This window comes from Oryza brachyantha, chromosome 7, assembly GCF_000231095.2.
Source record: "Oryza brachyantha chromosome 7, ObraRS2, whole genome shotgun sequence".
Taxonomy (NCBI): Eukaryota; Viridiplantae; Streptophyta; class Magnoliopsida; order Poales; family Poaceae; genus Oryza; species Oryza brachyantha.
Genome location: NC_023169.2, coordinates 9696334 through 9767958, shown reverse-complemented (window position 1 = coordinate 9767958; position 71625 = coordinate 9696334). Strand labels below are relative to the sequence as shown.

The window sequence follows — 71625 nt, the reverse complement described above, 5'->3', positions numbered from 1 at the left end:
TGCATGCATGCATTCATACATGATAGATAGATCTTCAATTTTGGGAACATTTCGGAAGGGGTAAATGATTTTTTGAGAGATCTATCATCTCTGATATGTTCAGAAAACTGCAGATCCATCTTTGCAACTAAAGAAATAAATTGATCTGTCTTAAAAACTGGCTTAGTGACAACTTGCTGATATTGGATATTCTTTAAAATTTGTAACTGTTTTATTCAGTGAAACAATTTCATATTGCTATTAATGTAATTTAGTAATTGGCCTCCTGCATGTTACTGCTTATTATAGCACAAATACAACTAGCAAAAAAAGAATGATTTCCTTGGTGAAATCACCTATGTAAATGATATATTTTTCTAGTTTCTAGTTTGCCCCCTTCTTTAGAAATAGTACTCTTGTTTGTAGATGATTTTGGTACTTCTTTTATTGGTGTATGGCAACTGTTAGTCATTTTTCTGCTTTTGCCATTGCAGATCTGTCCTAAGCAATTAGGTTGGAGGTTGCTTGGTTCCTGTCTTTGACCTATGCTGACATATAGCTAGGTGTGCAACTCCCCTATTTATTAGTTTATGCTTAGGAGTTCCTTCAATTTTTGTATGTCAAGGTAGCATACATGTACTTCGGTAAGATGCACGTTCAAAATTCGTCATCTGTTGAGAGCTACACAAACATTTGTGGGGTTGATCCTTTTTACGGTCTATGTTAACAAGAAAGAATTGGTGCTTTTAAGCCTTTTTGTTTCTTTCTAGTACCAATTTAATAAAGATTAATTTGATTGATCTACATCTAGTTAGTCTATTACTCTGTGAATAAACAAGCTGACTATAGTTCCTGTTGTCATTGGTTGATGTAAATTTCCTTCATTCAAAAAATACAAATCTTTTTCTTGGACCAGAGGATTGTCATATAGTTACCCATCTTATGGCACTAATCACATTAGTATTTGATTTTTATTACAAAAGAATTAGATATTTTGCACGATTATATTTACTATTGTATATTTCTTATCCAGGAGGAATTATAATTGCTTTCTAAGTAATTGGAGCCCCAGCTACACACTTGAACAAGGTTAGAAGAAAATCAGACCGAACAACCAGCACAGAACTACAAAGTATACATGTGGTTCCCTTGTTCTCTAACTATTTCTCCCCTTGTTCATGATTCTGAATTTCTCACAGTATTTCAGTAATTGTATATGATACTCTGTTTTTTGAATGTGATTGGAATGCTTTTTGAGTAGTGAGACATGTGACATATATGTATATTTTTTACAGTACAATAACTAGCTAAGTACTGATTTGCATGGTATATCCAGATATTGCAAAATTTTGCATTTTCGCAATAAGAGACAAGCATGGATAAGGGATGGATGGACCTTCCAAGGTACATCACAATACTAGTATTGGATTGTTTAGCAACAATATACTTAGCCCCAACTCTAATAACACAGTATTTCAAGAACACATCTGGCTACTTACACGGGGTCAATAATTTCATAGAGTTTGCTTTTACAATTCAGCAAAGGGAAATAAAATTTTGTGCCCTTGCATGAAATGTGTTAATCGTTTGTGGCGGGAAACAAATACTCTAATTGAGCATTTGATATGTGAGGGATTTAAGACTGGGTACAACTTATGGATTTTTCATGGGGAAGCTCCACCCTCTTTTGCACGTCGTACTGCGCATGAACAAGTTCAAGTAGAAGAGAGAGCTGACAATCACGATGAAATTCCTGAAATGCTTAGAGACATGGCACATGGTATAGATCTGATTGGGGAGGGGGATGTTGCTGATGGTAGTTCAAGGGATGGAAATAATGGTGCAAATGATTTTTACAGATTAGTAGGTGATGCAAGTAAAGAGCTATACCTGGTTGCAAGACCTTCTCTAAATTAAGTTTCTTAGTTCGTTTGCTTCACATTAAATTTCTAGGAGGGTGGAGTGATAAAAGTTTTGACATGCTGCTAGACTTGCTTAGAGAGACATTTCCTGATGGTACAGCCCTACCCAGAAACTTTTATGAAGCAAAGAAAAATATTAAATCTCTAGGTCTTGGGTACATAAACATTCATGCTTGTGAGAATGATTGCATATTGTTTTGGAAACAATATGAAAATTATACCTGCTGCCCAAAATGTAATACTTCTCGATGGAAGATAGAGAGAAAGAGTCTTGATGGGAAACGGTTTCACAAAGTTCCTAGAAAGGTTCTTCGATATTTTCCTGTGAAAGAGAGACTTCAAAGGTTGTACCTAAATCCAGAGAAGGCCAAAAACATGAAGTGGCATGATGAGGGCCGTACAAAAGATGGATTGCTTAGACATCCAGCAGATACTCCCTATTGGAAACACTCGGACACACTCTATCCTAGTTTTGGCAATGAAACTCGTAATGTAAGATTAGCATTAGCTACCGATGGCTTTAATCCTTTCAGATCTTTGAATTCTACCCATAGTACTTGGCTAGTTCTTTTGATTCCATACAATCTTCCACCTTGGTTGTGTATGAAACAACCCAACTTCATCCTATCCTTGCTAATTCCTGGTCCAACTTCTCCTGGTAATGATATGGATGTTTACTTGGAGCCATTAATAGATGATATGGAATTTCTCTGGTGTCAAGGCATTAGAACTTATGATGCCGATAAGGGTGATTTTTTACAAATGCGTGCTGCAATATTGACCACCATAACTGATTATCCTGGAAAAGGATATTTGCATGGATGTGCTACTTCAGGTGAAGTAGCATGCACCGATTGCCACATAGAAACCGGTTATACAAGACTATCAAAGGGTAGCAAAAGCTCTTACATGGGGCATCGCAGGTTCCTAGATGCCAACCATAGTTACAGATCAGATGCAAAATCATTTGATGGCACTACAGAATTTAGACCACCGCCTTGTCCCCTTTCTAGTGAGGATATCTTGGAGCAGACTGAACATTTAAATGTTGTTTTTGGTAAGGATCCAACGGGAAAGAAGCCCACAGCTAAGAGGAAAAAAGGAGACCCACCAATATTGTGGAACAAAAGGTCTATATTTTTCAGGCTACCCTATTGGAAAGATCTACTGCTTCCACACAGTTTTGATGTTATGCACATTGAGAAAAATGTTTGTGATAACATAATAAATACACTTTTAGGAATAGATGGGAAGTCAAAAGATAACCTGGATTCTCGCTTAGACCTCCAGCTGCTAGGGATAAGGAAAGGTCTTCATCCTGTCAAAGTTGGAGATAAATATTTCTTTCCTCCCGCTCCATACACAATGAGTCCAGATGAGACGAAGATGTTTTGTGAAGTGTTGAAGGGAGTGAAGTTTCCTGATGGGTATGCGTCAAATATAAGCAATAATGTTTGTGTTAGTGAGAAAAGACTAGTTGGGATGAAGAGCCATGATAACCATATTTTGCTTCAGCACCTGCTTCCTATAGCTATTAGAAGGATTTTGCCTGAGAGAGTTAGTGCAGCGCTGATCCGTGTAAGCAACCTTTTCAAACAAATATATTCTCCTGTGATACGCATAAGTGAGATGCAGAAGCTTGAGGCAGAAATAGCTGAAACCCAATGCATCTTAGAGACAATATTCCTACCATCATTTTTTGATATTATGGTGCACTTGATGGTTCATCTTCCTGCACAAGCACGTATTGGTGGTTCGGTGCTGTACGCAATATGTACCCAGTTGAGAGGTAATTTTATAAAAAAAAACTTTTCAATACTACATTAAGTTTATTTGGAAAGGTTTGCACATATAAAGTTAAAAAGTTACCATTATCTGTAGGTTTTTGATGAGATTGAAAGGGTATGTCCGCACTAGAAGTCATCCGGAGGGATCTATAGCTGAAAGTTATATATTTGATGAGAGCCTTACTTTTTGCTCTCAATATCTACATGGTTGTGAGATTAGATATACACGGAAAGCTAGAAATGATGATGGCAGCAGGAATAGAAATTCTGGTACCAATCCATACTTTGCAAAAAATATCGGGCGAGGTTTGGTTGGAAAAAGTGCATTTACTTTAGATTACCAAGCATGGATTCAAGCTCATAGATATGTCTTATTGAACTATGATCACATAGAACCATTCCTAAAGTAAGATATCTATGTTTTGCCCTCTAAATTTATAATTTTTCTTTATTTATCTGTTGCAATCATCAATGAAACCTTGAAGTAAACACTTGGAATACCTTTCAACTAGTTCCCGAAGTAACCGTGAAATTAATCGTGTGCACCATGAAACATTCCATGAGTGGTTCAGGCTTCATGTAAGTAAAAAATGAATGTAGTTATCAATGTGAATACCCTGTCACAGAAACCATTTTTATATTAATAATATTATTCAATACTACAGGTAGCTGAATTAACCATGAGCAGTGAACAAGTAAGTGATGAAGTACAGATTCTAGCTAAAGGCCCCTTATTGGTTGCAAGGAAGTACAATAGCTATTCAATAAATGGATTCAATTTTCATACAAAGGCTTATGATGAGGGTAGGTCGGTTCAAAGTAGTGGGGTAGCAATAGTGGCACAAACTTCCTGTTATGTTGCAAACTGTGAAAACCCTATGTTTAGAAACAAGACATATTATGGGATTATTACAGAAATAATAGAGTTGGACTATTATCGCAAAGGGAATATTGTTCTTTTCAAGTGTGACTGGGTTGACAATCGGGTAGAAGGTAAATGGGTGAAGGTAGATAAATTTGATATTACTAATGTGAACTTCAAGCATTTATTCAATACTGGCAAAAATTTGGCGGATGAACCTTTCATTTTAGCATCACAAGCAATTCGGGTTTATTATGTTATGGATCCAATAGAGAAGGATTGGTGTTCTGTTGTGCAATCTAGGCCACGTGATTGCTATGAGCTAGGGGAAGTTGAAAATGAACATTTGGAGAACATTCAAGAAATACCAAATCCATGTGCTAATCTGAGCAAGTTTGGTGTTGTTGAGGATGGCAGTTATTTTAGAACAGAGTTAGGTGGTTCTATTGTTGACCCAAATGAGAAAGATAAGTAAGTGTCATTCTTTATTTCTTCTGTATTTTTTAAATCATGTTTTCACTAATTTATTTACTATGTATTACTACTGATACAAATATGTGTGCATAACTCATTACAACTGCTCACATGCAATTTTGCCTTTAGAAGGAAAAATGCAAAAAAGAGGCAGAAGTAGGGAGGTACCTTTGACTGACTATGAGAGAAGAAGGGATGACAATATTGCTGAGAACAAAATGAAAATGGCAGCTCTAAATTTAGAGTTTGCACTACAATCTTTAAGGACAGAAGGAGCTAGCTCTTCACAACAAGCTAAGAAAACTAGTAAGGTATGTTGATCAGAATTATATGTTTGTTATTAATATCATCATGTATACATAATTATAAGTCAGAGATCATCATTATTATTAAGTATAAGTGGTCTAACAAGTATTTAACTATTGTAGAAAAGGAAAGCTGTTAGATCAGTACCATGTGATGTACCTATTGAACCTCGAAATCTTCGCCCTAGACTTGCTAGAATTGAGACTACAAATGAGCATGATGCTAATGATTTATGCCCTAGGCTAGCAAGCAATGGGACTATAAATGATCATGAAGGACGCGCTGAAGATCCTCAACTTATGGCTACAGAAAACAATGGGGGTATGGTACTGAGAATTTTATTTACCATTAATTCATATCTTTCTTGACTAACAAAACTACAAATTCTATTTTTTTTCAAATTTCAGATTCCAATGGAGCGCAACCAAAGAAAAGAAATGGAAGAAAATTCACTAGAAAGGACAACATATGATATCGAGAAGACGAGGCACTAATCAAGATGGAGTTCAATGAATTTGATCAACCAGTTGGGAAAGCAGTTGTTGAGTTTCCTAATGTTGTTGGTTCACTTGTAAGAACCAAGGGTTTCCCTCTCTGCCATGATGATTGGCGACATGTTAATGCAGATGCAAAGCAATTCATTATTGATGCTTTGGAGGTATGATAATTTATCTATTTATTTTTTACCTTTGCTCAGAATCAACATTGGGTACTTGCTTTCTTTCTAAACATGTTATGAATTTCTCTTAGCTTGCTTTCATGTTTCATAGTGTGTATATGAGATGGATGAACGACTTGAAAATTATTCTTTGGCCACTGCTGGGAAGAAGTGGAAGGACTACAAAGCTGATTTGAAGAAAACTCATTTTAATGAGACAAAGACAGTGGAGGAACTTATTGCAGCTTGTGATGACAGAGTGCAACCTGAAAATTGGGTGTGGCTTGTCGATCATTGGCTATCACCAGAAGCAAAAGTAAGCTTATGATTTAACCATTAGTTATATAATTGATTATTTAGTTATTAAGTTTTTTAGGCTCGAAGCATGAGAGGGAAAATGAATCGTGACAAGCTGTTAACCCCACGTACCTCTGGCAGCAAGTTATTTGCTCGTGCTCGACATGAATGGGTAAATCTAAGTGCAGAATTTCTTTCGCAAATGTTGACTTCCATATAAACTTATTTGTTACATGACTATTTCTTGGGTGTAGGTTGAAAAACTTGGTACATGCCACGTAGAGATGAGATGTATATCAAAACACATACACGTAAAAACGGGACTCCATTGACCCATGTATTTGGACGTGAGCCTAGGTGGTATGTACGCTCTGTTGGTTTTGGACCTACCCCCTCTACTTTAGGCATGCATGGGCATCGCAAGTATACTCAAACAAAGGTTTAAGTGGCACTTCGTGGTCGACACAAAGCTGAGAAACAAGTTGCAGTCCTTCAAGGAACGGTGGATGAACTACGTGATGAGGTTGCAGAGTTGAAGAGATTGGTCTATTCTTGTCAAGGTAGAAGAGAATCTTGCCCTAATGTTGGGAGTCCATTAGAACATGGTTCTAATCCTACCCCAAATGAGCATACAGAGGATATAAGTGAGGCTGAATCTGAGCATGAAGTAAATGACCAAGAAGTGAGTTGTCGCACCTGGAGTTTTGTCCTAAGCCTAAAATCATAAAAAGAAATCCGTAAATAACAATTGGCTTAATTAACTCAGGAAAAATCCCTCTAAAACAACCAAATTTAATGAAATCGAGGCTCGCAAATCGACTAACTGGATTTAAATTCAAATTGCAGAAGTATAAAATTTGGCCAAACAAATTAATTTAAAACTCGGCAAAAGTGGGGTTTTCCTTTTTCCCTCCTTTTTCCTTTCTTTTTCCCTTCCTTCTCAAATTGGGCCGAAGTCCAATTATCCTCCTCTCTCTTTTTCTTTTCCCTCCTTCCCGGGCCGGCCCAGCCGAGCCGGCCCACCTCTCCCCGCTCGGCCGGCCAAGCCGACCGGCCTCCGGCCTTCTTCCCCCGCGCGCGCCTCCCCTCCGCCTGGGCCGCCGCCTCGGCCCAGCTCGCTCGCCCGCCCCGTCCCCACGAAGTCCGCGCCGTCTTCCTCCTCCCTCGCGCCACTGACATGTGGGGCCCACCTGTTAGCGACCGCGCCCTCCCCAGCCCGCGCCGCGCCGCGCCGGCCGAGTCCGAGTCCGCCGCCGCGCCGCAACCGCCGCCGCCGCAACGGTCGCCGCCGAGACCTCGCCGCGCCCGACTCGGTCTCCAACCTCCGCCCGCCCTAGCCGGCCTCCCGGCACTATAAATCCCCACCGCCGCCGCGCCGTCGCCCACTTTTTCCTCTCCGCCCGAGCCGCCGCCGCGCTGCCCCGTCGTCGCCGCCGTTCGATCTCGCTGTCGGGCGCCCTTCGCCGCCGTCCAGCCGCGTCATCACCTCCGCCTCGCCGTCGCCCACTTGCTGCCGCCCGGTCGTCGCCGGCGGGCATCTCCAGCACTCGTGCATCCTCTCGCCACCCGATCGCGGCCGCATCCGACCTCCTCACCGCCGCCGATCGATCTCTGCCGCCTTCGCCGATCGACCGCGCCTACCCGCATCACCACCTCCACCTTGACCTCGCCGACTCACCCGCTCGGTCGCCGCCGCTGGTGAGCGTCTCCTTCCTCCTCCCTTCTCTCTTTTCCTTCCCGGCCGACCGCCGACGAGCCGCACGCCGTCGCCGGACGTGTGCGGAGCTCGTCGTCGCCGCCGCTCGCTGCTGCCGTCGTCGCCTTCGCGACGTCGTGCGTGCCTGCGCTCGTCGCCCGGTCGTCGTCGCCGCGCCAGTCCGTCGCCGCCGCTTTGCCCGGCTGCGCCGCGCGTGCCGTCGTCGCCGTCGCCGTGCGCTGCCGCTGTCGCCGCCCCCGGCTGCCGCCGTCCGCCCGAGCCACATCTCCCCGCTCCCCTCTCTGTTTCCCCTCTCGCCGACCGACGGGTCCCACCCGTCAGTTGCCCCGCGCCCCTCCTCCCTCTCTCCTCCCGTGGGACCCACTTGTCAGCCTCTCCTCTCCCCTCTCTCCCACCGACAAGTGGCCCCCACCCGTCAGCACCCCCTCTCTCCTCGCTGACGTCAGCAGCCCCATTAATTGCGCAATAATTGATTTAGGACTTTTCTGTTTAGTTAAAAATCCAGAAAACTTCTAAAATTCATAAGTAATTCATCTAGTCTCCGTTTAGGTCCATTCAAATTTCATTAAATTCATAAAATTGTCAAGAATCCATTAAAAATACTTTCTTTTGCTATTTCAGTAGAGTTTGTGCCTGTTTTATTTATTTTTGTGCTTTGTCGCGTAGATTCGGACCCCGCCGAAGAGCCGGTTTACTTCGAGATCGTCGCCGAAGTTCCCTAGGGGCCAGAGCAAGGCAAGTGGCACTCATTCTTGATCATATTGAACCCATTATTGCAAAATTCCCCGCTTTATTTATTCAAATATGCATTGTTTTAATTAAAGTATTTTCTGTATTTATTTTCTTCGGGTAAACCTTATTATTATGCCGTTGATTATCCGACTTAATTCATGATGGACCAAGGGTAACTTGATTAGAGTTAGGACTAGGTTAATGCTTAGCCTTGCTTAGAACAAGTAGCTCATGGGATCACATTTAATCATGCTTAGTTCTGAATAGCTGAGATATTGATTCATTACCCGGTTCGGGTTAATGCCAACTAAAATATTGATAATGGTGGGCTATGGGTGCATGGTTTTGAGAGTCACACCCATGGCAATTAAGGACCGGTTCACGGGAAACCCTGGAAGTAATTAAGTGCTAACCACATGCCAAAATGGGTAAGGTGGGATTTGGAGCATGACTTCGAACTGTTTGACGTACCGAGGCAAGGGTAGGCGTGATGGAGATGGACGGGCAATCGTGGTGTAACGAAAGCCTCTGCTGCTTCCGGATCTACCAAGGCACAAGAGGGGACTGCCCGACATGGTGTAAAGGAGGGGGTGAAACCTGAAGTGTGGTGCGATTAAATAGGGAGGGTTATGTGACGGGTCCTATCACGGTCTCCTTTCCGGTATACCATGGTGGTATGTCGGCACACGTTCAAGTGTAGTGGAGTCGTGTCTTGTGGGTACAGTAGTACACCTCCGATCAGAGTATAATCTATTCGAATAGCCGTGCCCACGGTTACGGGCGAGCTCCCAGCTTCACTGTGATTAGTGAACCTTTAATAACTTGAGTAAGCTGGTTTTCACTCGGGACTACTGCAACGTGGTGTAACGTTGAGTAGTGGTTGGGCCTGTTGCAACGTGGTGTAACGTTGGACAGTGTTGTGGTATTTTACAATTGTTATTTACTTATCCTTTAATGTATTCAATTACCTTTATTCTTTTTAATCTCTGTTGTTTGTTTAACTGCTGTTTTTTTGCAACTAACCCTAGCATGCCCTTGTTAATCCTTATGCATCATTTATTACCCTCTTTTCCGTGTCGCTTGTTGAGTACGGTGGTTTGTACTCAGCCTTGCCCAACTTTTCCCCCTTCAGAGCTAGAAGTTGAGTCCGATGGAGGTGTCTCTCAGGAGTGAGCTGATCTGCCATCGAAGCTTTGCCTGTGGACTGGAGCCGTACCCGCTGGAGCTAGTCTACCTTTTCTTTCCGCTGCATTTCCGCTAGAATGTGTCATTTTCAGTTGTTTCTAAGAACGATGGTTATGTAATCAATATTATCTTTTTGTGTACCCTGGCTGGTCCTAGACAGGGGTTTTAATACACAATTAAGTTCAGAAATTCGTGTGAGGAATTTCTGGGCGTCAGAAGTTGGTATCAGAGCCTCCTTTGACCGTAGGATCAGCCCAATGGAAACCCTAAGAGCCCTCTGCTTTTCATGCTTGTGCATAGCTTGCGAAAGTTAGAGTTGTTTTGAAAATGGGTTAGTGCTTTTCAAAAGCGTGAGTCATTTAAAAAGACAAAACCCCTTTGGTTGAAAAGCGTGAGTAAATCGATTTACGGGTAAACTTTATTTACTTTGTTTCTTTTATGATTTATTTATCTTGAAATAAAATTTTGCATCTATTGATTCCAAATCCTTGTGTTCTTTAGATGGCTGACCACCCCTTGTACCACCGTGGAAACGGAATGGCTGGATTCGTGGCAGAGTTGGCAAGAGTCTCATTCACGGCAGGATACCCCTATGAGCCAGAGTACACCACGATCCACCCTCTTGAAGGTGAGTTTCCCCACCGTATCAGAAGTTGGAAGACATACCAGTGGTTTGTGAGTATCTGGAGGTGTTTCCAGATGATCTCACAACAATGCCACCAGAAAGAGAGATCGAGTTCCGTATCGATTTGGTACCAGGAACTGCACCGATCTATAAGAGACCCTACAGGATGGCAGCTAATGAGATGGCAGAAGTGAAGAAGCAAGTGGATGAACAGCTTCAGAAAGGTTACATCCGACCGAGTACCTCGCCTTGGGGTGCCCCGGTTATTTTTGTTTTGAAGAAGGACAAAACTAAGAGGATGTGTGTAGACTATCATGCTTTGAACGATGTTACCATCAAGAATAAGTACCCTCCGCCAAGGATTGATGATCTGTTTGATCAGTTGAAGGGAGCCAAAGTTTTCTCCAAGATCGATTTGAGATCAGGGTATCACCAGTTGAGAATTCGGGAAGAAGATATTCCCAAGACGGCATTCGCTACTCGCTATGGCTTGTATCAGTATACGGTAATGTCGTTTAGACTTACTAATGCCCCGGCATTCTTCATGAATCTCATGAATAAGGTGTTCATGGAATACCTGGATAAGTTTGTGGTTGTCTTCATTGATGACATTCTTATCTACTCCAAGTCAGAAGAAGAGCACGAACAACATTTGCGGATTGTGCTAGAAAAGCTAAGAGAACATCAGTTGTATGCCAAGTTCAGCAAGTGTGATTTCTGGCTGCGTGAAGTGAAGTTCCTTGGTCATGTGATAAATGCCCATGGTGTAGCAGTGGACCCCAGTAATATGGAGTCAGTAATCAAGTGGACCCCACCCAAGACGGTTCCCCAGGTCAGAAGTTTCTTAGGACTTGCGGGCTATTACCGCCGGTTCATTGAGAATTTTTCAAAGATAGCCAAACCAATGACACAGTTGTTGAAAAAGGAAGAGAAATTGAAATGGTCAAATGAGTGCGATAAGAGTTTTGAAGAGCTCAAGCAAAGGTTGGTTTTAGCACCCGTGTTGATTTTGCCAGATCAAATGAAAGACTTCCAGGTTTACTGTGATGCATCCAGGTCAGGACTTGGATGTGTGCTAATGCAAGAAGGGAAGGTGGTTGCTTATGCCTCTCGTCAGTTGAGACCACATGAGGGTAACTACCCGACTCATGATTTGGAACTAGCAGCTGTGGTGCATGCCCTAAAAATCTGGCGACACTACTTAATCGGTAACAAGTGTGAGGTGTATACGGATCATAAGAGTTTAAAGTATATCTTTACACAACCGGATTTGAACCTCCGCCAACGAAGATGGTTGGAATTGATCAAGGATTATGATTTAAGTATCCATTACCATCTAGGCAAAGCAAATGTAGTTGCAGATGCTTTGAGCCGGAAGAATTACTGCAATGCTGCGGTATCAACGGAAGTTTGTGAGCAGTTACAGCAGGAGTTTGAACGACTAAATTTGGGTTTAGTCGAAGAAGGTTTGGTGGCAGCCCTGGAAGCGCAGCCCACTTTGGTGGATCAAGTTCGCCAATCCAAAGCAAATGATCCGGAGATAGCCGAGCTAAAGAAAAATATGCGAGTTGGTAAAGCTCGAGATTTTTCAAAAGATGAACATGAAACAATCTGGATGGGAAACAGGTTGTGTGTACCAGACAACAAGGAGTTAAAGTAGTTGATACTCCAAGAAGCTCATCAAACCCAGTACTCTATTCACCCCGGGAGTACCAAGATGTATCAGGACCTCAAAGAAACGTTTTGGTGGGTTAGTATGAAGAGAGACATTGCAGAATATGTCGCCTTGTGCGATGTTTGTCAACGAGTCAAAGCAGAACACCAAAGGCCAGCAGGACTGTTGCAACCTCTTCAGATTCCAGAATGGAAATGGGAAGAAATCGGGATGGATTTCATCACGGGTTTACCGAGGACCGCTGCCGGTCATGACTCGATTTGGGTAATCGTTGATCGATTGACAAAGGTCGCTCATTTCATACCGGTTCACACTACCTACTCCGGGAAAAGACTAGCTGAGATTTACTTGGCTAGGATCATGTGTCTACATGGAGTACCTAAAAAGATCGTTTCTGACCAAGGAAGTCAATTTACTTCAAAGTTTTGGCAGAAGCTACAGAAAGAATTGGGAACCCGACTGAATTTCAGTACAGCTTATCATACACAGACAGATGGTCAAACGGAAAGGGTAAATCAGATTCTTGAGGACATGCTCAGAGCTTGCGCTCTCGACTTTGGTGGAACTTGGGATAAGAATTTACCGTATACGGAGTTCTCATATAACAACAGTTATCAAGCCAGTCTGCAGATGGCACCTTTTGAAGCATTGTATGGGCGAAAGTGTCGTACACCCCTCTTCTGGGATCAAACAGGAGAACGCCAAGTTTTTGGGACGAAAGTTTTAAGTCAGGCGGAAGAAAAAGTCAGAATAATCCGTGAAAGGTTGAAAACGGCCCAAACCAGACAGAAGAGTTATGCAGATAATCGTCGAAGGGACTTAGCCTTCGAAGCAGGAGACTATGTGTACCTCCGCGTCACACCTTTGCGAGGAGTACACCGGTTTCAGACCAAAGGAAAGTTGGCACCACGTTTCGTGGGACCACACCGGATAATGGAACGTAGGGGAGAGGTTGCGTATCAGTTAGAACTCCCTGCTAACATGGTCGGAATCCATGACGTGTTCAATGTGTCGCAGCTCAAGAAGTGTCTCCGTGTGCCTGAAGAACAGACCAACTCCGAGCACATCAATCTACAGGAAGATCTAACGTATGTGGAGAAACCAGCACGGATTCTAGAAACCAGTGAAAGGAAGACTCGGAACCGTGTGATCAGATTCTGCAGAGTTCAGTGGAGTCACCACTCAGAAGAAGAAGCGACGTGGGAAAGAGAAGATGAGCTCAAGGCCGCCCATCCGCACCTCTTCGCCAGTACCTCCGAATCTCGGGGTCGAGATTCCGTTTATGGTGGTAGGTTTGTCGCACCCGGAGTTTTGTCCTAAGCCTAAAATCGTAAAAAGAAATCCGTAAATAACAATTGGCTTAATTAACTTAGGAAAAATCCCTCTAAAAGAACCTAATTTAATGAAATCGAGGCTCGCAAATCGACTAACTGGATTTAAATTCAAATTGTAAATTTGGCCAAACAAATTAATTTAAAACTCGGCAAAAGTGGGGTTTTCCTTTTTCCCTCATTTTTCCTTTCTTTTTCCCTTCCTTCTCAAATTGGGCTGAAGTCCAATTTTCCTCCTCTCCTTTTTCTTTTTTCTCCTTTTTCTTTTCCCTCCTTCCTGGGCCGGCCCAGCCGAGCCGGCCCACCTCTCCCCGCTCCGCCGCCCAGCCGACCGGCCTCCGGCCTTCTTCCCCCGCGCGCGCGCCTCCCCTCCGCCTGGGCCGCCGCCTCAGCCCAGCTCGCTCGCCCGCGCCGCGCCCGCGAAGTCCGCGCCGTCTCCCTCCTCCCTCGCGCCACTGACAGGTGGGGCCCACCTGTCAGTGACCGCGCCCTCCCCAGCCCGTGTCGTGCCGCGCCGGCCGAGTCCGAGTCCGCTGCCGCGCCGCAACCGCCGCCGTCGCAACGGTCGCCGCCGAGACCTCGCCGCGCCCGACTCGATCTCCAACCTTCGCCCGCCCTAGCCGGCCTCCCCGCACTATAAATCCCCACCGCCGCCGCGCCGTCGCCCGCTTCTTCCTCTCCGCCCGAGCCGCCGCCGCGCTGCCCCGTCGTCGCCGCCGTTCGATCTCGCTGCCGGGCGCCCTTCGCCACCGTCCAGCCGCGTCATCACCTCCGCCTCGCCGTCGCCCACTTGCTGCCGCCCGGTCGTCGTCGGCGGGCATCTCCAGCACTCGTGCATCCTCTCGCCACCCGGTCGCGACCGCGTCCGACCTCCTCACCGCCGCCGATCGATCTCTGCCGCCTTTGCCGATCGACCGCGCCTACCCGCATCACCACCTCCGCCTCGACCTCGCCGACTCACCCGCTCGGTCGCCGCCGCTGGTGAGCGTCTCCTTCCTCCTCCCTTCTCTCTTTTCCTTCCCGGCCGACCACCGACGAGCCGCACGCCGTCGCCGGACATGTGCGGAGCTCGTCGTCGCCGCCGCACGCCGTCTTCGTGACGCCGTGCGTGCCCGCGCTCGTCGCCCGGTCGTCGTCGCCGCGCCAGTCCGTCACCGCCGCTTTGCCCGGCTGCGCCGCGTGCGCCGTCGCGCCGCCGTCGCCGTCGCCGTGCACCGCCGCTGTCGCCGCCGCCGGCTGCCGCCGTCCGCCCGAGCCACATCTCCCCGCTCCCCTCTCTGTTTCCCCTCTCGCCGACCGACGGGTCCCACCCGTCAGTTGCCCCACGCCCCTCCTCCCTCTCTCCTCCCGTGGGACCCACTTGTCAGCCTCTCCTCTCCCCTCTCTCCCACCGACAAGTGGCCCCCACCCGTCAGCACCCCCTCTCTCCTCGCTGACGTCAGCAGCCCCATTAATTGCGCAATAATTGATTTAGGACTTTTCTGTTTAGTTAAAAACCCAGAAAACTTCTAAAATTCATAAGTAATTCATCTAGTCTCCGTTTAGGTCCATTCAAATTTCATTAAATTCATAAAATTGTCAAGAATCCATTAAAAATACTTTCTTTTGCTGTTTCAGTAGAGTTTGTGCCTGTTTTATTTATTTTTGTGCTTTGTCGCGTAGATTCGGACCCCGCCGAAGAGCCGGTTTACTTCGAGATCGTCGCCGAAGTTCCCCAGGGGCCAGAGCAAGGCAAGTGGCACTCATTCTTGATCATATTGAACCCATTATTGCAAAATTCCCCGCTTTATTTATTCAAATATGCATTGTTTTAATTAAAGTATTTTCTGTATTTATTTTCTTCGGGTAAACCTTATTATTATGCCGTTGATTATCCAACTTAATTCATGATGGACCAAGGGTAACTTGATTAGAGTTAGGCCTAGGTTAATGCTTAGCCTTGCTTAGAACAAGTAGCTCATGGGATCACATTTAATCATGCTTAGTTCTGAATAGCTGAGATATTGATTCATTACCCGGTTCGGGTTAATGCCAACTAAAATATTGATAATGGTGGGCTATGGGTGCATGGTTTTGAGAGTCACACCCATGGCAATTAAGGACCGGTTCATGGGAAACCCTGAAAGTAATTAAGTGCTAACCACATGCCAAAATGGGTAAGGTGGGATTTAGAGCATGACTTCGAACTGTTTGACGTACCGAGGCAAGGGTAGGCGTGATGGAGATGGACGGGCAATCGTGGTGTAACGAAAGCCTCTGCTGCTACCGGATCTACCAAGGCACAAGAGGGGACTGCCCGACTTGGTGTAAAGGAAGGGGTGAAACCTGAAGTGTGGTGCGATTAAATAGGGAGGGTTATGTGACGGGTCCTATCACGGTCTCCTTTCCGGTATACCATGGTGGTATGTCGGTGCACGTTCAAGTGTAGTGGAGTCGTGTCTTGTGGGTACAGTAGTACACCTCCGATCAGAGTATAATCTATTCGAATAGCCGTGCCCACGGTTACGGGCGAGCTCCCAGCTTCACTGTGATTAGTGAACCTTTAATAACTTGAGTTAGCTGGTTTTCACTCGGGACTACTGCAACGTGGTGTAACGTTGAGTAGTGGTTGGGCCTGTTGCAACGTGGTGTAACGTTGGACAGTGTTGTGGTATTTTACAATTGTTATTTACTTATCCTTTAATGTATTCAATTACCTTTATTCTTTTTAATCTCTGTTGTTTGTTTAACTGCTGCTTTTTTGCAACTAACCCTAGCCTGCCCTTGTTAATCCTTATGCATCATTTATTACCCTCTTTTCCGTGTCGCTTGTTGAGTACGGTGGTTTGTACTCAGCCTTGCTCAACTTTTCCCCCTTCAGAGCTAGAAGTTGAGTCCGATGGAGGTGTTTCTCAGGAGTGAGCTGATCTGCCGTCGAAGCTTTGCCTGTGGACTGGAGCCGTACCCGCTGGAGCTAGTCTACCTTTTCTTTCCGCTGCATTTCCGCTAGAATAAGTGTCATTTTCAGTTGTTTCTAAAAACGATGGTTATGTAATCAACATTGTCTTTTTGTGTACCCTGGCTGGTCCTGGACAGGGGTTTTAATACACAATTAAGTTTAGAAATTCGTGTGAGGAATTTCTGGTTGTGACATGAGTCGACAGGCTTACTTGCAGCAGGTATATAGAACTTCATGTTTGTCTCTTTTTTTTTAAAAAAAATAACTATTTAGCTTACAGTGAGCCTTAAGGATGTGTAATTACTCAACCATATGCATGTGTAGTTACTGCGGAGGAGAGTTCCAACCATCCCAGAAAGAAGACATGAGGGGGTACAATGTCTCAAAACTTACTACTAGCAAATGTTCCTATTTTGGCTTGTCTCATGGTGATAACTTATTTTTCTGTGCTAGTTCTGTAAACATTGTGCAATATGTGTTGTAGGGAGGCCAAGAAGTCACACTACTCTCTCTTGTGACTCCTAGCAATCTTCATGTGGCTAAGGCAACTATCCAAACAAGCAACCCAAACAGATTTGTTGGTGAGACTGCTCTTGGTAGAAGATTTTGTGTAGTAGTCGTGAATTCTGTGATTAAAAGGGATGCAGTATTACCTCGCCCATATGGACGCATACAAATTATGGGAGATGCTTATGGACAATCAATTGCTTGGCCACGCACTCATGTAATGTTTAGGCTTGATTGTTTTAATTGTTACAAGCAGTGATTTGCCTCTGTATGATACTTACCAATTTTATCTTTTCAAAGATTAAGTATGATGAGAATGCAACAGGGCAAACAAGGGTTTCATCAGGTATTCAATATTCTCTTGTGTAAAAAGAACACTTTCATAGTGACTGCTTGTATTTTGGTGAAACTGATATTCTCTTTCTCTCTGTTACAGAGATAGAATATGTCACTTAGTATTATTACAATTTTTTTCACAAGCTTTAGATTGGCAACAACATAGATTTTTCTAATGACAAGTCAAAATTATATTTGGTGATCTAGCTATATATTGCTGCTTATCTTTTACATTTGCTACAAGTATGATGTTTTTTATAAAAAGTTGTAAATGTAGCAAAAATTTGTTGAAATTGTTTACCCTTCCAATTAAGATTGCATATGCAACCATGTGGCTTGTTGTCTACTTTTCTCAGGTGGTGGCAATTGATGTACTGCCCACATGAATGAAGACAACACGATGGATGTGCAAACTCATATGAGGTGCATTCCATACCTTTTCAATATCTAGCTGTAGCATGTAGCCTATATTTTGTACTTTTGAATTGTGCTAATTAGACTACACAAAGACATGAAGCGAAATATTTTGGCAACTGCTGTCATGGACATGTTCTGGATTTGGGTAGGATGGAGATATGAGGGTATTAGCTTTATCACTTGTGGTTGTACTCTTGATGTATTCAGTGAAAATTGAGAACAGCATTGTTATTCTTTTGTGAGGTTGAACCTGACTATTATGGGAGTTGTGGACCTTTTGATTAGTTTGCACGTTGATGATGGTTCACCATTGTCATTTCGATTGATTTATTCTCAGTAATAGAATATTTGTGCCTGGTTGAACTTTCAATGTGAACTAAGTGAAAGTCTATAAAAAATTATGCTAAAGTAAAAGCAATAGATCAATACTATTAATGTGCATGTTGTTCTATCAAAGAATCTGTTCTATCGAACAAACTGCCGATGAAGCAAAAACAGATGCATGCAAACTACCGGGAAATGAAAAACTGCTATTAAACCTTTAACTGTCGTTAATAATCTCATCTACCGGGGAAAAAAAGAATTACCGACAGACATCAGCCGGCATAAAATATATCTGTCGGTAAAAACTTTTCTCGACTGCTGGATCCTTGGGAGACGCTGGTGGCAGGTTGACTGTCAGCAAATGTATTTCCCGACAGACAGTTTGACGCTAATAGCTGTTTATACCGACAGACCGAGTGCTTCCATATGTAGGTCATGGTGTAGTGAGGGTCCTAGTGTTCAGGCTCCTGGGCTCCTAGGACCTGGCGTCTAGAGCTAGGGGTCCCGAGGCTGGTGCTCAAGGGCTGGAAACTGAGGTTAGTCTCCGTAGCCCAGGGTACGAGGGCTTGGGGTCTCAAGACAATAGTTCGGCCATGAATTTGCCAGGTTTCTGAGACCCCAAGCGAGGTCTCAAGTTTCTGAGAACTGGCTGGGAGCGTGTGCGTTCGGTTGGACGAGGTAATAAATAATTACACATAGCGGCTGAGTGTGTTAATCACGCATGATTCCGGCCATTAGGGAATTAATGATTGATGAGTCGATGGCTCACTAACTCCTCGCGCAAATGTTTCTCTTGTGCTAGAACTTTCATGAGAAGGTGATAGACAAATACACTCTGTTCTTTTGTTGCCACACTAGTACTCCCGGATCTATACATCCGCGTGCACGGGTGTGTGGAACGAGTAGGCCTCCGAAGCTCCGTCCACCAGTGTATCTGTATGGGTAGGTGGGCGATCATATTTTTAGGGAGCGTCTTGACGCAACTGCTCCAAACCATCAACCCCAGTGACCGCGCCATCTTCACGAGCCACCAGGTGACAACCCCGACCATGATGACCGCAGAGACAACCCTGACAACGACGTTCGTGGCAGCAACTTCAACTTACCTGGCGATGACTTGGACCCTGGCAACGATTTCAGCCCTGATGGCATGATCCCTCAATGCTAGGTGACGATTTAATCATGTCTACCAACAGTGGCAACAATGATGGCAAGTGGCAACATAGGCGTTGGCAATGTCAATGGAGGAGACGCCAGCAACAACACTGCTTCATCAAGTCAGAAAACGAACACGTTCTCAGGATATAATTCTTTTATCATTATAGTGCTAAATATTTTGATAGAAGATTGCTCTTACTGTTTATAGCATGTTCATGTTTAGCACAATGACAAGATCATTTTCACTGGTTGTTATGCTTGTTATTTATTTCTTTTGGAGTAAAATATATCGATTTATGACCATATTATCCAACATATCCACGAAGTAGAAAAAGAATACTAATCTAGTGCAACAATCCTCTCAGTAACTCTATGTACCTTGCAAACACGCACCATAAAATTTCTCTATGCAACACGACCATGTGGCCCCCCTAGTACTCACAGGCGCTTATACCGTAGCTGCTGCCGAGGAGGAAGAGCAAACTGTGATACCCATACTGTGAATCATCAAGAGAGAAGCATACGAATCCTGAATGCCTCACATGCCTAGCCGGTTGATAGCTTAATTGGAAAAACAACATGTGGTGCTTTAGTTTAGGAATCCACAGTATTGGGGAAGTTTTTGATGTTATTACAGAGGACAATATGCATGCATGATCAATCAGTTCAGGCGAGGATATCGATCACTATCTTTGGGTGATTGGAAGAGCATTGTCAGACATGGATCGATTCGTCGAGGTATTCAAATTTGCACAAAAGATATGCATTCCTCAAAATCGATTTATACCGCTTCCTTTATATATATTCTTTATTTCGTCTCTGTTGTGTGTTATATTGATTAGTATTTGCGTATGAAGAGTAAAATATTTATGCCAGTAAGGCATTTAAAATCACCATAAAAAACACACTGATTTATTATATTGTCCGGGGTTCCACAGGAAGCAATGAGACAAACAAGCATAGAATGATCTTGAGTATATGATGGAGATCGGATGGTGTACCGCTTGTTGTATAAAAATGTAAGAACTTTCCTCTGGATTTAAATTCATTAGCTATAAAGAAATTTTTTTCAGTGGTAGTACTGAAGACAAGATAGTAGATATATTTCTGGTTAGCCAATTCAATAGCCATATAGAAAGTAGGATGTAATGATAAATAAAAAAGTACAAAAATATGATAAAAAGTACAAACAATTAAAAAGATATAAAATCCTGTAAGTTCATTTGGAAGCCACTCTCTGTACATGTGTACATCAACGGCGTTCTTTATGGATGATTGTGAATATTATGGACAGTTTCTTTTAGGGATAAATTAAATATTAATACATATTATAAACCTTATAAATAGTATAGAACAAGTTATCTAAGCAATATTGATGTAGAAAGTTTTGGAGAAATCATAGTTCAATAACTACGGTATGAGTAATCCATAAGTCAATATTCAATAAGCTGTAAAGAACATCCTTGTTAAATAGCAATCACATATTTGATCAAAAAATAGCATTCACATAAGAAGATCTCTAAGCTAGGTTGTTATGATTAGGCTTGTTAGTTACAGTGTTCAAATCGCAACTAGCCATTGGCGTTCTTCGTCCTAATTGACCTCGATTGTGTGCTGATATATATTAATGCTCGTATGAAAGTTCCATGCTGTAGTTTAAGCTTCCATATTCACGCATAAGTATCGCAACCATTCTGAATCTATCATATAGTAACTTCAACTTTGAACATGGCCAGATTACTGACACCTCTCAAGCCACTGATCGACCCAACGAAAATGGTCGCTCGTCTTATCATCAGGAAATCATTTTCTTGTGACTACAACAACCGAACGAACTAGTACATCTGATCTCAAACTGAAGATCTTCAAAGACAAGAGGCTGGAGGTGCCGGATAATATAAGCAGTTGCAATTCTGAACTAGATAACGTGCTCTCTGACTTACAAGAGTACTTACCAATTTATTGTGTTTGTCGGTTTATGGCTTCTACTCCGAATGAAACTAGTTGGTAGGTGTTATCAAGTCTCGACTCTCCCAGGGAAATTACTTTCAACGGAAAGAAGTTTGAAGGGTAGTTACATAAGCTAAACATATATAAATTAGCAGACTGAAAAGATGCATATTAATTTCTCTCTATGCTGTTGATGTGTTGTCATCTATTGTTTGAAGCATGCAAAGAAAATATAATCCATTGATATATAGAACGTAGGGATGGTAATGGGTTGTGTCGGGTACGGGTAGAGCAAGTCCGTGCCTGACCTGATACCCGCTTTTGCCCGCCCGGTTGATACCCGATAGGATTGGTGGGTAAAAATCCATACCCACGCCCATACCCGTCGTGCGGGTATACCCGGTAGGTACCCAATGGGTTTTATATGATTAATATTATAATAGAAAGGTAATTAAATAAAGAGTAAAAAAATTATAAAATTATCATCAATGATTCTAAAAGAGTAATGCAAATTATAAATAAGCTAGCATTATTTCATCGAAGTTCAAGATTTTAATAGGTCAATGGAAAATAGGTATGAGAGATAGAATAAAATCAACATTTATATTAATTTCGGGTCGGGTATAGGTTACTACGGATAAAATATAAAACCCGGCTACTACCCATTAGATTTTTGGGTTACGGGCGGACGTACCCATGGACAAAAAAATAACCCCATACACATACCCATCAGGTCGGGTACACACGGATAGCCGAACCCGTGAGTAAAATTGCCATCCATGTGGATAAAATTGCCATCCTAATAGAATGTATTTTTATCGCTAATCATGACTTCAACATGGTTAATTAGATAGTTTGCGTGAGTTAGCAATCTAGTAAGTCATGCACGCATAGTAGCGCATATGTTGAATGCTTGTGTTGCATATAGGAGTTAGTTTAGTCTTAATTATGGAATAATCATATGCAGCCAGTTAGCAAGCACCCATCTTTCCGCTTCCGCTTATGCGCTTATATGTCAAAATTTAAATTTTCAACATTAAATTTAGACTTGATTTTAGGATATTTTTATTAAAGTTTATTTTCCAACGATGGTTTTTAGGTCGCTAAGAATATGTATATAAAATATTTATCTATAAATTATTTTTATTTAGAAATATGCCATTTGATTTTTCATAAAAAAGACAAACAATCATCCCCAAGTACTTCCTCCTACCAAAGTATATTTTAGGATTCAAATTTTATTCCATAATATAAACATTTCTACACTGATTCCTATAATTTCAATCATTTTAATGATTCCAAAGCTAATTAGATGCTTAAAAAGTAATCTAATCAATTCAAAATTAAAAAAATAACCACAAGAGTGGCTAAAAAGGATTTTTTTAAAAAAATATTTTATTAGTTTATGCTAATTAATAACTTTAAAATACTTATATTTTGAAACGGATAGTGTTTTGTAGCTAGGTAGAGTTACATGCATGATTAGCTAGACACATATTGCATGCAGGAGTGGTCAGGCTAGCTAGTAGACCGTACGTTCCATGTGGGTCATGTTTTATGCATGAGTTGGTGGATCGTGCAGGCCCGTGACATGCACACGAAATGGTAGCTTCTCCCGCACGTGCATGATGTGAGCAAGACTAGCTATAGAAGCTATGTACTCAGCTGTATAATTAGCGAGTGATCAATAGAGAAACTAGAAATTAATTAGCGCACATCACCACAAAATCCTATGTGTTCTCCTCTTATGTGTGTTCCAAGAGCTATTTACATGTGTTTGATTTACAGTCGTATGAGTTTAGTCTTTGGTTTTGATGCCAATCAGTATTGTCTATTAAGAGTCTTTGATATTGATGTAATTCAATCAGGTTGTCCATAAGACCAGTCTCAATGCATGTTTCATTAGGATGTCATGCACATTAAATAGGGTGCCACATCAATAAAATTGCTGACTTGGCAGGATCATTAAATGAGAGAGTTTCATGAGATAAGAGAGGAATTTCATCCCCATAAAACTTATCTGGCTCGGTTACCTAGTTTATAGTCTTGGTAACTATGCCATGAAACTATGCATATTGAGACTGACCTAGGAGTCTTTGAGATTGGTAATTCTGCATGTGGGTAGATTTAGAAGGTTTCTATTTTTTTTATAATAGGTGGTCTAAATGATTTTTCATTAAAAACAAATGTTCAACTAAAGTTGTAGATATCACAGAGGCATAGTTTCTGACAAAAATAAGTACGTAGAACTATGATATACTACTTGTTTTAGCATGTCATATCTTAATTTATGGGCAGATTCTAAATTATGCTTTCAAATGTGAATAAGGCCATTTAAGTAGAAGAATAAAAACGCGGTTTCTACATTAAAGTCGTAGGTCTTGTTCTATGAGTTTCAAAATGTATTTATTTGCAATCATTGCCTTTTTAGATTTAAAGATACAAAAACGTTAAGTAGCAGTGCCAAGTTAGCTGAGAGTGTTGTCGGGTTGAAGCAGCAAGAGCCATGTTTGAGTGTGTTCTTAGATTTTCCAATTATACGATGCAAACGAGTGTGAAGTGAAACTTGCTGTAACACACCCTGGTAGAAATTCAGTTAAAGTACGTACAAAATCCAGTGCAAAATAAAACAATGTGCGTGCAATATGCAATTTACTCTACTTATATTTTTCAAAAATGTACCAAAAGTTCTTTTACCTAAGCTCAGTTAAGAAGTTTAAAAGAATATGGTGACAATGGATAAATTTGCCTTGAAAAGTAATATAATAATATAATAAAGTTGATATACACATGGGTGATCCGATCTTTCGATGAGTTAAATATGAAAACTAGAAAAGACAACAACTCGACTACACCTTTTCTAGATATTTAATTGTGTTATGCCTTGGTGACTAATACACCTATTCAGGGTAGTTGACCTTCACAATGGAAATCAACATTGATCCTAGGAGTAAATGGAAAACACAAGTACTAACAAGATAAAAACAATTTGAATTACAAACAGAAATTGAATACACACGATGAGTTAGGGAAAATGACTATATATCCAATCATAACTTTACCTAGAAAATTAGCTATGACTAAACTTAAATCTAAATGAAACTTGAGAAATCCTAAATGAGTAACGTGCTATATATTTAAGGTGGTGGTAGGATGACCAAGGGGTTTCAAAGGTCATCTCCACCATGATGGCGTGCACTCAACTTGGGCCTCATTAAAGTGGGTTGTATACAAAGTTAGAATCCTATAGGTCCATAGAGATCTAGCATCTTGTTTATGTAATTCCCATGGACTCAAATGGAATCTGGAGGTGAGATAGTATCTGTTGGAAAGATGATTCTGAGAACTTTCCAACCAAAACTTATGGCTCTAAAAATAGCTCATTTGCAAATTGGATGGCCATCATTTTAATTCAGCGTTGTCTCGGAAGACCGAACTAGATTTCAGAACTGGCGCGAGTTTATATATAAGTCTTTTTGTTGACATATGATGTGAGGTGGTTGCATCCTAAACAGTCATTTTCAAATCAATCAACCAACAATAGCATATATACTTAATGGCGTGCGCAACCGTGGGAGTAGTGCCATCTATATATTATACATACCTTTATCAGTACATTATGTTAACTTGTATATATGTCTCAACTAGTTAAGGGGGTTAACCATCTATAGAGAAAATAAAGCATCACAATAAGAAATCGCAATGCTTAACTATGATTTACTGTAGAATTACCATATTGTTTCATCCCACGCCTACTTATGGTGTGGTTGGAGCCTGGTGGTGGGGGTCATTTCTGGCCCTTATTTATTAAAGATAACAGGTTGGAGGCTTGGTATAGTACCCACCATCCTATGATATATTGACAATACAAATAAAGGTCTCAATGCAAGCCTAGCCAATTAGCCAAATACTGAGCATAATGCTAGTTGGATGGCATCTCACGCTTCTTTTGTAAGCCAGTATACACACAAATCTAACAAACCCACCCTGTGATGTTGCCACCTGACATTATGTGATAATTTGATAACATAATCAGGATTGGATTGAATTGATCAGACCAAATCGAGACAGAATCAAGTTGACTAGACTCGTGCTAGCAGATTGAATAGAGGGACTCATAAGAACTTGATCGAGAACTATCACTCCTTCAAGCTACAAGCAGAAAATCTAGATAACTAGAAAGTATAACGATAAGAAATGGAAGGGAGTAGATGATTTGCGGTAGGAAAGTGGCACCCGGTGACAAGATGATGAGTCACGGTGCAGGAGATAAGGTTTGGGGTTATTGGATCTAATTGGCATTGGTGCCCGGTGAGCCTGATTGTGGTGGTGTTGGCAATCCAAACACCTTGGCACCTGTACAATAGAAATCTGGTACTCCTACTTAACTATTGTTTTTTTAGTGAGTCCAGCTCATAGTTTATATATGAATACATATTTACATAGGCTGATATCCTATGAAACCGAATGTTAAAATAACTTATATAGACGGACATCTTAACTTGCCAGCTTTTTTTTTTTCCATAGACACCGACACGCTACTGGTGCCCTTGTTATTTCCACAAAGTGCATAAACTGAAAATTCACAGAATGTTTATTTTAAGTACTCTAGCGGAGGTGCACAAAATATCTCCATGTCCTTCGTATATCAGAAAGTCTACAGGTCGGACGACCGTCTGGACAGGAAGAATTACTGAACCGCCGGCGCTGTGTCCAGCGCTCTCCCTCATGCTCACGCCGCATGCACTCCCCTGCACTCACATCGCCGGCGCTGCCTCCCCTGTGCGCCCCCGCTGCGCTGCTCCCTCCACCGGCGACGCCGCCGGTGCCCATCTCCGTTTCGGCGGTCATTGGCTTAGCTACTACACACTAAAACTAATTAACTGCTTAGGTACACTTGCCAATCACTAGGACTACTACTCTAGTTACATAATACTTATCGCTCTGGACAAGGTTAAGTTTTATTCTTGTTTAATTGGGTGTTTCAAGTTTTATTCTTGTTCTCTCTGTCCATATTATCTCTCTAAAAATCTCAAAACAATCTCTGCACTCAATTCATTCAGAATCATCGTTTTTACTCCTTATTTTTAACCGTTGGTTTCACTCATCCAACGTTCATCTCCTTCATTCAATTAAGTACGTAGCCTACTTACTGTCTCCACAGTTAGCCTATGTCACCCCGCGTGCATGAGAGCGCCTCAGTGAAGCAGCAGCAAGCTCAGTGGCTTTGCGCTGCATTGCTGCAACCTGGGCTTGCCGGAGACACAAAGTCGCTGCAAGGTCCAATAGAAATTCTAGATATAAAAATAGAATCCATAAAAGATACACTAGAATATTTATTTTATATTTTAATTTTCTATATCTCGTATATACGCTATAAATATATTCGCAATGGACAGTATAATATTTAACGGTAGGAAGCTTTGGGGGCGAAGGAGCGCTCGGCGAAGAAGACGAACATGGGCGTCACTTTTTGTTCATTAACTGCTTTCCTTCCGGACGGGACGACGTTGCTTAGATTTTTTGTTAACGATTTCCCTGTCGTTTCTCCATGATCTTTTTTTTTCTGAGCTCTCTTTTAATGATTTCTACTCTTTCGTTTCTGCGGAAAACGATTCATAGTGGAAAGATACTGAATGCGGCATGCAGGCTGAGTACTTGAGTATGCGTTCTCCGCTGTTTCATCTGAAAATTGTATGATCAACTGCAGAGGCAGATCAACAAACAGCTAGCCTATTGCTCTCAACACATCGTACCAACAGACCAACTAAACTACCATGTACACACCACATCAAAAGATGTGGATAGAGTCTTGGGACACAGGGCATGCTGTTTTGGCCGTAGTGACAATTGACAACAGGTAACCTTGATAGAACTTGAGCGACAATACAAGATAACAACAGGTTTCTGAAACAAGCCATTCAACACAATAGACTATTGGGCAATTTGGCTATACCACGCCAACCAGACACGGCACAAGGCATGCTAGATCACTGTGAGACGTGCCATCACCATCGATCACCTCCCCATGTCCATCCCTTACTTAGATCTCTGGCTCGTCTTTTGGGGCTTCTTCTTCTGCCACTGAATACAATTACAAAAGCTAATTATTAGTTCAATTTCAGAGTAAGCTAGCTAGAAGAAAATTAGAGAACAAGCATGGAAGTACAGCTCAAGAATGCAAATGAGCAAAACAATATGGAATACGTTTTTTCTCCCTATGAGAAAGTAATACTCACTCTGTTCCATATTATAAAACTTTTTTGGTTTGCTTAGATTTATCCATATATCAATGTATATGTTTTATATGTATATCTAAGTTTATTAACACATAAATAAATCTAAATAAGACTAGAAAATCTTATAGTGTGGAACGGAGGGAATAAAAGGGAACAAAAATTAGAATGGACAAAAGAAAAGACAGCATCCGTACGAACTTCGTTGATTCATACTACATGACAACCACTTTTGAATGCCTAACTTAGGTGGTGTTTAGTTGCCAAATTTTTTTGGCAAAAATATCACATCGAACATTTGACCGGATGTCAAAAGGGGTTTTCGGACACGAATGAAAAAAAGAATTTCACGGCTAGCCTAGAAACCGCGAGACGAATCTTTTGAGCCTAATTAATCCGTCATTAGCACATGTTGGTTACTGTAACACTTATGGCTAATCATAGACTAATTAGGCTCAAAAGATTCGTCTCAAGATTTCTTCCATAACTGTGCAATTAGTTTTTTGGTTCATCTATGTTTAATGCTTTATTTAGGTGTCTAAAAATTCGATGTGATGTTTTTGGAAAAAAAATTTGGGAACTAAACCAGGCCTTACATGTTAATTACCAGTGTTGGGAGATTCAAACGGGTTAACAAAACTAGAAAATCCTAGATGGCAGACTTCAGCAGGCATATCATTCATATTACAAATTTACAAGTCTATACCGTATTGCCACAACAGGCATACTAGTTGAAATGGTATAGTAGGTAATCTAATTAACACTCGATACTTATCAGCAGACTACTTGCGCGCAACATCAGGAACAGTTAGTCATAATTATGCAACTGAACTTTATATTGATTGGGAATTGAAAGCATTCGTAATTTCCAACTGAAACAATATAACTGATCACCTTAGCAGCTTATTAGTAATAAATATAGTCAATTTCCTATTCTTACTGACAAATGGATAATCCAAGCAGCAGTAAACAAAAACCAAACATCGCCCGCTAAGAAGAAATATCACACACAGCATCCATCTGATGTGCAAGAGCAAGAATTCAGATTGCCAACTAACATGATAAAAGTACCATCGTGTAGAACTAAATAACATGATAAAATACCATCGTTCCCTACACATTATTATTATTACCTGTATAATTTGGAGAGGTTGGGCTATAATCTGGGCTAGGCCCTATAGAGGCGGTGTATGGGCTGCAAAACAACAAAGCAACGCATTAGATAATTTGCACATACATCTGACAGAGCGGCATCAAAAGATATAGTACTGAAATAGACCATTTTTTTATAGGCTGACGCAAAACACATTATGAAATCTGACCTTGTTGTTGGCCTGTATGACAGGCTTGGTTGTGAATATGATGGTGAGGTAGGTGAGTATGTCGGTGATGTTGGGCTGAGGAAGAAAAACATAAGCAAAATAAGCAAAGGGTGCATATATATATGAACACATAATACCCGAGCAGTCTTCCAAAACCAAGACTGCAGTTCATATATATGTCAAACAATTCAGCACCTGTAACTGCGCGAAGAAGAATTGTAGCTCGGTGAAGTTGGGCTGTAGCTTGGAGATGTCGGGCTGTAGGCAGGAGATGTAGGGCTGTATGCAGGCGATGTCGGACTGTATGAGGGTGATGTGGGGCTGTAAGAAGGCGGTGTGGGGCTATAAGATGGTGTGCTGTACACAGGAGCAGTTGGGCTCTATAAAGGAGAGGTTGGACTGTATACAGGAGAGGTTGGGCTATGTACAGGAGAAGTTGGGTTGTATACAGAAGAGGTTGGTCTATATACAGGAGAAGTGGGACTATAACTTGTGCGGTGGGGTTATAGCCGGTAGATGTAAGGGTGTAGCTTGGAGATGTTAATGTGTAGTACGGACTGGTAGGCGAGCAAGGAGAGCCAGGTAAATATGGTGGAGAGGTGGGAGTGTAGATGGGCGAGGTAGGGCTATATGATGATGAGATGGGGTTGTGTCGCTCTGGCCCTGGACTAGTATATCAGAGTAGATGGACTGTAACCGCCACCCGGTGACGATGGAGTGTAGCATGATGGGCGTACTGGTGAGAAAGCCATTCCTCCGACATACGGCGAGAACTGAGCATCTGTAATGGGTGGAGAAGCGCCGAATTTTGGGCTCAGCGGGTAACTTGGCGACATCATCATCCCTCCTTCATGGTATGGTGCACCAGAGAATACGAGAGGAGAGCGTTCTGGTGTCATGCCATAGTCCAGGCCGCCTCCAACATAGCTTGGGAGCTGAAGCTCGATGGCCTGCTGCAGCATCTTGTCGTTCAGATACAGCGAACAGCCTCCTGTACCGATAGGAGCAAGCTGGCCGAGCATGATGTTCTCGGTGACACCTCTCAGGTGGTCGCATTCAGGATGTACAGCAGCAGCAAGCAACATATCCACCGTCTCTTCAAAAGAACATCTCATAAGAGGCCCCGTGTCATTACGGTTGATACCATGGCGTGCAATAGCCATCAGATGTCCTCGGTATGTCATTGTATCACAAAGAATAGCCAGATGCCTGTAGTTGACATAAGATCCATCAAAAGATATGACCACCCTCAGCTCATCCAAGAGGGCCTGGCGAACAGCCTCGATTCCAAGAACCTCGATTACATCGATCAAATGGTTGCTTCTTGTCCTAGTGGCATCAACATGTTCATGGCACATGACAGCCAAGAGATTAACACCTTCTGTATCAAGCATCCACTCATTATCTGCTTTCAAGCCATCATTGTCCTCAAATCTATTGACCTTGACTTCTTTGATAAAAACTTTGTTAATATCTGGAATCCCACGAAGGACCATCCCTGTCAACATGTTACTCTCAATCTTCTTGAGGAAGACATCATCCTCAGCATCTTCATCCTGCATTTCTCCCTTTGGAGCTTCATCCTTTGTAATACGGACACGAAGGGTTGGTTTATCCGCATTATCATCATTAAATATGCATGACAAGTCATCAGAGAATTCGTCATTGATCTTATCTGCAATATCAGCCATGCTCAATTTCTTATTAACCATCATCTCACGATTCAGCTCAAAACGCAGCAACCACGGAGAAATTTTATCAGGGTCAACATCCTCGCCAGGCATTTCATAGTAGGACTGGACAAATTCAACATCTTCAATAATGGTCCTCAGAGGATCAGGGTCATACCATATCTCCGTGACATTCGTCACGCTGCGCAGAGTGGTGCACTCTAAGGCACATTGGACATCTTTAGCCAATTTATTCTTCTTGTTTACCCCAGGTTTTAGGTAAACTGACAATGATGGAGTTTTTATCTTCTTAGCAACATTAATGATTTCTGTCAGCCTAGGAACACCAAGGGTAGCGTTTTTGGCACTGACACCAGCATAATGGAAAGTATTCAGGGTCATCTGAGTTGTTGGTTCTCCAATGGACTGCGCAGCTACACATCCGATCATTTCACCTGGGGCCACCAAAGACTGAAGGAATCTCGATTCAATCTCACCAACAACCCATTCAAAAGCTTCTTTTGTAAGCCTGTACTCTTTCAAGACCCTCTTGCTAGCAAATGTGCTTCGAAGAAGGATATTGAAGAACAAGGTTGCATTCTTCTGAACCTCAATACTCATAGCATCGTCACCAGGAACGACCTTAAGCCTTTCTTGCAGCTTATCTATTGCATCCACAATTTCCATTGGGTGCATGTCAGAAGGCCTTCTCAGATCAATCTTGAATGTCTTCTGAGCATTCCAGATGAGCCGCTTGAGGTTGACAGGCATAGGCCATGTATTATCACCAGTTGTAGCAATCTCAGTACCAAGCTGGAACCGGTCAGCTTCTAGCTTCTGAACCTCTGCGTCAAACACATTTCTAACCTCAAGAATGGTCTACAAATCATCAACATGTAGAGGTAAAATGTAGTTTGGCCTCCAGTTCTCATCATCCAGCTCATAACGAAATACATTATCAAACTCAGCCTTATTCATCTTCAATGAGTCCAACTTTTGTAACTCAATCCAAACAGCATCCATGCCATCTTCTCCATATAAGAACTGAATGACATCTCCCAAAGAATTTCTTACAGTACCATCATACTTCACCATGATATCTTCCATAGCCTTCACAAGTCGTCGCTGGATATATCCAGTCTCAGAGGTCTTCACGGCAGTATCAACCAGACCTTCTCTACCACCCATAGCATGAAAGAAAAATTCTTGCGGTGTCAGGCCTCGAAGGTAAGAGCTCTCCACAAACCCACGACTTTCAGGACCGTAGTCACCTTTCATGAAGTGGGGCAATGTTCGACCGATGAAGCCAAATGGGATCCGCTTGCCCTCAACATTCTGCTGTCCGACACAAGCAGCCATTTGTGAAATATTGATGAAAGTGCCTTTTGAGCCTGCGGTTACCATAGCCTTCAGATTATTACTTTCAGAAAAACTCTTCTGGGCACTACTTCCAGCAACATCACGAGCCTCGTTAAGAACCTATCATAGAGAAAGGGGTAGGTTAGTGAGTTGCAAGTCTATCAAATGAATGCTTCATTCTTTTCTCAATTGAAATAGCAAAGCATAAACATTCAAGCAGTACCTCATTTGCTCCTTTTTCAAATGATTCCATCATGGTGCATCCTGGCTCAGCTTCCAATTCTTTTTTATGAGCTTCGTAATAAGCGCTTTCACATCATTTTTAGCTTTCGATATTGTCTCATTAATCTTCTCCATGGTGGCTGCATCTGCAATTATATCCCCAATTCCAATACTGAAACCATTTTGCAGAAGCCAGTAGTTGACTAGCCATTGTGTATGACTTAAGAACTTGCGAGCAGCATCTGGACCAACCTCTTCCCTGCAAAGAACAAGGCATAACTTGCTAAGCAAAGGTCCAAACAGAATATTGACTAAAAACAGCAACTAAACTTCAACTTTAAAAGTTAATTACTGCATACAACCAAATAACATGAATAAGACTTCCAGTTGATGTTCCAAGTGGCTTTCGGCAAAGTATACAAGATAGAAGCTCCCCCTTCTCTATCCGGACAATAGTATCACCAGGGCTAATAATTCCTGCTTCATCTTCAGAATGCCAGGTAGACAATCTAATTAAATTGATTGGCTTGGGAATAATCAAGTTGAAAACTTGTTTCCCAGTCCAAATAGGCCTTGGTTTCAAAATGGCAGGGGCAGGGACCTTTCCATCAAAATCATCCCACCACATTAAGATGTTCATAAATACATCCTGGGAAGAAAAAAGAATAATGAGCATGACTGAGCAGAAAATAACTAATTAAGGTATCACGTGCAGACTTGCTAACCTTTTCAATAAGAGTATCCCTTTTAGTAATTTTGTTTTTTGCGGGGCCAACCGCAGAGTGGGTGGCCAAATTCATTAAGAGGGAGAATGTACAATTTTGTTTCGTTTACAAGAGAGATCGACAAGAAGCTGTCGATGTGAGCCTAGTTTGTCACAGCCGACAAACCGGTGGAGAAAAACTAAAACCGACTACTCACTAATTGATTTCAACAGGCCCGCGACCTTCCAAACTTCAATCTCATCCCTAATACCCTGCACCACGCCTTCCATTGAATTATGTGACTGATTGAAAACGCGGTTGTTTCTTTCCTTCCACACCATCCAGCACGTTAGCTGTACCAGGGCATCAAAATTTTTTCTGTATCCCTTCCGGCAATGGGCTCTTGCGTCCAGCCACCATTCCCCCAGTGGGAGGTCCTCCTCCCCCGGTAGCGTGAAATGAATTTGTACCCAATTCCTTAATCTTGCCCAAACTTCATTTGTGAAACGGCACTCCACGAATAGGTGCGCACAACTTTCTTGCATTGCTGGGCATAGCCTACACCCCGCCTGATGCTGCCACCCTCGCTGCGCCAGGTTGTCGGCTGTCAGGCACCGCCCCTTCTCCGCCAACCACATGAAGAATTTGATCTTGGCTGGAGCGCGTGATTTCCAAATGAGCTTTGAGCAGACGGCCCTTGTGTTGGATGCAAAGAAGAATTTGTAAGCTTCTGAGACAGTATAGCTTCCTTTGGTCGCCGTCTTCCATACTGCTACATCCTCCTGATCTGGGGAGAGCACAATCTGTCTCACCTCGTCCCAGACCGCTAGGAATTCAGCAATCGCTCTGTTCGATGGGGCGCCTTTATATCGCGCACCCATCTGTTATTACGGATGCCCTCTGCTACCGTTATGTTGGCCCTTTCTATGTGACTGTACAGACAGCTCTTGGAGTGCATGATACTTCCCCCGGGCAGCCAATCTGCTTTCCAGAAATTGACAGCCCCACCGTTGCCAACAACAAACTTTGTTGCCGAGTAAAATAGATTCTCCATCAGTCTTGGTTGCTTAACTGGGTACTTCGTCCAAGGTCTGTCTCTGTGGTCTTGCTGCAGCGCCTTCCATTTCAATCGCAGCGCCTTGCCAAAGAGGTCGAGGTCCTTTATTCCTAATCCACCGTTGTCGGTCGGCATGCAAACCAACTTCCATGCCACCAAGCAGTGACCTCCACTCACTTCTTCCTGTCCCTTCCACAGAAACGCGCGGCATTTTCGGTTGATTTCTTTTAGAGCCCACCGTGGTAACTCCATTACTGTCATCAGGTGCAAGGGCAAAGCAAACAGGACGGCCTTGATGAGAGTCAGCCGGTCACCCGTGGATAGAAACTTCGGTTTCCACCCGGCGAATTTTTTTCCAAACCGGTCTAGCAAAGGTTGAATCTCTGGTTTAGTTAGCTTCCGAAGGGAGAGTGGCAGCCCCAGATATTTTATAGGAAAGTTCTCAATTTTGCAGTCAAGGATATTCTGAACCAGCTCAGTCTCTTCCTGGGAGCATTGAATCGGGGTGATAGCACTCTTAGTAAAATTGACCCAGAGGCCTGTAGCAGATCCGAAAAGATCAAGAATTGCCTTCAGTCCATGTGTCTCTTGCTCTGGTTTAGTAATTTTGTGACAGCCAAGAAGCGTGTCCTGGACAATACCCATAACAGGCTTATTCGATTGAGGAGAGACAATACATTTTGGAACCATCATCAACTCTAGAACTTCAGCTCTGGTCTCAAATGACTGAGGAACATGCATATTCATTTCATCCCCATCAAATCTGCATTGTACGGCGAAGTGGCAGATAAGTTTAAGCGGAAAGTTGAATAGGGCATGATCTTAATGCGATGTCCCATGAAAGACATTTTATGAAGACTGGGTTGCCGATTGAAAAGAACCAAATCCCCATCATTGAGGTGCCTTTCCACCTGACAAACAAAAACCCCAAATGAAGAGACCAATATAGAAGACAGTATTGTCATGTGACCATCAGTAAGGAATTTTTTAAGGTACCCACGAATTATTGTAAGTCGTCTATTACTTTGGATCCAACGGATCTAATTTTGTTATACTAATCCGCTAGTGGTGTAGTAAAAATTTTATAAGGATAAAATTAGAACTAAATATATAACCCTATGATAAAATTGTGTGTCATATATCATTTTAAAATAGATAAATTGATAAAAATACCTTACCAAAGTTTGGAATACAAATATTTAATATACTTATAAAAATACATAGTTAGATATAAATTTTCCTACACTAATACCGCTACAAGTAAAAGGTACCATAACATTGCCCATTAGTAAAGCAGATTCTACAACAAAGTTGATATTCACCTTGTAACCCAGCTCCAGATGCTGATCACTATTTTTCTTCACATAACGAAGATCAAGCCTCTGACCATCATCCCTGATAATGTACTTTGCACCTGTCTTCCCAGGGGGAGGGTAGGGGCCATATTCTACAAGTTCTTTCAACCTGAGATCATTGAATTTGGGTGTAAGTGATCATTAAAGAACATTGATCGTGCTTAAATAACAGTAAAACGTTTTACCTCTCGATGTTATATGGAGTAACAGTTTCCGGGTATGTCAAGTTCAAAGCAATACTCCATGGCACTCCCAATTCATCAATGTTAATATTCGGATCTGGTGTGATGACAGTTCGAGCTGAGAAATCGACACGCTTCCCCATCAAGTTTCCTCTAATGAGGCCGTCCTTAGCTTTCAGTCTTCTGCAAATTGATTTAATGGGCCTTCCAGATCGGCATGTGGCCTAACAATTCCAACAAAAGAGAACCAGGATAACTTACCTGCGTTAAGTAAAATGGCAATTTAACTAACTTTGTAACTACTCACCCTTGGCTGGCCAGCAAGTTCATTGTCGAAGTATGTTGCAATGTGAAATTGCAACAACTGGGCACACTCTGTTATTATGTGAGCTGGGGCTCCATTTTTCTCTAGCCTCCTCAAGTTCTCATTACATCGAATTATCATTGCTAATTGATGAGTCAAATCATCCTGTAAGAAAAAGGCAGTGAGTTAAACAATGTGCATCCTTTTAAAAACAGCCACTAGGAGGGTAAAAAAATATAGTGCTCAACTTACCTCAACTCTATAATAAGTATGCATCATTGCAGATGGTCTCATAGGGGGTGGGGGAATCGGCAAGACTTGCAGAATCATCCAGTCAGGACGGGAAAATTTGGGGTTCAGACCCAATAGAAGACAGTCCTCATCACTTATACGTTTAAGAACATTAAGGACCTTAGTAATACACAGGAACCACATGGTTAAATAATTATTCTTAAAAATAATGCATTGAATTGAGTAATGACTGTGCACATACCCTCTTAGCAGAGAGGTCTTGCCTCCTCTCCATTGGTTCAGGGAGTTGCTCCTGATCATAGTTTCTCTTCTTCAGTGTTTTAAACTCTGCAACCATCTTCATACCGTCAACAGTGATATTTGGCTTCTGAGCACCACATCCACCCCTTTTCTTTAATGGCTCATCAGTAACTTGCTGCTTCTGAACATCAAGATCATCACCCCCTGCACAATTTTTTTTGCTCTTGCAAGCATCATATATTCTTTTTAATCTGTTTTTGGGATTCTTGATTTTAAGAGCCTGCTTGAACTTGGCATCATCCTGCAAGAAAAGCATTGGGCAATTGATAAACAAACACATAGTTAAGCAACAAAATGGTTCATATGATTAGGATGAATATTAGTTAACATGCAACATCTTTCTCAGAATTTACCACAAGCTGCAAAATTAGTTCCATTAGTCAGGTTTCGTGTTTCGGACTGTTTAACACAACATTACAAGAACTGCACATTAGTACTACCACAAGGATTTGCCATCTATGAAAATAATTAGGGTGAGAAAAGATACAAAACATAACATAAATATATGGCAAAAAATACAAGTATATTGACCATGGCATGAATAGCCAGAATAATTATTATTATGGTTTCAGTTTACCTTGTCTACCATTAAATCAAAAGCAACTTCCAGCTTTTGCTTTAACAGGCAAAAAGAGGATGAGCAACAGAAGAATTAAGGCGTAAAATGATTGTATTTTACATATTAAGCATGTAACACAAAAGAATACAACAGTAAGCATACCAAGTGAAAGAGGAGAAAAAGGAAAGAGTTAAAAAGGGTAAAGACATAAATGTGCCGAATTTGCATTTGCATCAATGCATAAATATTTGAACAATATTTTATATCATTATGGTTCCATTTTATCGTTCTAGCATTAAAATCAAACATACCTTCCAGTTTAGTGTTACGCATGCGTGTAACACTAAAGATATTACCAGATTTAGCATGCGGAAGAACAAAAGATGCTAAACAGAAAAGAGTCAAATATGGTTAAAAGCTTACAAGTATAGCCGCGTTCCAATTTAGCACCATATAGCATAGAATCAGTGCAGGTGCTGTGCAGTGGTGCCTCCTAGCAAATTTATTTAGATATTTTCAATATAACACGCCCATCTTGCAAATTAAACCATCGAATTAACCTCGGAGGAGGGGTCCATGCATGTACCTCATCCACAAGGATCTTGGAACAATTGAAGCAGACGCAGCGCATTATGGAGAGCAGAGTCTTGATGAAGCAGATGTGGAACATTGGCTTAGCAAGCTCAAGGTGGCCAAAGTGGCCTGGGCACTCCGCCCTCCCACCCATGCATGTCTCACACTTGATCTTGCCGTCAATACTCCCCATCCGAGGCTTCGGCTTCCCCTTTTCCATAGTTTGTGCATGCTCTATCTGAGCCACTGACATTTGTCTCTACAAACATGTAAAGCAACGCACAACTTAAAAATCCATCGCTGAAGCATCCCAAGAATCATGCTCCATGGTTTGTGCATGCTCTATCTGAGCCACTGACATTTGTCCCAAGAAACATGCAAAGCAACGCACAACTTAACAATCCATTGCCGAAGCATGCCAAGAATCATGTTCCTGGCTCACTAAACTGCATCTTGAGTTGTAATATTTTAAACTTCATTGTAAAGCTGAGAAATTAATTCATCCAACCATTCAACAGGTACACAGTGCACAAACAAAGACTGCAAAGTACAATAATCTTTACTGAACACCTCACAGCATATTGTTGCGACAATACATGTTCCGTCAATTGCTTGTATTTCCAATACATTGCACATAATAATAGCTAGAGAATTCAACCCTAACTGCTTCAAAGCTACCTTGTATTGTATAGTGCTCAAAATTAATTCAATTTTAGGTTATACAGGGTTAATCCGCTTGATCGCTCGCTCACACGGTAAGATGCCAATTCCCCCAAATTAGTAACCGAGGTACCGATTACCAAACCAGTCCCAAGTTCAAACGATTGGAGCGCTTGGCAACGTTTCACATTGGATTTCTCGTACCGAACTCGCGCTATAGCCATCTTGAGCTAGCGAGCACCAACCAAACCAGCCAAACTCGCCCCCGCCCCGCCTACCCAGACCCGGGAGGGGGAAGGGGGAGGAGCATGATCAAGAGGAGTGCGATCGAGGCCTGGGGTATTACGATCTCGTCGGGGTTGAGGACGCCGAACTGCACCAGCTGCACCTCGGCCACCTCCGCCACCGAGTACGGGAACCTCGTCGCGCCCATCTCCTCCCCCCACCCTTCCTCCTCCATGTCGCCCCCACCACCACCACCACTCAAGTACCACCCACGAGCTCAGCGCCCCGCGAGTGTTTCTTGCGGGCAAAACGGGGGCCGGACCGAATCGATTACGACGAGATCGCCGCCTCCGCGAGACGGGAGGGGGGAATCGCGGTAAATGGGAAGGGGAGGAGAGGGGAGGGGATTGGAGTTCACCTGCGGGACGAGGAAGGGGTAGGGCTCTATTTATAGGCGTATCGTGCGCCGAGTCGACTATCGTGAGCCCGGGCTGGGTTCAGTTTACAAACTGATTTTGCAAAAATATCATGTATTGAACGTTAATAAGTACGGTCACATATTTCAAATATTAAATATAGTTTAATTATAAAATAAATTTTAGATTCAACTTAAAAACCGTGAGACGAATCTTTAGCATATGTTGGTTACTGTAGCACTTATGGCTAATCACATATAAATTAGGCTCAAAAGATTTGTCTCAATTTTTTCCCATAATTATATTATTAGTTTTAATGTTCATGTATATTTAATATTTTATTTAGATATCGAAATACGATGTTTTTAAAAAGAGTGTAGGGAGCGGAGCGGAGGGGAGGAAACTGACTCTGGCTCTGCTTGTTGGGGTTTAGACCGTCGGATGGGGAGTGGACGGTGGAGACGAGGAGAGAATGGGTGGGATCAGATCCCGGTCAGTGCGAATGACTCTCGCTCCTATAGTTTCGCTTATTAGAGAAAAAAGCGAAAATGTATATTTTACAAATGAAAAATAATTTATAAGTTAAATTTTTATATACGTGTCTATAGCGACTTAAAAATAAAATATGTAAAACAAACCATGATAAAAAAACCACGTTCTAAAATTTAATTTGGCTTATAAACCGTAAACAACGATACGATTCTCCGCCGATGACTCTGGACATTTGTCTTTGTGTCCCGATAGAACACGACTTAGAATCGTTTTTTCCTTACTCCTCTTAACATTTTTCGCCTAACATTTTCGACGGTGGTCCGGGTGACGTATATCATTCACCCCATTAACTCTCTAATGTTTAAAATAAAAAAAAAAGATGGTAGACGTTAATCACCTCTTCATCGACTCTATTTTCGTGGGAAGGAAAAAATATATAATAAATAAGTTCACACGTTAGTAATAAATATATTTAGTAATTAAGAGATGATACATGTAAAATAATATTATTAACAAAATGATATTTTTTTTAATAAAATCAGTTGTATGCACAGTATGCTAATTTTCTAAAGAAATAACATGTGTTATTCCTCTATCGTCTGTTTCATTACCTCGTGTAGTGTTATTGGTATGGGCTGTTTTTCTTTCTCCCTTTCTTATTCTTAGCTTTTTTTTTTCTCAGATTTTACGTATGATTCATGAACTACTAAATGTTGTATATTTTTTAAAAAAAATCGATATAGAAATTCATTATCTCATATTTTGAAAACTACTTTTAACTTTGCAGTAATCAATTTCATTATTTATATCATAGAATAGCTACCAAAAATTAGATAAATCTTTTGTGTCTTATCCTTAATTAAAAAAACATACCCATAATAGTCCTATGTTTTAAGGATACTTGGTGCGCACACACCTACCCGTGCACTCTTCACTCACACAAGTATCCGCACACTCTATACACATGTATACACATCCACGTGCACGATACTAGAAGGTCAAGCCTCTGATACACAGGAACTGCATATTTCCGCTAAGGGCATCCACACTTTCAAGGTGCTCCTACGTGAAAAGTGGTCTCAACTCGCTACGTAAGAGTCGTGCTACTATGGCGGAGAGAGGGAGCGAGGAGTCTGGTTCTAGCCTCGAGCGTGCATCTTGCAGAAGAGCCAAGTGATCATATCAGAGATGAGGTGAGGCCACACTCAAGGAATGTATTGGGAGGGTGAAGATGCACAGGGAGGGAAGGAGATGAGCTGGGACCACTATTGTCCGACCACCGCAGCCCAAGCTACGAGCTCCGCCGCTATCGTTGCCTCGAACGCCCGCCTCCGTCACCACGGCCACCATGGCTGCCTCCATCCACAGCGTAGATCTAGAACTAGAGGTGAAAGAGTGGAGAGAGAAGGAGGGGAGAGAGAAGTGTAAAAGTTGCAGTGTGAGGCCACTCAAGGACACATGCATTGTGAAGGGAGTGGTCTCGAGGTTGGATAATCCTAGCTGCATGGCCACCCAGAATAGCTACTTGCTCAAGCCTCTACGCATTGTAAATAGCCTAAAACACGTATGCGTGTGTGCCCGAACTGAACAGGATGACACCCCACCGCCCACCGGCGTGCCTGTCAATTGCATCACATACGCGTAGTCCTCGGGTAGTCATGTGTTGAGTAGACTTTGATGCAGCTACATCAGGTGTAGCAACCGGTTAGTTGTAATCCATGACCTCTTCCCCCTAGGTTAATTGTATATGTAGCTATCTATTTATATTTAGTTGCTAGGATGTAATATTAGTATGTAAAGGGTTTTTTTAGTTTTGTATTGATACATGTGATATGGGAAAAAAGATAAAGTCTTTTTAATAAAGAAAGTGGTATACTTTCTCTATTAAAACCATAGAGAAAAGTTAAAAATAACTCCAGGAAACCATTGGATGATAACTAGGAAAAATTAGAGGTACCTATCGAAACGATCTCAATAAGATGGTAAGATACTCGCATCCTTAGTTACTTATGACACATCAGTTACTTTTATTAATTATTTTGAAATCTACCTCTATAATTTTTCTGAATTACTTGTGATAAAGTAAAGGGTTCCTTTTTTGTGTGTTTGGTTATTTTTTCTACTATGTCTAAATTATGTCTGACACACTAAAGAGAATTGTTTTTTTTGTGTTAAGTTAATTCTATAGTTTATATAAACTAGCAATATACTCGTACTAACGCTACGCTGTCATAATATTTTTCTTCATACATTATTTAATTTCGTTAGGTAAACTAATTTTTCCAAAATAGATCTAATTGCACCTTAACTCGATACAAGTCATATATCAAACATACATGTGCTAACATAATAAAAATCAAAGGATTGAAATAAAATTTATGTTTCAGACATTGCACAATTTTATCTATCCACAGTCATATTCAACCAATGAATTTCATGACCATATATGTATCATCCACTATGTTATTAAGGCATGTCTATACTAAAGATATACTAAATAGAAATCTTTTTAAAGACACACGTATCGATCCTTAATACAATACTATTAGGATCTATCTTCTAATTCACGTAAAATAAAGTATTTAGGAAAATTTGTGCAATCCCAATGAATAACATCCTTTTATCCCAATCTAACAGGAATAAAAAATATTATATACAATTAGTCATAAAATTTGCATGTATGTGTATACGTAGCATAATTATAGGAGTTATATACTGTATAAATTTATATTTTATAGGAAGTTTCTAATATATAGAAAGATTTTGTCTATGCATGACATATACAAAGTTTCTAATACAAGTTTATATTTTGTAGAAAGTGTCTATTATATTTTATCACTATAGGGTAGATTAGATGATACATGCGCATATATATTAAATAAATAATTTAATTTGGATGACCCAAACAAGTTGTTTATTTATTTTATAAATGACTTATAATATTGTATATTTGCAATAAAATTTGAAAAATACAAACAGTCAACCATAAGTACGAAATTTAACGGACCTAAAAAACCAGACGGAGTAGTATAAAAAATAGACTCCGCAATTAACTATGAGTCAATCTGAACACATATATGTTTATAATTTAAATAATATATGTAAATATATATTATAAAATTTATTTTATACTAGTTTCTTTTTTATTTGATATTGTTGATTCATTTGTGTTAATATATACATACTAAAACACACCGAGTGAGTACAAATATCACCATGTAAAAAATATCTTTCGTTATTTAATATTGTCAACTCAAATGTACATATAAATATTAGACTATATATATACATACATATAAATAATACATCATTTAATTAATATTCGGTCTATTTTTATTTTTATATATATATTTTATTTATTTATGAATTTGATTCATTATTAGAAATGGACTATAAGAATGACGTATAATATTCCATGTTTGCATAAAAACTTCAAAAAAGATGAACGATTAGACTAAAATTTAACCGAGATCTGACATGGTGGTATTTGAAATATTCCCTCTGGCTTTTTTACGACACGTTGAATTTTGAATCTATATTTGACCAAGATTTAATGTATTAAATTTAATGCAGGGAGGATAGATGGAAAGCACGTGTAATTTTGGGAGCCGGTAAATAGAAGGAGGATAGATGGAACATAGATTGTCTGATTTGTTGCAAATGATTTTAGCCGTTGGATTTGTCCAATGAGTAAATCAAGTTTGTGCACTATATAGTAGATTTGAAAAAAACGAACAATTAGATGAAGATTTGACCGAGATCTGACATGGTGGTATTTGTAATACTCCCTCCGGCCTTTTTATGACACGTTGAATTTTGGATCTATATTTGACCAAGATTTAATGCATTAAATTTGATATAGGGAGGATAGATAAAAACGCATGTGATTTTTGAAGCTAGTAAATAGAAGGAGGGTAGATGGAATATGGACCATCCGATTTGATGCAAATAATTTCATTTAATACAACAAAGAGTTACTTTTATTACTGTATCGAGCTACTTCTATAATTTGCTAAAATCAATTCTATACTGCAAAGATTTACTATACATTACATATTAAGTTGCTTTTTGTCTAAATTGGTATTCTTTTAGACTTAGCCTACGAGATGATGTATCACCATAACCTGTAATGATAATGCATCCGTACACCTATAAAAGGAGCGCAATGGTGGTGGTGGACAGCTGGTGAATCTGTCGCCAACCCAACCACTAACTCCCACATACTGAGAACTATATACCAAACCACTTTTATTAATTCTAGTTTGATAAGATGCTAATAATATTTTAATAAAATCCTATTGCAACGCATGAATAATATGCTAGTACATAAAAAATAAACATAAATATTGTTGGTTTAACTATTAGTCAAATGTTGTAAATGTTATTTTTCCCCCTTAATTTATGGATATCTTGTATTTTGAGAGGGAGCATATTTTCATTGACTATTTCAATATAAGGCCAAGCTCATCATCATTCGGCTTATACTTATTATAAGTGAAACGACTTATAATCAATTAAAAATTAATTTATACGTAAAACTTCTGTATATTTTAGATAATGGATTTTTTTATTAATTTGACCTCTATATTCACAAGGGATATACACACAGCCCCATCTTTTGGGTTGGCACTAGGGTTATAACCTAAAATTTGAATTTTCATCCTTAAATTTAAAATTAATTTTAAGGGTTTTTTTCACCAAAGTTTATTTTTCAGCTTTGGGCTTTTAGATCGATACAAACATGTATATTAAATGATGAGAACATTACTACATCGGATACAACCAAGTCTACATGCATGATTGAACCAAAGGTGAATTCAATATGTTTAAGACTTATTTTCAATAGATTTGAGCAAACGATGCTACACTATGAGTTTTGCATCCTATCATTTGAAGATGTATTCACACAGAGCAACAAGAAGGAAGAATGACTAATATGTGTTGGTATTATATATTAATTCTAAATCTTATTTACAATTTATCTAATATGATTGACTTAAAATTATTGCTTTTGTTAAAAAAAAATATATGCCCTAGCCAAGCTCGCAAACTTGGCTAGGAGCTCGAACGTTTGGTAGGCTTGATTCGAGCTCGTTGACACTCCTATGCTAGAGTAAACAGACACTCCTATGCTAGAGTAAACATGAACTGCATGTCCAAATGTGGATGTACTAACCACAAGACTTGCAGCAGCAACAGCAGCCGCAGTAGACGATTGGCATAAAATAATTTCACCAGAAATGAATATTCACTACAAAATATATATAATTCATTTTCGGTCGGTAGCTTCCCATTAGCATTCCCCTATACCTGTATATGATAAAACGGAGCTGGGCACTCCCATAGTGCAACTTTCTTCACATAGAAATAGAAACATAGGCATTAGTATCTCACCACATAATAGCAAGGTAAGTTTAGTTACAAGTTGGTGAGACAGGTCGATAGCAAAATCACTTGACCGCGGCATAACACATTGACAACCCTGCCATGTGTATCAATGTCCTCAACAAAAGACAGTCAGTCACCTCCTCTGGATCAGGTAACAACGATCTTGGCCTTTGTCAGAGACCCTCGACAGAGCCAGTAGCTTCTTAAGAACGTTACTGTCAGGGCAATCCCCATCTATCTTCACTTCTTCTAAAGCCAGTGCCCAACTCAGTGGCTTTCCTACACAGGCCGCGTTCGGCTAGAGTGGTAGTAAGTTAACTTACCCGGCGTGGAAAACATAGTAATAGATTAGTACATGATTAATTAATTATTAATTATTAAAAAATATAAATAAATTACTATGATTTATTAAAACAACTTTTCTGTACAAAATTTTTGCAAAATATACACTGTTTAGCAGTTCGGAAAACGTGCACGTGAAAAACTAAAGAGATAAGTTAACTTAGCAGTGGTGCCGAACGTGGACAAAATCAACTACGTAGTCCAACCCCAGGAAGTCATTCACGGTAACAGTTCCGAGGTGGTCCATTTCAAGGTATAGATCTGCAATGTTCTTCTGACCTTGATCCCACAAGCTCATTGGCCCAAAAGCTTCATTCCATGGGTAACTCTGAAATCAATTTTTAGTTAACTTATCAGTTGTAAACAGTACCAAAATTGAGTTATCCAAGGAGATAAGGAGGACAGGCTGAGGTTTATGGAGGCATACCTGTAGCTCAAGTTCTTTGAGGGTAAGAGCATTCTGAAACAATGAAACACCAGTCAAGATTTCCCTCCGGTCCCAGAAGCATATCTCTAAAAAAACCATCTTGAGGTGTTCAAATACAGTGATCTTCATCAGTATGCACCCTTATGATAGATATTGCAACCAGAAAAATAAAGGATGAGAAATACTGACACAGCTTAATCAGGACAACATCATCATAAGGCTGAAGATAACAATGGATCACCGTCAAGAAATAGCCATTAATGATGAATGGTCGTTAATGATGAGTGTTTCAATATCACTTAGGCTTCCCAATGACTGTTTTAGGTAGCTTTTACCACCATCCAGAGCTGGAACAGATTGGTGTGCTTGCGCTTTGTGCAGAATGACATCTGTATTTTCCAGATTAAGGGCATCCAAATGGAAGTCTTCGAACTTCCCATCAACCTCTAGATATTGAAGTGCAGGAGCTTGAACGTTCAGACAGATGATGCCTTTCAAAGATTTCAAAATCAACACAGTTTGTTAATGTCAATTTCTGTTGAGGAGAAATTTTCCAGCTCCAAATTAGTTAACCACTCAAAATCTTTGAACATTTGGGGTAAATTGATGGTACAGCTCTCTATGGCCAGATAGACTAAATCACTCATACAGAAGAGGCATGAGAGCATCCTATACTTTGGCAGAGGTCAATTTGATTGCTGCTGACTTCCTTGACAGCATGAGCATCTACCTACCAAATGCGTTATGGTAGTTTTTGTTCCCTAGAATTGTAATCCCATGCAGAGGTCCCTTGTGGAGTGATAATGCCATAAAATTCGACACTGCACTTGTTAATGAACCTTGACGGGCTGTAGGTGCAATTGAGCAGCAACATGTCCAGAATAGTAGTCCATGTGTCCCTCCAAGTGCTTGACAGGACGCTATTTCGAACAGCATCGTGCACATTCAGACACGAGGATATCACCCTTTACCTCTAGAGGTAGACTGCTTAATCTGTCTGACCTGTCACCCGATGTAGACTTCAACTTGTCCTTTTTAGAGCTACCCATTGCTTTGAAAATGTCCTAGCATTACCACAAAATAGCAAACTTAGATGATTGTGATCCATCGGGAGTCTCGAAGGGAATGAAGTAAAAGAAGGCACAAAATATAGTAGTAACTGAAGTTTCCTGAAGAGATAGTAAAGTGCTGATGACCGCTTGGCTAGAATTCAGAAAAACAAAGCTAGCATTTTTTTAAACAGGACTCAAATCACATACTTGTGTCCTTATCTGACAGTAACTTTAACCATCAATTAAAATGTAAATAAACCATCTGATCCAATCTTCATTAACTCATTATCAAGTACTAGCAGAGAGCATCTGATCTGATCTTCATTAATTCATTATCAAGTACTAGCAGAGAGCAAATTGTGCACAGCTGAAAGTTTGCAGTCACTAGATTGGTAAGCATACATAACACACACAGTAGTAGAGACCAAAGTTGTGCACAGCTGAAGTTTGGAGTCACTAGATTGGTAAGCATAACACAGTTTCTGCGTCAAGCTCTACCGGTCAATAAAATCACTAAATTCGGCATAAAGCTTAGGTGATCATGTATAGACTGAGGTTAAGCTCATGTATTAGCTATAGCAATAAGACCTAGGATCAGTGGCGAGCATGTACGGGGTACCATACACGATTAATGATATATCAGTCATCAGACCACTCGCATGCAGATGACAAATTCACGAGAATCAGGAACAAATTAACAAAAGGGGGAGATCAAACCCTACACCCCATTGTTTCTAACAATCTCAGCATCGCAAATATCACCCGGTATAGCATCGCAAACCGGCCACGGGACGACAGAACTAACGCAAACCCTAACCCCCCATTTTCCCAACCACCCCGCTCTTGGGTGCGAATCAGCACATCGATCGCACGCGCAGATTCTCCCGCAGCACCACCATGAGAATACTAGTGGAGAGGGGGGAGGAGGGGAGGGGGGTTAGCAGAGGATCGTTGGTGGCCGGTTCCTTGCCTTACCTGCAGGACAGACGAAGAAGGAGAGGGCGAGAGGCAATGGTGCACGAGGGCCGAGGTGATCGATGACGCGGCGGGGCGCGTGGCAACGGCGGGCGGTGGCGGCGACGGCGACGGCGACGGGGACCTGCTTCCCAGGAAGGGAGAGAGAGAGAGAGGGGAGAGCGCACGAGTAGATGGGCCTCGTGTATATGGGCCAAAAATCGGGCCCATATAAATGGATAGCCCGGTAAATTGAGGTGAAACTCCGGCCCGTATAATGGATGATGGGTTGTGCTTTTAGCCTCAGTTTATTTGAGGTCTCTTGATTTGCCAGTGAGTTCGATTTTCGTTCATAAACCGATAACGCAGGCCCTCTAAACTATTAAAATGGATGCAGACGAGATCTCCCGATGGTTTACACAGCGGTTTTGGCTGATGTGACACCTACGTAGTTGTTTGACTTAGTGTTTGTCCTATGTGGTAGTGATGTGGCAGTGAAAGCAAAATATCGGTGCAGATGAGATCTCTCGATGGTTTACTTAGCGGTTTTGGCTGACGTGGCACCTGTGTGGCTAGTTTGACTTAGTTTTCGTCCTACGTGACAGTGATATGGCACTAAGCAAAATATAAAAAATAGAAAATTTAAAATGCGAGGTCCACATACTAGTTAGACAAAAACAGTGAGACCCACACTCCCCTATATCTCAACGGCAAGTCGGCGCTGCCTCCTCTCTCCTTCCCATCCATTCTTGCCCCCACATATTTTGTTTATTTTTTAACTAATAAATTTTGCTTCATGTGCTACGTCAAATAAAGACCAAGTCAAATTAGCCACGTAGGCACCACATCAGCTGAAACATGTTGAATATATAAGTACATAATGATTTAATTTATTTCATAAATAAATCATGACATTAACCATGTAAGTTATGATACTTAGATCATACAATCTATACACGTAAACTAAGCATTAAAATATGAATAGATCGTATATAAGAGACATGGTGAGTACCTATCGAGTGTTCTAATTCTATTGTTGATTATGTTGACAAGGAACCATCCATACCAGATGAACAACACGTGGTGTCGGATACTATCGTCGGCGCAACTCTCGAGCATAGAGGTAGACGAGCCATCACGGAAGGTTCGCGAGCAGTCGCGTAAAGCGCTTCCCAAAAATCTTATTGTCGCCTTCTCCCGGTGCAGGACATCGAAGGCGAAGGATTCCCAGACATGCTCTCCTGATCACTGATGCACGTCGGCAAGCGGGAAGGAGGCAAAGGTTATGCGATGAGACGGTGGCTCGGTATATATAGAGATAGCAGGTCGTGTGATCAGGATGTCTAACTTCTCACGCATGTGTCACGTTTGCGAGCAAGGTGAGGCACGTGTGTGTTCCTCTTGTTCTCCCCATCACACGTGACTCAAATGTCTAGGATGTCATCCTTTTTAGGGAGGTCTGCCTCCCTACCCGCTGTGTATGATATGTGTGCCCTCATGTGTTTATGACATATGGGTTCAGTGGCAAAAATGTTAGCATAATTTGTAAGAGTGGCAAAAAGTTAATTATTTGACTGAAGTGTACCAGTAATCTTTAAACTTGTGTGCATGTGTCATCTAGGTCCCTTAACTCTCAAAATACACTTTTGGGTTCCCAAACTTGTCCGAGGGTGTCGTATAGGTCCAAACAAGCTCCGACCTGCTCCATCCACTGACGTGGCATGCCATGGCGGTGTCTACGTATTGGTGGGGTCATGTGGGTCCACGTGTCAGTATCTCTCTCCTCCTTATTCTTTTCTCTCCCTTCTCGTAGGCGCCACCGTGGCATGCCATGTCAGCGGATGGAGCAGGTCGGAGTCCGTTTGGACCTATATGACACCCCTGGACAAGTTCGGGGACCCAAAAATATATTTTAAGAGTTCAGGGACCTAGATGACACATGCACACAAGTTTAGGGACTGCTATATCTGGTTTTTCGATTGAAAACTGAAAATCAAATCCATTAACAAGTTAAGGAATCTCATATGAACTTATTCCTAGAAACTATGCCTAAAATTTAGCCTCCCTCTCTAGTTTAAAATGGGACTGCTCAGGATAGAATTTATAAATGTGTAGTCATGTTTGAAGCGTATCAAAAGAAGATTGCCCTTGAAGGAAAAAGATTGTCTTTTTTATTTTTAAAGAGGAAAAATGTATGGAATGATGTCATTTTTACTGGTAGGAACATTGCAGGTGGCAGCTGCTTCAAGCAGAACCAAAACATCCCAGCATAACTCAATGTTTCCAGATAGTTGCAAGTATGTGGCTATGTGCTTCCATGAGACTCTTCAGAGCCGGGAAAGTCTCTTTTTGTCACTAGAGGTGCAAGCCAAGCCTCTTCCCAGCTCTATCTTGCCTTTACGGTGATCTGGTTTGGTTTTTTTTTTTTTTTTTGATTGGACTGGATTCATTGGATTTGTTGGTTTCTGCAGCCTGATGGGCATGTACACAAACATCCTTTCTACGTTACAACTTTACAAAATGATGCCCATGCTCACAATCCTAAAACGAAAATAGACTTTAAGCATCGCTACTGCTCTAATTCCTCTGTTTTTCTTTGATATCGTTGATTTTTGAATCGATTATTTATCTTATTTATTTTTTTAAATACGTAAAATTATAGGACATGCTTAGAGTTACTTTAATAATAAACTAAATCATACTCCCTCCGCTCCGTTTTAAGATGTTTGATTTTTTTGCTTGTAATGTTCGACCATTTGTCTTATTCAAAAAATTATGAAGATATTATTTATTTTGCTTGTGACTTACTTTATTATGAAAAGAACTTTAAGCATGACTTATCATTTTTTATATTTATACTAAATTTTTGAATAAGACGAATGGTCAAACGCCGCAACCAAAAAAGTTAAACATTTTACATTATAAAACGGAGATAGTAACAAATAATTTATAACTATATAAAAATTTTTAATAAAATAAATAATTAAATATAAACTAAAAGTCAAAATACTTGGCGTCTGTTCGCTGTACAGGTGCAGACCTGGCGTTTGTTCGCTGTACAGGTGCAGAACGAAAGGCAGTATTGTTTCATTACCAAGTGCCAACCACAACATTTCTTTTTTTTTTAATGATGTACTGTACCTGGAAAGCATTGCTGTCCCAAAGAAACAAACACAGCACGTCATGTTCATTGTCACGTGGTAGTTCATCATCCGCCATCGTCCTTTGTAATAATAGTAGATACACAGTATAGCTTGCATGTGCATACCAAATAATAATACCAACAATGCATCAAAAGACCAAATAGACGATTGTTCCGCTTTGTAATTGCATTTATTGGTTGACCATGAAAAAAGTATATGTTACTGTATCTCCTGACCATAAATTATTAATGATATAGAGGGGAACTCATTGTGCTCCAGCAAAGTAACCTAGTACATGCTGGACACTTGACAACAACATTCAAGAAACAGAGAAAACAGGGATGTTAAAGCAACGTGATAGACAGTATATGTAGTAGACGCCAACCGTTCAACATTTGATTGAACTGACTGACTGGGCAAGGGGAGAGAAATAATTTTGTCACTCTAATCACACCAATATTTTTTTTATACATGAGAAAATGGCCGAGTTAAATTATTCAATACACAACCAAATGACTACACTATGTGCTCCTTTAGCTACAACATTGTCCTCCAACTTTGCTCTTCTCCCGTTTACCATATACTCACAAACCACTGAAAGCTAAGTATGAAATACACTTGCAGATAAGAAATCTGGGATGGAAACAGTATGCATATCACTGGGCAAAAGGGTACATTTTGGAGTTGAATTTACCCGCTCGGTGCTGCAATTACTATATCTTCCATACTCTTCTGGAACATTATCTCCGTAGGTTTTAAGCAACCACGGATGTACTCATGCCCGAGCTGTGCTCGCTCATTGTCCCCGAACCCAAACACGATGCCTCTATTTGTCACTGCAACAGTGTGGTACAAGCCAGTGCTAATTTGGGAGACATAGTGATCACGCAGACTGTCTAGAACACGGGGCTTCATTACTTTGTCTGACGATCCCCTGTCAGGAAACCCTAAACTCCCGAAGCCCATCCATCCGAATGCAAAAACTGAGCCCTCATCCGTGATAACAAAGGTCTTTCTCTTCCTTGCACAGACCTGTCCAATGAGGAACATACTTAAAGACTTTTATACATGAAACTAATGACTGTTCTTTAAACACAGAAAGCATAGCAATACCGTTTCTCTAGCTATCATATCAATGTATAACTGTGCATAACTTTCTTTTAAATACGGAAAGCATAGGAAAGCTACTTTACGATACTTAATGATGTCAGAAGATGGAAAATGGTGCAAACATATGCAACGCACCTGCACAGCAACTTGACTCTTCAGACTGCTGATCAATTCTGGGCTAGTTTTGTCATTTTCATCACCATGACCTAATGCTCCACAGTAACCTCTGCCCCATGTATAAACCTGAAAATTTCAGAGTTTCACTTCTATCTGGAGGCATAACAGTCACAAGATAGCAGATAGTTCTTTGAACAGTGTATACTCACATGACCCAGTGCATCGAGAGCTACAGCATGCTCATCACCAGCAGAGACACGAACTACATGAATATTCCTCCTCTTAAAGGACTCGATTGCACGTGGACGAAGTTCATCATGCTGATCCCCGTGCCCAAGGCAGAAATTGGTACAAGAGCCAAAGGAATAAACTGTTCCATCAGCCGTTACAGCAAATGTATAGCTGACCCCAGCAGCAACCTGCTCTACTGGAGCAAGGACTTCATCAAATAAATCAATGAATTTTGGAGTAGCCCTGTCTAATGTGTCACCATGACCAAGCTGGCCATGTGTGTTACTTCCACATGTATACACTTGTCCATCCGCAGTAAGAATGACAGTAAAACTTAGACCAGTAGCAACCTGCGAAAAAAGAGGATAGATAGCATTGATTAAAAAAAGGAAGAGAATGGTAGTTGATTGCATAATTTTGTGAACTTGACTAGAGCAGACATATGAAACAACTAAATATAACAACCTCATTACCAATTAATAAATTTGATCACAAACAGTATGGATCTTTCCTCCTGTTTATGTCAAACAAGTAAATTAATCACAAAACTAGAACAGTGTGCCTATTGCATCAAATAACTAGAGCATTGTCTGAGTGTCTGTTTTTCAAAAATGGCACATAATATTGAGGATGTATTTATTCCATTGTTTCACAACCAAATGGTAAATAGGAGACAGAGAATATAAATGAATAATAGAGATTATTTTGGCTCACCTGTTTGCAAAAAATTCCTTTTAGGGCATTTATTTGGGTGGGTCGAAATACGGTTCGACCCACCTCACCATGACCACAGCAAAATGATGAATTATCTCCACAAGTGAACACCTACTTGAACAAAAATGACAAGGCTCAGAGTACTAGAAATATCTCAATGGCAATATATAATTTAATAAGAGCATAAATTACCTCCCCTGAATCCATAACAAAAGCCGCATGGTTGTGAGAAGCAGATATGTTAACAACACGAGAAAGTGATGGAAAGGGAATCCGGCTGAATGCTGGACACTGAGTTGTATCTGGACCATGACCTAGTACCCCACACAAACTGGATCCACAAGAATAGACAGAAGAGTCATGGACCAAAAGTGTGTGATATCTCCCTGTTGCTACTTGCATCTGGAAACATAGAGTGTGTTCACGTATATAAGAAACAAATTTAAAAATGTCTTCTAATATCAAGAAAATTTTAACTTTATTGTTTCATCCTAAAGATAGCATTGTTCATGAGCGAAAGCATTTCCATGTGCAACAAAACAACTTTTGCTGATCATTTGGTATTCATATTGGCGAGCTTAGTAAAATGGCTAAGTGACACCATCATAGAACATACTATGAACCCTCCAAATGTTTACAAACTGATAGAGCAGATGACTTAGAGAGTGTTTGTAAACAAAAAACTGTGAATCCATACTAACACTTTGCACCCTCCACAACAACCTGATGAAGTAGGCACTCCAAATCATTATGCACCTTCTATTGAAATCCAATCACAAACATAAAAAACTACGGCACAACAGGTTCGAAATAAGTGAGGCATGACCAACATATTCCCATTAAGCCGAGTGAGCCAAATTGTAGAAGAAAAGGAAAAAACACAATGTACTAAGCGTCTGTGATATATCATTTCCAAAGACCACATATTCTCATCCAGAGGCATGTCCATAGGTAATCTCATTGTCATAATAGTCTATGGCAACTTATAAACGACAGATCATTAATAGAGTTGTCCATCAAACATTAGTTATTCAGTCTCGCCTAATTCTAGAATTAGTAACAAAACAGTTTACACTTTACAGTGGCCTACAAAAACATGGCTTAACTTGGTTATAAGATGTTTCAATATCCCCGTTTAACCCAAATGTATTTCCTTTGTTTCCAACTCTGAAGTTACTGAATTCTATGAATAATGCATGGTCAATAATTCCTACCAAGTTTTGTACTGTCCATAGTTGGGCTCACCACCACCCAAAAAAATAAACAAGGTTAGCATATATTTTTGTTGTGCTCTCATAGGTGAAGGGGGTAGGATCCTCACGTTGCCGGAGGAGGTGTGGACGGTGCCGGAGGACTCCTCGACCAGCTGCAGGAACCTGAGCACCTTCTTCCAGCTGCCGCCGCACCGCTCCAGGAGCTCCCCGCGCGCGGCGGGCGCCAGCGCCGCGAACGCCGCCCGCGCGGCGCAGAGCCTGGACGCGGCGTGCTCGGCCAGCGGGCGGAGCGCGCGGCACGTGGCCTCGAGCCGCGCCAGGTCCCCCGCGGCGAGGCGGCCCGAGGTCAGCACCTCCCCGATGAGGTGCCCCGGCAGCTCCTCCATCGAGAAGGCCCGCGGCGACTTCTCCCCCGTCGCCATGGACCCACCACCACCACCTCCCCCCCGGCGACGACGACGGCGACGACGACGATCCGGCGAAACCCTCGCGGCCCTGGCCCTGGGTCGATCGGAACCATCCAAAGACGAGCGCCCCTCCTCCGTCTCGGATCGGAAATGGCGGACGAAATCCGCGCGGCGGCCACCGAATCGGAGGATTTGAGGAGGTGGGGAAGACGAATCTTTCCTAATCCGAGGACCCTTTTGCCCACCTCCTCCTCCTCTCCAAAATCCACCAAGAATCCGAGAAAATCTTTTCCTAATCGCGCAACTAGCCAACTACACGCACGAACACGAACCGAAAGCAAACAAAAAATTTTACACAAAAAAAAAGAAGAAGAAAAAGGAAAGAATCAGAGAAAGCGTAGGCGGATTCCCATTTTATTCACGCAAGTAAAAAGGCTTCATCGGAAAAAAAAAGATTAATACAGAGTGCTCGGATCCAGAGCCGCCTCCACTACTACCACTACCACCAGCTGGCTCCGCCACCCACTGACCCGTGGGCCCAGCGTCAGGTGGCCTCACTGTCAGTGAGAGAGAGCGTGGTCCTCGGGTGGCAAGCTGGCCCTGTCCACCTGCAGGGACTGACGGGTGGGGCCCACGTGCGGGTGGGCCCGACAGGTCAGTGGGGAGCACGAGGGCGTGACGTGGACAAGAAGGATCGAGACGAGGGATCGAGACGTGGCGGAGGTAAGGCTAGCGTATGTTTTATGGTGTCACAGTGTATGTTTTATGGTGTCATGCATATTAAATATAGTATTATATTAATAAAATTATTGAGGTTATTAAATAAAAGTTTCATAAAATAAGAGAGTAGTTTCATCATCATAAAACTTATAAAACTTATGAGACTCGGTTATCAAATTTATCTTGATAATTATGTGTTATGAAACTATGCCCTGATACTCGCGTAACGGACGGCCGGGCTCGGTCGACGTGCGGGGCACTATCTGCTGGGGCGGGCAGCGCGGGTGACGTGTCACGCGGGGATTGGGCGGGAGTTCGTGCGGTGGAATTGCAGCTAATTTAAAACATAGTTTGTAATATTATGTATTTCGAGTATCTTTTAACTTTATCTTTGGAGGAGTTAAAAAAGAAAGATAAAAGTATTGTTTTGTTGTTTTTCGGTTGTTTCGGCATCTGCGTGATAGATAGATGTGATTTGCGTCAACTAGGAACAACGAGCACCAGTGATTTCTTTTTGCCACCATTCTGTCTTCATTTGTTGTACTAGTTGAATCACATATACGTGCCCCGGCGGTGTTTAAAGGATCTTGAGAGTCGATGGGATGAATAAGTTGATTACAAAGTTACTGTGAAAGAGTATTTCGGTGAATGTCAAACGGACATATTTACAAATGAAAAAAAGATTATACATATGTGTTTTTATTGATCCAATATCTAACGCTGAAAAATAAACTACAATAAAAAACTCCAAAATCTACTCTCTCCATCCCAAAAAAGCAAAACTAGAAAGGATTCATTGTCCTAGGAGGGCATCCCCTCCTAGGTTTGTTTTTTTGGGACGAGCCAGTACTTCAAATGTAAAGTTAAAATTTAAATTTTGGCTTATAAGCATAAACGAAAGAGAAAAGATAGGGTGAGAGTAAAAATCGCTCGAATATTTCGATCTAGGGTCAGATATTCTGATTTAGTGTTGAATATTGCTATACAACTATGTGCACACAAGTAACAGATGTCATATCGTTGTTAGAATCAACCCTTTTTTGAGTCGTGTTAGAATCAACCTTAACGCTTAAGATTAGACACAAACACACCACACTTAGACATAGTGCAATAATGATGGTTTGGGTGAAAACACAACCTGTTTTCCATAAGCACACCGTGGAAGTACTAAATGGTTCGTGCTTTGTAAAGAAAATATATTTAAAGGTTGCTTTAGAAAATACATTTGTCGGTGTTAAGGGAAATAGGGTTCTCTTACCAGTGGCTCCGTTGTCTCAAGACTTAGGGTACGCCACTTGTAGGAGTGGCCAGCCTTGACCTCTTCCATCGAAGAGCAAGCTGGCACCGGAACTATCACGTCCAGAAATTCCTTACACGAATTTCTGAACTTAATTGTGTATTAGAATCCATGTCCAGGACCAGCCAGGGTACACAAAAAGACAATGTTGATTACATAACCATCGTTCTTAGAAACAACTGAAAATAACACTTATTCTAACGAAAATGCAGCGGAAAGAAAGGTAGACTAGCTCCAGCGGGTACGGCTCCAGTCCACAGGCAAAGCTTTAACGGTAGACCAGCTCACTCCTGAGAGTCACCTCCATCGGACTCAACTTCTAGCTCTGGAGGGGGAAATTGGGCAAGGCTGAGTACAAACCATCGTACTCAACAAGTAACACGGAAAAGAGGGTAATAAATGATGCATAAGGATCATCAAAGACAGGCTTAGGGTTAGTTGCAATAAAACAGCACTTAAATAAATAACAGAGAATAAACGGAATAAAGATAATTAAATACGTTAAAGGTTAAGTAAATAACAGTCGTAAAATACCACAACACTGTCCAACGTTACACCACGTTGCGACAGGCCCAACTACTACTCAGCGTTACACCACGTTGCAGTAGTCCCAAATGAAAACCAGTTTACTCAGGTCATTAAAGGTTCACTAATCACAGTGAAGCTGGAAGTTCGCCCGTAATCGTGGGCACAGCTATTCGAATAGGTTATACTCTGATCAGAGGTGTACTACTGTACCCACAAGACACGACTCCACTACACTTGAACGTGCGCCGACATACCACCATGGCATACCGGAAAGGAGACCGTGATAGGACCCGTCACATAACACTCCCTATTTAATCGCACCGCACTTCAGGTTTCACCCCCCTTTACACCAAGTCGGGCAGTCCCCTCTTGTGCCTTGGTAGATCCGGAAGCAGCAGAGGCTTTCGTTACACCACGATTGCTCGTCCATACTCCATCACGCCTACCCTTGCCTTGGTACGTCAAATAGTTCGAAGTCATGCTTCAAATCCCACCTTACCCATTTCGGCATGTGGTTAGCACTGAATTACTTCCAGGGTTTCCCGTGAACCGGTCCTTAATTGCCATGGGTGTGACTCCCAAAACCATGCACCCACAGCCCACCATTATCAATATTTTAGTTGACATTAACCCGAATCGGGTAATGGATCATTATTACAACTATTCAGAATTAAGCATGATTAAGTGTGATCCCATGAGCTACTTGTTCTAAGCACGGCTAAGTATTAATCTAGGCCTAACTCCTTGGTCTAGCAAGAACAAAGATGGATAATCAACGGCATAATAATAAGGATTACCCGCAAAATAAATACAATAAATACTTTAATTAAAACAATGCATATTTGAATAAATAAAGCGGGGAATTTATAATAATGGGTTCAATATGATCAAAGATGAGTGCCACTTGCCTTGCTCTGGCCCCGAGATACTTCGGTGACGATCTTGAAGTAAACCGGCTCTTCGGTGGGGTCCGAATCTAAGCGACAAAGCACAAAAATAAATAAAACAGGCACAAACTCTACTGAAACAGTAAAAGAAAGTACTTTTAATGGATTCTTGACAATTTTATGAATTTAATGAAATTTGAATGGACCTAAACGGAGACTAGATGAATTACTTATGAATTTTAGAAGTTTTCTAGGTTTTTTAACTAAACAGAAAAGTCCTAAATCAATTATTGCGCAATTAATGGAGCTGCTGACGTCAGCGGAGGAGAAGGAGGCGAGCCGACAGGTGGGGGCCACCGGTCGGTGGGAGAGAGGGAGGGAGAGAGGCTGGCAAGCGGGCCCGGGGGAGGAGAGAGAGGGAGAGGGGCGGGCGGCTGCCAGGTGGGCCACAGGGCGAGGGAGAGAGGGTGAGGCCGACGGGTGGGGCCCGTCGGTCAGAAAGGAGAGCAGGGGAGCGGGGAGAAGGGACCCGGCCGACGGCGGCAACCGGCGGGCGGCGACAGAGGCGGCGCACGACGCGGTGGTGACGACACGACGACGCAGCGACGACCGGCAACCGACGGCGATGGTCAGTGGCGGGAGTGCGACGACGGCGACAGCCGGCGCAAGGCAACGGGCGGTGGCGCACGGTGTCGGGGCGATGGCAACGGCGCACGGGAGGTGGAGACGACGGTGGGCACCGGTAGCGGCGGCTTGGCGACCGCGCGGCGACGGCGACGTCGGGCAGAGATGCGGCGGCGAGCGCCGGCAGCGCACGGCACCCGGCGACAGCGCGGGTGCGAGGAGACCCGGCGGCGACGGAAAAAGAGAGGGAGAGAGGAGGGGATGGCTCACCAGCGGCGACGGGATGAGGCAGCAAGTCGGCGAGGACCCGAGACAGGTGATGACGGCCGGTGGCGCGGTCGATCGGCGGTGGCGGCGGAGATGGCTCGACGGCGGTGAGGAGGTCGGGCGCAGTGGCAGAGGGGAGGAAGAGGCGCGAGTGCGTTCGGGTGTCCTCCGGCGGCGACGGGGGCGGCGGAAGGTCGGTGAGACGGCGGGACACGGGGTGACAGCCGGCGACGAGGCGCAAGTGGCGAGATGGACTGCGGCGGCGAAGGAGGACAGCGCGGCGGTGGTTCAGGCGAGCAGAGGAAAGGCGGCGGCGGCGCGAGAGCGAGGGGGTTTTATAGGGGAGGGTGGCGCGGTTAGGGCGGCGAGGCGGTTGGAGACCGAGTCGGGCGCGGCAAGGTCGGCGGCGGCTGTTGCGGTGGCGCGGTGAAGGCGGGGCGGAGGCGGACTCGGTTCGGCCGGCGCGGGGAGGGAGGCCGGACTTCGGCGGCGCGGGCGAGCGGGCGCGGAGGCTAGGCCGAGGCGGCGGCCCAGGAGGGAGGGAGGAGGCACGCGTGGGAGAGGCTGGCTCGGCTGGGCCGGCCTAGAGGGAGAGGTGGGCCGGCTCGGCTGGGCCGGCCCTGGAAGGAAGAGGGGAAAAAGAAAAAAGGAAAAAAAAAGAGAGTGAGGAGGAAAATTGGACTTCGGCCCAATTTGAGGAGGAAGGGAAAAGAAAGGAAAAAGAATGGAAAAAGGGAAGCCTCACTTTTGTCGAATTTTAAATTAATTTGTTTGGCCAAATTTTATACTTCTTCAATTTGAGTTTAAATCCACTTAATCGATTTGCGAACCTTGATTTAATTAAATTAATTTCTTTTAGAGGGATTTTTCCTGAGTTGATTAAGCCAATTATTATTTACGAATTTCCTTTACGAATTTAGGCTTGGGACAAAACTCCGGGTGTGACAGGGACTGTTCAACGCTCGTCAGCATGGCATTGCACCATTGATCGGTGAGGGGTCGACCAACAAATTACAGTGAGGTGAAGGAACCCTTCATCAACCACATTTAATGTTGGGTATGTGCGGTGTTAGATAGGCATGCGCATACGCCTAGCACCGATGGTCCCATGCAACAACATTAAAAGCGATGCGAAGACATCTATCATTGCAGGTGTGAAAATAGGGATGTCCCCCTATCCAGTCCCATTAATCTCATCATTTTCATCACCCCCTTCTCACGATGGCTAGCAGACGACAACAAGTCAGTTGACGTCCATGGAGCACCCCTCTTCACTGACTAGTGAACCCCACCGGTTAAATGCCCAATGGCGTGACCTAAAGCCACCCACCGATTTTAGGTGTCACCGGTCACATCACTCATCTCGTTGGCAAGAATAGAGCATGCTCGTAATGGCTTTCCCATAAGACATACTACCTACGTCCCGAAATAAGACCTTTTTTAGTTTTTAGATACAATGTTTTGACTATTTGTCTTATTTGAATTTTTTTTACGATTAATATTTTTCTTGTTACTAGATGATAAAATATGAATAGTACTTTATGTGTGACTAATTTTTTAAAGTTTTTATACAAATTTTTCAAATAAGACGAATGGTCAAAGCATTGGACATAGAAATCGAAAAATAACATTATTATGAGACAAAAATAGTATAACATATTCAATAGGCTCATGGGCCACATTCTTTTCGAGGGTCACTGTGGTATCCCCTTGACACCGTAAAAGGAGGAGCAAGCCTACTATACGAAATAAAAGCCAACTAGAGATATATATCCTGTAGTGCACAAACTTATTTTTACTCATTAGATAAATCTAACGGCTCAAATTTTCTGAATCAAATCAAACGGTCCTTGTTTCATCTACCCTCTTTCCCTGTACTGACTCCCCAAATCACACGCAAATTCTATTTTTCATTAGGATTGCTCTTAGCATGCTGCTAATGGGTCAAATCCTGTACATAGCCATTCCAGTCCATTTTCCTAGGAATCAACATACCAAACTAGTCCATTCCACTTATCTACCTCATAGCTCCAAACCAATTCAACCTATTAGAGTTATTAGCCCAAACCATTCGAGTCAAGTGGATACACTTTATTTCCATCCCATGGACTAAAACCATATGATCCAACAACCATGTTCCCATGATGTGCCATGGTTTATTGTCTACATGCAACATCTCACAAGCATGGTGCTTGACTACTCGAAGACAATGACGAGTTGTAGTGGCTAGGATGCGAGGAGGGACGACACAACTGTTTGGAAATGATGATGAACTATGGCGGTTGTCATGGCACTATCGAGGCATGGCATGGCATGGCCGCTCGAAGACAACAAGCCACGACACAACAGATAGCATCCCTAAGGAGTTGTTGGTTGCCCCAATAGAGAGCAACAATGATGAAAGTGGATCAACGATTGCCTCTTTATGTTTTGCTCTGTCGTGCTAGAGGTATGTGATCTGCATGCATTGGTTGCTAGTCTAATGGAAAAATAGGGGTGCTAGTGGATTCTAGGAAGGATACAAGATATCAACTCAAGTTGAGGCTAGAGAACAACATCTATCCGTGAAAATGAATCATTACATCTAGATAGCCACACCATTGCAACCTCTCCGTGCACATTCTAGAGTGAAGCTTTGTGCTTAGCGTGCTATTCTCAGATATGCTACTCTTCTCACCACCACAAGCCTCCGACAATGACCTCCACGCCATGGTCGCAAGAAGGATGACACTTGTTTTGGAGTCTTGCCTAGACGGCCTCCATGATGATGCCTCAACCGGTAATGTATACTACTGCAAGTGTGTGGTTGCATTCAAGCTCAATCAGTTTAGTAGAACCCATTGGATTCATGTTGGTCATATAATTGTTTTGAATTCAAAAACTACCAACCGAACCCAATTCACACCAATCCATTATCTCCATGCATCCAGACCAGTGCAAGCCATTCATGATGTCAGTCCATCTAAACCCAAGCAAAGAAAATCCAAACTAAAATTTAATCCATTAAAATTAGCACCGGGCACAAAAACCGAAACCCGAAGACCGAACCCAAACATGAAAGAAGTGAAACCCAATGCCCGAACTTTGTGGGTTCCAAGTCTGAAAACCCGAATATATTTTGAGTCAATCAGGTTTGTGTCTCTAGTACCAAAAATACCCGTGTAACCTGAATTATGAGCAACCATACCTTGATTTCTTCGGTTTGAGCCTAGCCTAAAAGGTGAAACCATCGGCCCACATTCACGCAGCCCATAAGGAAGCCTGGCGACACCCAAGACGTCGTCCTTGTCCTCCTCACGCAATGTGGCGACAACGCCATCGGGCAGACGTAGCATCAGGCGGTTGCGACGGAGGTCAACTGGCTCGTCTGATTCGACCTTTGGGGACGCCGGTGGTGATGACGATGGCCTGGCTTCTAGCGAAGCCTGACGATGCCCAAGACGTCGTCCTCGTCCTCCTCACGCAAGGTGACGACGGATAACGCCATCAGGGCAGGCACAACATCAGGTGGTTGCGACGACAGGGTAGTCGGAGATGATGTGGCGGAGGTCGGCTCGCTTGCCTGTTTCTGCCTCTGCATCAGCGACGGCGATGATTGGGTCGGGTTCTAAGACGGGCGTCTTCGCGCGGTCATTTGGGGCGTACTTCCTGCGCTCGTCGGCGTAGGTTCAGCCGGTGCGTGTGACGACGGAGGTCGGGGAGCTGGTGCGGCTAGTGAGGGAGTCATGCCTCTGCAACGAGCTGGTTGGCTGTCTAAGTTTGGCCAGCGGGAGGACTAGTTTGGCCATGTAAATGACTTGGCCATTCGGTTGGCTAATCTGTTGGAGTATAAATCTTAGTCTAAATTGTCAAATTTTAGCTTGGAGAGGCATTTGCCAAGTCTGTTAGAGATGCTCTTTGGAAAATGACACTGTATAACTGCTATTTTTTTTGCCAAAAGACATTTTTTCAGTATGCTAAGCACTGTTCGGGTATAAAGGGTAACCCGAAACACGATTTTACAGGTACCCGAATGTTAGGTCTAAGAAATTTTTCACTAATTCCGGCTATTGATTTTGGAAACCCAAAATTTTAAAAACCCAAAAACCCGACCCAAAATTTTTGGGAAACCCGAACACCCAATGCTAATTTAAACCATTGCCCCAACCTATTAGCAGTTTAGCACGTGCTAGTGCCATAGCCAAGTATAATAATTTTTTTTCAAAAAAAACTAGAGCAGTCAAACAAAATGTTAGCAGCAGAAGGCCTATCACACGTCTGCTGGGCTGGGTTTGAGCCGACCGTCGATCCAGCCCAAAACTGGATCTTAGACAGTCGATTACAGAGTCGTTGATGTATGAGGCTAGCGTCTCCCAAGCCCACGTATCAGTGACGGCCGTAGGGAAAAGCTGACGGCTTTGGGATCCCGTCCATCCAACCCCTGCCGACTACTACCACCGGGAGGCCCTGAGCGGCGCGGCATGCTCGCCAGCTCACCCGCTTCTGACCCCCGCCTAGACGCCTACGTGGCGCCGCCTCCTTCCCCAAGGCACACGCAAGGCATCGCCGCGCGCATCGGCGTCTACCCACCTAAACCCCGCCTCCCCCCCCCCCCCTCCCCTCTCCTCTCTCGGCGGAGGGGGCGGAGCCGATGAGATCCCGGCCATGTCGGGCCCCACCTCGCGCCGCCTCCTCGTCCCCCTCGCCCGCCGCGCCGCGTACCACCACCACCACCACCACCACAGCCGCGGCCTCGTCCTCGCCCGCTCGCTCCAGGCGGCCGCGGCCCCTGCCGATCCCTCGCCGCCGCCACGGCTCCCCGCGTCGCCTCTGGCTCGGAGGTAACCGCAGCTGCTGCCTGCCTGATCCCCCGCGTTCCTCTGCTACTACCGCTATGTGTGCGGTTACTGCCAACACCGTCGACGTGTCCCTAGGTCGCGAGCCCCAGCTACCGATGTGGAGCCGGCTCATCTTAGGAATTCGTGTGCGGCTGCACTGCCGCATTCATAGCTATTTTACACGCATAGAGAGCAATGAGGTTGGAGTTACGCTTTGCAATGCATGACGGTATTGATCTGCAGAAGCATTTTTGGCAATGTCTTCAACATCTGTGCCTGTGGCCGAACTACAACCCATACAGTGATATAGTGCAATGTATTTGCGAGGTTCCTTTCTTATTAGCATTGCTAATGCAGCAAAGAAAGTATAAGCGACTTTATTCTGCTTTCTGCAAGTTATAACTGCAAAATTCTGCCACCTAATCATGCGCTAACTATCCGAATGTCAGTTTTTTGGTGGTGGGATAAGCTGCATCCATCTTTGTCGATCCATTTCAACATTGTATTAGTCTATGTCTGTTATATAAAAGTGCATAACAGGCGAGGTCAGACATGCCTAGATTACCCACGTTTAAGTCCTCATTGAGGCAAATTTGGGTTCCTATTTTCATCTTTATACATTTTCACCTAGTTCCTCGTTGGTTAATCCCATTTTTGTTCCCCAAAAGTATGTTGTCGGATCTCAAATAAATACATTATCACCCGCTCACCGCCTCAATCAACAGTCTAAAACAATTTTAGGAGGTTTGTTTCTATTTTGCAGCTATTCAAGTGCATTCACAAGTGTTCATGGAGAGAGGCCATCATCAGAGTATGCAAAGATCAGAAAGGAGTCGCTAGAAAGCCAGTTTGGAAGGATCTTGGGTTCAAGTTCACGTATGCTCTTTGCAGACCGTGGCTTTGGTCCATTCCTTGCACTGTACAGGGCAGCAACTATCTCTTTTCATGTTATGAAGCTCACTATTTGGCATTTACTGCTCGGTGATGTTCACAAACGAGCTGAGAAGGTTATTGCCTTCCTTCTGTTCCCTATTTCTTATATTGGTAGAAGAACTAAGTTTCGTGTATCTGGTTTTAATTTTCCTTATTTCAGTTCAGGGAGACCTTGATCAGATTGGGGCCATTTTACATCAAGGTACATCAGAGAAACATATTTTATTTAAGCAATGACTAACAGTATGCGATCTCTTTACTGCAATAGAGTTCTATACTTTTGCTATTTAACTAGTTAGCTTGGTGAATATCTCTCAGTTAACTAGGAACAAAACATTAAACATAAAATTCATGATTATCAGAAAGCGGTGAAATATCATTATGATTTAGTCACACCAACCATTTCAACACTTACGATCATTCAATTTTGGCTGCAAACTTGCGGATTTCATTTTGTCGAGTTATTATGCCTACATTTTATTTTAACTGGAAAATTTAGTATGCAATGGTTTACTTTGTCTATGATTTGATGTTCTTTCCTTTTTACTTGAACATGCACGACACAGCTTGGACAGGCACTGAGCACACGCCCTGATATACTGCCGAATGCATATTGTCAAGAGCTCTCTAAGTTACAGGTAGTTCTTCACTGTGCATTTTATAATTTTGCTGGGCAACAAATAGCTTTGCATGAGGCATCAATATGGGAAAGCTGAGGCTAAGAGTTCAAATAGACAATAGCTCAAATCTGATTGTTCTGGGATTTTCCACAGTAATGCCCAATTCAAAATCTGTACATGCAGTGCAGCAGCTTTACATTCCTTTTTCTTTATTTATTGCATTTTTCAATTGCTTGCTGACAACTGTCTTATCAGGATCAAATACCACCATTTCCTACTCGTATTGCAGTCAGGACTATTGAGTCGCAATTGGGCGCTCGAATTTCTGATCTATTTGCTGATATCAGCCCAGAGCCAATTGCTGCAGCATCACTAGGGCAAGTATACAAAGGTTAGAAATCTCTGATAAGTCTTCTTTCTTTTATCTAGTGAGTTACTGGCCATCATCATATTTACTAATTATTACCTTGCTTCCTTAACATCTATGTCAGACCTGAGTTCTCAAAGTTGAAATGCATTCTTTGATATTTCAAGTCATGCAGCTCATCTACACTCTGGAGAGCTTGTCGCAGTCAAAGTTCAGAGGCCTGGAATGACTCCCTTGCTGACTCTGGATGCACTTTTGTTCCATATGATTGGAGGACAGTTGAAACGGTTTGCAAAGGCTCGCAAAGATTTACTGGTAGCAGTTAATGAGATTGTGAGCATCAACTTCTTTCTCAATTGGACATATGGACTGCTTTTACTTTATGCCCTTATGGGCTGCTTTCACTTTCTGTGGTCCTGTGGTTAGTGTAATATGTGTTGGTAAAGTCTCTGCAATTGAAAGTGAAGTACTTTCATAATATTGTACTCCCTCCGCTTTTTTTATTTGATGTCGTTGACTTTTGGTCTACCTTTGACCATTTATCTTATTCAACAAATTTATATAATTATTAATTATTTTGTTATGATTTGACTTATTACTAAAGGAACTTTAAGAATGACTTATATTTTTGCATATTTGCAAAAAAAATTGAATAGGACGAACGGTCAAACATATATCTAAAAGTCAACATCGTTAAATAAGAAAAACTGGAGGGAGTATTCATGTTCTAGTTTTTATGTCACAATGGAATTTTGTGGTTTAAATTTATGTTTTAGAACCATGTCAATATCTTAATCCAAATCTAGGTTGTATTCATGTAGCACAATGGAAATCAAAGATTGCATCGAGAAAACTGGAGTACTTATGTGTTTCGGACAATTCAATTGCAGTTTGCTCTCCCATATATTCTAGGCCATGTTTTCCATGTAATGGGCTTCAAAACTCCAATACATATTGCATTGCAGTTTGCTCAGAATTTTTCAATGTATGGTTCAACAGGTCAGGCACATGTTTGATGAGATTGATTATGTTTTAGAGGGAGGAAACGCTGAAAGATTTGCAACTCTTTATTCTCATGGTGAGTTTTTAATTTCTGATCCGTTTCGTGATTATTGCCAATGTGAATTCCTCTACATCTAACCCCACGAACACAGGCTACTGACTCGTTCCTCTCCACCATTATACCCATGCCCATCACATCAACATCTATTAACATCAGCACTTGTTCAGCTCAAATTGATCTTGGCTAATTAGTGTACGAATTTTTCTGTAATTCTATCATTGTGTTTCCTGGTGTGATCAGGTGGGAATAACTGTGGAGGTGGGACAGGTATCATAGTCCCAAAGGTCTACTGGAATTATACACGCAAATCTATATTAACTCTGGAATGGATTGATGGGATCAAGCTCACAGATGCTGAGCGCATTGCGAAAGCCAATCTGAACAGGAAGAGGATGATTGATGAGGTATTGTTGAAGTGTTATACCTATTGTAAACTATGACTAGTATAGTACCATGAATAATTCAAGATCAAATGCTCCTTTCCTTTCTTTCCAAGCATGGTCTTAACAAGAATTTCTATGCAACTGTTTGCACCCCATTTCTGAGTCTTGTTCATATTTTCCTTTCCGTGGGGTTTTGCACCATTTTTAGCACATTTTTGCCTTTTTATTTCTCCTGCTAATATTTCCATACAAATATCACAGGGTCTCTATTGTTCATTGAGGCAGCTTCTTGAAGAAGGGTTTTTCCATGCTGATCCCCATCCAGGTAATCTGGTGGCAACTGAAGGTGGATCTCTTGCATATTTTGACTTCGGTATGATGGGAGATATTCCAAGGCACTATCGCGTAGGGCTTATACAAATGGTAATCTCTTCTTCCTTTTAGTGCTTGTACGACTGTGCTAGATTTGTTTCTCAAATGGTCTCTGCTGGAGCCTAAAAGCTGTTTAGACCATTTTTCGGTTTAGAACTGGTAGATTCTGGACTAGTTTGCTTCTGATTTTTAAATGAAATTCAAAATGACTGGTACCATACTTGGAACCACCTGGTTACCAGTATGTTCTAGACTGGAAACTGGTTATTCTTGGTATTGAATAAATGTTAAAGAGTTTTCGTAATGCAGATCACACATAATGCCCATGACGTTCCATTTTCCAAACCAGAGGTCACAAGATAAGCTACCTTGGGTCATATTCACAATAAAATCACATATACATTAATTAACATGTATACAAAGTTATTCTCTGTATTTTTTGTTTGATGCCGTTGACTTTTGGATTTATATTTGACCGTACGTCTTATTCAAAGTTTGTGTGCAAATATGCAAAATTATAAGTCGTGGTTAAAGTTCCTTTAGTAATAAATCAAATTATAACAAAATGATTAATAATTTATACAAATTTTTAAATAAGATAAATGGTCAAACGTAGACTCAGAAGTCAACGGTGTCAAATAAAAAAAAAAGGGAGGGAGTAGTTGTTTTGTACACGGTCCAAACTTGAAATTTAGGTTAAGTTTAAATCTACTTTTCTGGTTTTGTATCCTGGTTGGGATCAACCAGTACGTCTCGTAACTAGAGTTTACAAGTCTGTTCCTAACAGTAAACTGAATCATGTATATGCTCATTTTGTTCTCAGTCAGTATTTTACACGGGCCCATTACTCTATAAGTGGTAAAACCAGAAAGTCAAAGTTAGATGGTAATTTAAGTTTTACAGGTCCACTAATGGCAATTTCAGACCAAAGTTTACTGTTGTTGACTATTCACAATTTGATCTAAGCATATACTCCCTCCATGTTTTTTTATATGACGCTGTTGACTTTTGGATCTATATTTGACCATTCGTCAAATTTTATTCAAATATGTAAAATTATAAGTCATACTTAAAGTTCCTATAATAATAAATCAAATTATAACAAAATTATTAATAATTATATAATTTTTTTGAATAAGACGAATGGTCAAATGTAAACGTAAAAGGCAATGGCGTTATACAAAAAAACATGGAGAGAGTACTAAGCTTCATGAATAAATAGTTTGCTGAAGATACTAGTGTTCAGGATTCTCCCTGATCACCTTGTTTGAGTTTTAACTTCAATGAAGTGTAGATCAGTAAATGTATCCTAGTTACTAGATGCATCTCTGTCAGAGTACAAGTTAGAAATGTTGGTTACCTCTAAGAGACAATATACTTGTAGTTCTGCATTCAAAATATTTAAGTGTTTAGGATGCATGCTCATGATCGTGACACACTCGGTGATTAATCATGTTCACCACCATACTAGCAGTTAGTTACTTGTTCTTTGCAAAAGGGGCAGACTTAATTTGTGATATTCTATGTTCTTTATTTTGGCTTCATTTGAGGAGATTTATGAGGAATTGGGTTCACTTGTTCCAGCTTGTGCACTACGTTAACCGTGATTCCTTGGGCTTGGCAAATGACTTCCATTCACTGGGATTTGTCCCAGAGGGAACAGACCTACATGCAGTTGCTGATGCATTGCATGTCTCCTTTGGTGATGGAAGGAGGCAATCAAATGATTTTCAGGTTCGCTAATATTCATTTGGTATATGTAATTGACTAGCGTTAATAGGAGTTAACAAACATGAAATGCTATGGGATGTGCACATGAAATGTGCACATCAATTGATGGAGACAATCGAGCTTCATGTTTTGAAGCATGATTCTCTTATTTGCCTCTAAAAAGATAATGTCTTATTTCTTTTTTTAGTGAACCATATTTTTCTTGAAATGCTATGGCATGTTTTGAACTATAGTGTGGAACCATATCTTTTCGCCTCTGCTTATGCTTATAAGTAAATTTAGAGTAGATTTTGAGATTTTTTTCTTCATGGTTTATTTTTCAGCCTTGACTTTTAGATCGCTAAGAACATATTTATAAAAGTTTTTATTCACAAATTACTTTTCATTTGAGTTTTTATTCACAAATTACTTTTCATTTGCAAATATGCCATTTGGTTTTTTGCAATCACCACCTGTTACTTTGTCTTTTCACTTGTCCCACACTATAGTTCCCATTGTGGCTCAATGTCTTAAATAGTGTATGGTTGAAGCTTCATCTGCCTTCCTTTTTCGCCAGGGTCATCTGCCTTCTTTTACTTCTTTAGTATGGGCTAGTCGGTATCTTGTCTTCCTGTTCTTAACTAATTTATTCCCTTCTGTTACAGGGGGTGATGAATCATCTGTATGATGTCATGTATGAGTTTAATTTCTCTCTTCCTCCTGATTATGCACTGGTGATAAGGGCACTTGGTTCATTAGAAGGGACTGCAAAAGCATTGGATCCTGACTTCAAAGTTATTGAGAGTGCATATCCATTCGTCATTGGGAGGCTCCTTGAGGATCCCAGCCCTGATATGAGGAAAATATTGAGGCAGCTTCTGATATGTGATGATGGATCCATCAGATGGAATCGACTGGAGCGGCTGGTATGCATACCTCAATTATTTTTTCCTTTTCTTGCTGTTTCATTTAGTCTTGTAAAAATAATTTGTAGTATTCTTTGTAAAATAATAAGATGAAATTCCTAAAGTATTCAAGAAGATGCTATGCAGTAGTTGGGTGGCAGGGTAGTGCCTAGCGTCTAGGGGTTCTACGTAGCACCTTGGTTCCATGCAGGGACCAAAGCAGAGTATTTTGGAGGTAGCACAGAGATAGAAATGGAAGTGATAATACTTCATAGGGTGGGAACCCTTAGTTCGGTGCCAGATTGGAGGATGGGGAAACATACCAGGGAGGTTGGGACTCCACTGGTGGGGAAGGATTCAATGGAGGAGGATTTGGCCATCAGCAAGATGGTTTTTAGATAGTAGTTGGATTTGGCCGACAGCGAGATGGATTCGTTACACATGGTCCCCCTTCTTGAGTTCTTGTTCACTACTATGCTTGGTCGTTCTGATCACCCATTAACTTCAGCAGTGCTGTCTCATTCGGGTGTTGCTTGTTGGCTTGGGGTATCTGGTTAGTCTTCAGAAAAGGAGACGGCAATCAAGGCCCATATACCCCACAGAATTGACTCGGCGCCTGCACAAATTGCTGAGCGCCTGGAAAGCTGGTAGACATCCACCCAAAGGTACCTAGCATTGTGTAGCCCACCTTTGACTGATGAGGCGGCTATCTGCATAGTACTGTCACTAGGCCGGAGTTGTGACAGGAGGCTGGCACCTAGTGTCAAATGGCCACATAGGTGGCGCCTAGCACCAACTTCTCAAACACTTCATTCCTGTCATGTCTGATTTACAACAATTAATTTTCTTGCCATTTGTTATTTTCATGGATGATTAAGAATTTATATGTTACCATCTTGTTACTCTTGTAAACATGGAATGCCTATCACAGGCAAGGTCCAAAACTTGTGGGGCATACAAAAATATTTATAATTTACAACAATTAATTTATTCCCTTTTCTTGTTTTAATGATAATGATTAAGAATTTGTGGTATCCCTCTTGTTAGTCTGACATCATACGTGTGACTTTAGTGCTGTAACTGGACTATTTGTCATGATAATTTTGTTTTTGTATCAAACATTATTTGATCACTTTGCAGCTGTTTGTCCTATTCTCATTCAGTGGTCACTAATATATACCTGAATGTTCAGATTGCAGCTATATCGGAACAGTCCTCAGGATCTTCAAATAAGTCTGAAGATGGATCTGGTGAAATTTCTGCTGGCAGTACTGCTAGCTGGAGATCTTTTGACATGCATTCTGTGGTTGCAGCTACAGAAGACCTTTTTAATTTCATTTTATCAAGAAAAGGCTGGAGGGTTCGTGTTTTTCTTGTTCAGGACATCATAAAAGCTTCAGATGCATTCCTACAAGAAGCAACGTTTCCAGGTATATTTGATGAGGAAGGAACTACAGTGGAGCTACATTCAGAGGTTAGAAGTTCTTATTTCATTGACTGAAAATTTACTCCTTTAGATTTGCGTGTAAATAGACTAATTTAACTAATTTACCTCCTCAACTACTGCACATATTTCTGGGTATGCACAATTTGGCGAAGTCATGTTTTGTGCTACATGTTTGGACGTAAACAACACAGACTGCTCCATTATACAATGTTTTTGGCTGTCTTTGGTTATTTAATCTTGTAATTTTTGTGGTGAACTGCGGCATTTGTTTGTCAATTGTAGTCAGATGCGTCGTTTCACTATGTTTGTGCTTAACCACCGCTTGCTTGTTTTAGAAAGCTGCACCTGCACGCATTGCATACTTGATTCACTTCTGCATCAGCTGGGCTTTCTTTTTTTAGATCAATTTATTATTAACCCCCCAAAATTGACTCATCTTATGAAAAAGTGAGCATTATTTAAACTAAATGAGTAGAGGAAGTATTCGCACATAGTTATTACTCCTATATACTAGTGCC

The 71625-nt window shown here is 41.8% G+C and overlaps 4 protein-coding genes, 2 long non-coding RNA genes and 1 pseudogene across 7 annotated transcripts in view; 4 read left to right on the top strand and 3 right to left on the bottom strand.

Annotated features, from left to right (window-relative positions):
- LOC107304650 overlaps positions 1-1298 on the top strand; it is a 1745-nt gene extending 447 nt beyond the window's left edge. Inside the window, exons 2-3 of the long non-coding RNA XR_001550717.1 lie at positions 474-542; positions 1013-1298. This is a non-coding gene — a long non-coding RNA (uncharacterized LOC107304650). The remainder of the gene's footprint in view (positions 1-473; positions 543-1012) is intronic.
- Positions 1299-4229: 2931 nt separating this feature from the next.
- Positions 4230-8915, top strand: LOC107304641. The gene is made up of 9 exons (XM_040526301.1): positions 4230-4267; positions 4354-5021; positions 5154-5335; positions 5572-5651; positions 5738-5988; positions 6101-6304; positions 6365-6457; positions 8669-8691; positions 8906-8915. Exons 5-9 carry the CDS (start codon positions 5830-5832, stop codon positions 8913-8915), a joined length of 489 nt encoding a protein of 162 aa, XP_040382235.1. The 5' UTR covers positions 4230-4267; positions 4354-5021; positions 5154-5335; positions 5572-5651; positions 5738-5829.
- A 7705-nt stretch (positions 8916-16620) lies between these two features.
- Positions 16621-18035, top strand: LOC121055042. Its single transcript, XM_040526443.1, has 5 exons — positions 16621-16708; positions 16813-16860; positions 16973-17212; positions 17296-17341; positions 17688-18035. Exons 1-5 carry the CDS (start codon positions 16682-16684, stop codon positions 17699-17701), a joined length of 375 nt encoding a protein of 124 aa, XP_040382377.1. The 5' UTR covers positions 16621-16681; the 3' UTR covers positions 17702-18035.
- A 10376-nt stretch (positions 18036-28411) lies between these two features.
- Positions 28412-38557, bottom strand: LOC102701005 (annotated as a pseudogene).
- A 6332-nt stretch (positions 38558-44889) lies between these two features.
- Positions 44890-47314, bottom strand: LOC107304612. Its single transcript, XR_001550692.1, has 3 exons — positions 47253-47314; positions 45226-46289; positions 44890-45126 (listed from the first exon to the last, which is right to left on the bottom strand). It is a non-coding gene; the product is annotated as an uncharacterized LOC107304612 (long non-coding RNA).
- A 3439-nt stretch (positions 47315-50753) lies between these two features.
- Positions 50754-54598, bottom strand: LOC102708730 (ultraviolet-B receptor UVR8). The gene is made up of 6 exons (XM_040525963.1): positions 53868-54598; positions 52739-52948; positions 52547-52657; positions 51811-52182; positions 51620-51727; positions 50754-51406 (listed from the first exon to the last, which is right to left on the bottom strand). Exons 1-6 carry the CDS (start codon positions 54180-54182, stop codon positions 51065-51067), a joined length of 1458 nt encoding a protein of 485 aa, XP_040381897.1. The 5' UTR covers positions 54183-54598; the 3' UTR covers positions 50754-51064.
- Positions 54599-63107: 8509 nt separating this feature from the next.
- The window catches only part of LOC102708452 (uncharacterized protein sll0005), an 8951-nt gene continuing 433 nt past the window's right edge, over positions 63108-71625 (top strand). The window contains exons 1-12 of one of the 2 annotated variants that reach the window (XM_006658469.3): positions 63108-63310; positions 64071-64314; positions 64401-64442; positions 64807-64878; positions 65116-65251; positions 65403-65560; positions 66227-66305; positions 66531-66694; positions 66935-67096; positions 68630-68779; positions 69421-69681; positions 70853-71134. In XM_006658469.3, coding sequence (XP_006658532.2) covers positions 63135-63310; positions 64071-64314; positions 64401-64442; positions 64807-64878; positions 65116-65251; positions 65403-65560; positions 66227-66305; positions 66531-66694; positions 66935-67096; positions 68630-68779; positions 69421-69681; positions 70853-71134 — 1926 coding nt within the window. In that variant the 5' untranslated portion in view covers positions 63108-63134. Of the gene's footprint in view, positions 63311-64070; positions 64315-64400; positions 64443-64806; positions 64879-65115; positions 65252-65402; positions 65561-66226; positions 66306-66530; positions 66695-66934; positions 67097-68629; positions 68780-69420; positions 69682-70852; positions 71135-71625 lie in introns of those variants that run through there. The other variant, XM_040526181.1, reaches the window with a different exon arrangement.

Coding starts and splice junctions, on each gene's coding strand:
- LOC107304641 (XM_040526301.1), top strand. CDS start 5,830: ATGGAGTTCAATGAATTTGATCAACCAGTTGGGAAAGCAGTTGTTGAG. Junction 5,989..6,100: donor TCATTATTGATGCTTTGGAG/GTATGATAATTT, acceptor CATGTTTCATAG/TGTGTATATGAGATGGATGA. Junction 6,305..6,364: donor GGCTATCACCAGAAGCAAAA/GTAAGCTTATGA, acceptor TAAGTTTTTTAG/GCTCGAAGCATGAGAGGGAA.
- LOC121055042 (XM_040526443.1), top strand. CDS start 16,682: ATGAGTCGACAGGCTTACTTGCAGCAG. Junction 16,709..16,812: donor GACAGGCTTACTTGCAGCAG/GTATATAGAACT, acceptor ATGCATGTGTAG/TTACTGCGGAGGAGAGTTCC. Junction 17,213..17,295: donor TTGCTTGGCCACGCACTCAT/GTAATGTTTAGG, acceptor ATCTTTTCAAAG/ATTAAGTATGATGAGAATGC.
- LOC102708730 (XM_040525963.1), bottom strand. CDS start 54,182: ATGGCGACGGGGGAGAAGTCGCCGCGGGCCTTCTCGATGGAGGAGCTG. Junction 52,183..52,546: donor AAGGAATTTTTTGCAAACAG/GTGAGCCAAAAT, acceptor CTTTTTTCGCAG/GTTGCTACTGGTCTAAGTTT. Junction 51,407..51,619: donor AGAGTCAAGTTGCTGTGCAG/GTGCGTTGCATA, acceptor CTCATTGGACAG/GTCTGTGCAAGGAAGAGAAA.